The 72,089-nt window shown below is 32.9% G+C and overlaps 2 protein-coding genes across 2 annotated transcripts; both read left to right on the forward strand.

Annotated features, from left to right (window-relative positions):
• The first annotated feature begins 24,633 nt into the window (after positions 1-24,633).
• On the forward strand, positions 24,634-25,353 carry LOC140451088 (uncharacterized). The gene has a single exon (XM_072544811.1). The coding sequence runs from the start codon at positions 24,634-24,636 to the stop codon at positions 25,351-25,353; it is 720 nt and encodes a 239-aa protein (XP_072400912.1).
• Positions 25,354-26,564: 1,211 nt separating this feature from the next.
• On the forward strand, positions 26,565-27,821 carry LOC140451089 (ATP-dependent DNA helicase pif1-like). The gene has a single exon (XM_072544812.1). It carries the CDS (start codon positions 26,565-26,567, stop codon positions 27,819-27,821), a length of 1,257 nt encoding a protein of 418 aa, XP_072400913.1.
• Positions 27,822-72,089: the final 44,268 nt, after the last annotated feature.

Here is a 72,089-nt window from a genome sequence, read left to right on the forward strand (position 1 = left end):
AACTAACCGTCGAAGCAGCATCTATCGAACAGAGCAGGCTGGATTATTTGCTGATGGAAGATTTTAAGGACTTCGTCCTGTAAGTTAAAAAATTCTTAAAACTTTTAAGACAGCTGGATGCCGAGTATTCACTCGGATCCAGCTTTTTTTATGCCAAAATTTTAAATACACTAATTTAAATACGGACCTAAAGAAACGTGTAGTGCAACAACAAACCAGATTCGAGAAATACCTCGAATCTGGTTTTTATTTACAAAATTTTCATTTCTCCTTACTTTGGAGGTGACAAGTGAAAAGTGCAGTGAAAAATGGCGACCTCACTAAATTTCGCCGAAGAAGAACAACAGGGATTGCCCAAAATTTCAATGGGGCTAAGAAGGACACCACCACCAACCAACAGACGAACGAGATACTATAGCTCGGAAGAGGAAACCACGAAGACGAACAAGAAGACGACCACAACAAAAGAACATAGACAGACCAGAGACATCATAATCCAGAACGCCGACACGATTCAAGAAATAAAAGACCTGATTCACGCGACAGTATCCCGAACGACACCTGAGGGGCGGGGTAAGTTGCAATTTAACAGTTAAGACCGCATGACAGTCATAGAAAACACTGATAGGCTTATTTCTATATATGATAACCTTATTGCTCACCTGTATGTCCAGGAAAATAAGATTACCGAACTACAGGATAGACTAATCAATAGTCTATCCAGCGGCAAGGCACAGTATTTAGAACTCAAAAATAAAATTTTGCCAATTAATGATCAAATGAATGAAATAAAGAATATTCTAAAAAAAACCTCAATTATTAAACACACCAAATATCACACAACAACACACACAGAAAATAACACAGACACAGACACAAAACCCCACACAAGCCAATACAACAGCCGTAAGCACACAAGAAACCACAAAACAAACAAAAACCTATGCTAGTATGGCAAAAGATACCATGCCGAAAAAGAAACCGGAAGAAGAACCATGGACCACACCAAAAACGAAATGTAAATACGACACTATGATAAGATTGAAGAATGGAGAAAATGGCAAGATAATGGACACAATGAGAACCGTTGTTAAGCCAACGGAACTCGAAAATGTAACAATAAGAAGAACACGGAACGAAAATACCATAATCCTAACCACCGAAGACAGAAAACAACATGAAAAATTCAAACAAAGAACGACAGCGTGTGAGAAATTGGAAACCAAAGACATAACAAAATCAAAAGACCCAACCCTAATTATAACCGGAATGCCGAGGGGGCAAGAACAGAAGCAATTCCTACAAGCACTCAAGACAGAAAACGAAGAATTAGAGGATAAATATAACGACGAACTAAACAATCTTAAAATAGTACATAGAAAGACACGTAGGAACCAATATACTTTCGCAAATGGAGGCTACGGCCTAATGCGACGAAAACCGAAGTGTGCTGTTTCCATCTAAATAATACCCAAGCCAACAAAAAACTGTCCGTTCACTTTGAAGACAGACTACTAACTCATAACTCAACACCAAAATATCTTGGAGTGACTCTTGACAGAACTTTAAGTTTTAAAGAACACCTACAAAGAACGGCAGCAAAACTGAAAACGCGAAATAATATAATCCAAAAGCTATGTGGTACCACATGGGGGTCCTCAGCCTCCGTACTCAGATCATCTGCTATCGGACTTGTATACTCAAAAGCTGAATATGCTTCCCCAGTATGGCTCAATAGCAAACACACAAAGATTATTGACACCCAATTAAACCAGACAATGCGAATGATTTCAGGTACAATTAGACCAACACCCAACTATTGGCTTCCCATCCTGAGTCACATTCCACCGCCGAAACTACGAAGAAGTCACTCCCTTCTAAGAGAATATCGAAAAATCCAGTCTAACCATCAACTACCCATCCACCATGATAGGCGTGATATCGAAATGAACAGACTGCGCTCCAGATATCCTGTCATGTTAAGGGCCACCTCCTTACATCAGGAACATTTCGACCTCACCAACGCTTGGAGAAGACAATGGGAGCGCGACTCACCACAGGAAGCACAGCAAATGGCCTGTACCGAACAGAAACCGCCAGGCTTTGAACTGACCCGGAGTACATGGACAACGCTAAACAGAATAAGAACAAGAAGCGGTAGATGTGCTGACAGCTTACATAAGTGGGGAAAAGCCCTTACTCCGGAGTGTGACTGTGGTGCGCAACGACAAACCGTCCGTCACATTGTTGAAGAATGCCCCCGAATGCGGTTCCCTGGAGTTTTTGACGAGTTCCTGAATGCGACCGAAAATGTTTTAGACTATATTAATGCATTAGATGTTCGTTTGTAATACTCCATGTAATGTTTTATATTGCTTTTTAAATATGTGTTCTTATTGTATGCTATACGATAAATAAATAAATAGGAACCAATGGAGGGAAAATTTATACGTAGAAGGCCCTGTAAGCATCATTAAGGATATCCTAAAGAAAGGATATATTTACTACGACTTGACGAAATGCTACGTGCAGGAACACGTAAGCATAAGCATGTGTTTTAGATGTTGTCGTTACAACCACGTGACGAAATATTGTAAAGAGGCAGACCCGACTTGCTACAAATGTGGCAATAAACATGACATAAAGAACTGCAAAGCAACAATCTACAATTGTATAAATTGTAAAATAATGAACCTAAGTCTACGAACACACCAAGCCAGAGACCCTAAATGCCCGATATACGTTAGGAAATTAGAAGAACAAAAGCATCAGACCAACTACTCCGACTAAAAAACACAGACAACAACAAAACTCAAACACTACTAAAACACACACACACAACAACAAAACTCAAACACTACTAAAACACACACACACACACACACACACACACACACACACACACACACACACACACACACACACACAACACACTATCACTACATGGCTTCTTTCATACAATTTAATGCCGGAAGAGGCCTAGAAGCGACAGACAAACTATTACACAAATTACAAAAGGACGACATAGACATAGCACTACTACAAGAACCGGGACGAAATGCGTGGCAGAGTACTGAATACCTCACACTAGGACTAGACAAATCGACGAAAGCACCTATACTTATAAAACGCACAAAACAAAATTAGCCAAACAAGTGACAATAATCTCAAACCGAACTAGCGAAAACTGCACAACTATACACCTTAGGACAAACAACACTGACACTACAATAATAAACATATATGACAAACCTGGAGGAGACGTAAATGCCACGCTAAACACACAGAAATTAAACACAGAAAACGACAAAAACCAGACCCTACTCGTGGGCGACTTCAATGTGAAGGACCCGAGTTGGGGAGGAGATACAACAGAGGACAGGACATTATAGACTGGACGACACTAAACAACATCTACATTAATAACACACATGACAGCCCTCCGACCTTCCTCTCAACAAGAGGAAGAAGCTGGGTGGATCTAACACTAACAAAGGATTTGAGGGTGATGGACTGGAAGGTCAGTGAAGAAGAAACTCTGAGCAACCACCAGTACATCACCTTCAGCACCAAAAAACAGCAAAATAACAGGGACAACTCACACAGAAAATACAACATAGCAGACGTAGACAAAACAAAACTTAGCAGACTCACACTAGAGAAAACATGGGACCCAACAGGGACAGCACACGAACAAGCAATACACACACAAAACCAGATAACACAAATAGTGCAAGAAACAATAAAGAAAAAAAGGAAAGGGAAAAGACCAACCCAAATCTGGTGGACAGCAGAGTTAGAAACACAACGGAAAAAAACCAACAACCTAAGGAAAAAATTTCAAAGAGAAACAGATCTAGTTAATAGAAGAAGAGCAGAAATCGAATACACAACACAGAGGAGACTCTACAAAAACACTATCAAAATCACTAAAAAAACAGCCATCAGAGAATACCTAACGAACAATGACCCGAGACAACCCGTGGAACATCGTCTACAAGATCATAAAGAAAAACGAAAACAACAATCACACATTAAATACCATGAAAAAACCCGATGGCACACACACGGAAAATAGAGAGGAAACAATACGATACTTGCACACAAAATACTTCCCGGCAGACAACGAACAAGAAGACGACGAAACACACAAAGAACTTAGACAAAAACAATACAGACAGAACACAAATAATGACAAACACTTCACCAAAGACGAAATAAAAGAAACGCTCATGGACATGAAGAACAAAAAGGCAACAGCCTCAGACGGACTTTCAAAGGAAATTATATAACACTTACACGAAACAAACCCAGTAATACTTACAAATCTATACAACAATTGCTTAAATACCGGGGAATTTCCGAAGTGTTGGAAGGGAGCAGACATGGTCTGGCTACCGAAAAAAGACGGCGGCAAAAGACCGATCTGCCTCCTGCCAACACTTGGAAAAGTCCTCGACAAGTTGACAGCTAAAAGACTGGCATACTATCTAGAAACACACAACAAACTCCACGAAAACCAATTCGGATTCAGGCAGGGAAGATCAACTATAGATGCAATAGAACAAATAAACACAAAAATAAAAAACAACAAGAAAAATAAATTTCATACAGTTCTGATAACCTTAAGACCTTCAAAATGCATTCAACTCTGCCTGGATCCCAACAATAGTAGACAACCTACATAAATCCGACACACCACAAAACATACGCGAACTATGTACAAACTTTCTACAAGACAGAAAAATAACCACGGAAAACATTACGAATGAGACACAAAAAGGCTGCCCGCAGGGATCGAGCCTGGGACCCATCTTATGGATTCTACTGATGGAGTCCTGGTTCGATTTCATCGAGCAGACGGAAACAACAACTGAACACGACGTTATCCAGGCCTTTGTGGACGACCAAATTATTTTATTAACAGGGAAGTCACTACACACCCTTGAAAATAAATGGACAAATATATGGACAGCTTGTGAAAAATGGGCTAAAACGTATAAACTGAACTACAACAGTCACAAAACGAAAGTCATGTTCATTCCACATAAGCCAACCAGACCCCCGAGACTACGAATTAATAATGAAATAATAACACCGTCAGAAAATCTCAAATACTTGGGACTGACCTTCGACACCTCTTATGGTTGGACCAAGTGAAAATGAACAGGCAAAAAGCAGCCGACATTGGTCACAAGCTGTTTATAATCGCCGGAAAGGACTGGGGACGGACACCAAAAATGTTGAAGGCAACCTATGAAAACGCGATAAAACCCATGCTCCTATATGGAGCAGAGATCTGGGGCAAAAGAGCAAAGGACACACGAATTGCGAAACAGTTGGCCGCCGCAGAAAGACCATTTCTGCGGGCGATCACAAGAGCTTACAAGACCGCTCCAACAGCAGCCCTACATATATTGGCCGGAACAACACCGCTGAACATACATGCCTTCGCCATTTACAAAACATACAATGATAACAAAGACAACATAAATAATCTAAAACTTAAAACTACAGACACACCACACCCTACAAATAGAACGATAAAACTAAGAGAAGAGATAAACACACCGGATATCAAGGTATATACCGACGCAAGCATCAAATCTGACAACAACAGAGAAAGCAAAGCGATCGGTATATACATTGAAAACCAGACGGACACAAACAGAATAAAATTCAAAATAAAAACGAGTGAAGACATAAATAGCCTGGAGGCCATGGCCCTAGCTAAAAGCGCTGAAATAATAACTCAGCATATTCAAGACTACGAAAAAAAGACAATCACATTCCACACGGAAGTACCAGACACTGAATTCACTACGAATTTTAACCAGGATGAACGGCTTGTGGAATGCAATTTTAGATTCCCTTGCCGAGTAATTTATCCAGCTGTTATATAGTTATTTTAATAACTATTGTCTAGGACGGGAGAGATTTTTTTCACCTTTTTTTTTACAGGTCATCGACTTGGAAAAGTTTTGATAAAATTTTTCGTTATTTGTTTATAACTATTTTATTTATAAACTTATTGTACCTTTTCTTGTTGATTCGTCCGAAAGGCACTACGCCTGACAACCCCCACCTATTTTTGGGGCTCTGTCACACTTGCAACCTTTCGACGACTCTTGAGTTTTGGACTTGTAAAATTTTCCATACAAATTTGAATATTTTTTTTGATTGATCTTAAACTGATCTTTATTGTTTAAACTAACCAGTTTATTTACAGATTCTTAGTTTAAGACTAATTATATAATTATCTTCCAGCTTCCAGACCTAGAGATAATTATATTTTATTACAGATTCTTAGTATTAGTACTTGGATTGTTGTTTATTTATCGCAATAAAACAGTATCTGTATGAGTTAAAAGGCATTTATTCCTAGCCAAGTGTCCATAGAGCACATCTATGGCCACTGACCGAGATCCCTATCCCCTTAGGTCAACAATGGCGATGGAAAGAGCGTGTACTCAGCCTGCTCTTACTCCTGAGGGAGTTCAGAGTCCAACGAGTTACCGACATATATAAAATAACTTGTAATATTTTCGATACTTTTCAGGATAAAATAACTTGTGATATTTTTTTTACTTTTTCTAGGTCTCAGCGACTTAAAAAAGTTTTGATAATTTTTTTGTTTAAATTATTTATAACTATTTTGTTCATGTACTTTTACCACGTTTTGATTGATTCGTCCAAAAGTCACTATACCTGACGTCCCACACCTATTTTCAAGGTCCTGTCATTACTCCTTCATACTTGCGACTTTTGGACTAAATCATCAACAATAATGTTATTTTAGTATTAATTTTATTTATGTGTATAATCTTTCAATTTCTGTAAGTATTGTAAATCTAAGTGTACGTCAGTGTTTTGAAATGTTTGTTTTTTACAGTTACTCCCGATGAAGCCATCAAATAAATGGCGAAATATTGAGATTTAGAAAAAACAAAGATTGTTTATTTAATAGACCACATACCCGATATTTCCAACATATTTATATATATATATATATATATATATATATATATATATAAATAATCTATAAACTATAATTTGTATTTGTTAGGTACCTATTATAAGATCCTAATAAATAATAAAATAATAAAAAATAAAATAAATAATAAAAATTAAAATAAGATCATTGAAAAGAGTAAAACGTTGAATTAATTTATTTTTTACTTTAAAGAATAGGTACCATAACCCATAATACACGTCGTACAATATGTCAAATATATTAAATTTAATAAATAATTTACAAAGATATTCTACGTCTGATCTGTGATTATTAAACACTTTAAAATTATTTAAAAATTACTTATATTTAAATTTATTTTTACAAACTTCTGTAATATCTCAAGCTTCAAGAAAAATGTTCGTTTTAAAATTGATTTGGGTCAAAACATTTATTTGGGATCAATTCTAAATAAAAAATAATCTAAATAAATAAGGTTATATCCTTAACCCTAGAAAGGTGGACTATCGTAAATTTGACGACGCTCCTCGGTTTTCGCCGCAGTTCGGGTGCAGTCGCGTAACCTCTGCCCATACACTTCTCAGTAGCTGTTTCTTTAGTCTTGATTTAACAGGCGGTGAGTGCGTTTCTCCACTACTGTATTTATGTATTAGATTTTTTGAGGGCACGTCGTCAATTTTACGAAAGTCCACCTTCTACGTTAGTTTTTTTCTCTCAAGTTTATTTGGACGCCGGTGACGTTTTTGGTAAGTCATTATCTAATTCTTTTTTATATTTGTAGTAAATATTATTTTATTTAATTGTAGCACTATGTCATCACGAAAACCTTTAACGGCAAGTGAAATAAACGATGAAATACAGCGTATAATGAATGGTGAAGATAGTGAGCAGGAACCTTTTGAAGATAGTGGAAGTGACTGGGAGTTAGAAGAAGATGCTTTGGAGTTTGAATCGGACGATTCAGATGAAGAAGATGACTCTAAAAATAGTGATAATTCCAAAATTTTCCAGCCATCCAGTGTATCCAGTTCATCTGTAAATTTAATGGATGCAGATATAAAAGCAATAGTGGTGGAAAGCGAAAAATCTACAGAAGAAGTACCTGGAACATCAGGTGAGAACTCCACTGTTTCTCAGTTTATTGTAAATCCGGGAAAGGCTCTAAAAGGTAAAAACGGGCATAAGTGGTCAAACAAAATACCTTCATTGTCAAAAAGAACGGCAGCTAGAAATATTATTCATTTTATAGCTGGTCCCAAAGGAAATGCCAAAAACTACACAAAAGTTGAAGAATATTTCTTACATTTTTTTTCAGAGGATATATTATGTCGTACTCTGTTACACTCAAATACTGAAATTACAAGACAATCTAAAAAATATGCCAGTCGTCCTAATATTTCTGACATGAGTAAAAATGAGCTACAAGCTTTATTGGCAATTTTGATAATGTCTGCAGCAAATAAAGACAGTCATCTATCTGTGAAATATATGTTTGACAGTAATATATCAGGAAAATTTTATCAGGCTTGCATGAGTGGTCAGCGTTTTAAATATCTCATAAACTGTCTTAGGTTTGATGAAAAAGAAACACGAAAAGAAAGGCAGCAAGATGATCCTTTTGCGCATATACGCGAAATATGGGACATTTTTATTACCACCTGCAGAGAATCATATACACCTTCATCCTATTTGACTATTGATGAACAGTTAGTAGGATTTCGAGGACGTTGCCCTTTTCGAATGTATTTACCTGATAAACCTAATTCGTATGGTCTCAAAATCGTAATGATGTGTGACAGCTCTTCGAAATATATGATCGATGCTATTCCTTATTTAGGCAAGAAAACCAATACAAATGGTTTGCCGTTGGGTACATATTTTGTAAAGGAACTTACAAAATCAGTTCATGGTAGTAACAGAAATATTACCATGGACAACTGGTTTACATCAGTTAGCTTAGCAGAGGAGTTATTAAAAGATCAGTACAAACTGACAATTATCGGAACTCTTCGCAAAAATAAAAGAGAAATTCCACAGGAATTGTTAAATGTAAAGAACAGAGTCCCCAATACATCTATGTTTTGTTTTGATAAAAGAAAGACATTGGTATCATATATGCCAAAGAAAAATAAGGTAGTTTTACTTCTTTCAACACTTCACGAAGGTGCTGATGTTTCCAAAATAAATGGCAAACCCACTATAATAACTGATTATAATGGAACAAAAGGCGGAGTGGATACATTTGATCAAATGTGTTCGAATATGAATGCGGGTCGTAAAACGAGGAGATGGCCTTTGTGTATCTTCTATAATATGATAAATATTGCAAGTATTAACTCGTATGTTATTTACACCACAAACACATTAAAAGCAAACAGAACAGTTTTATCCAGATACGAATATATGGTTGAATTGGCTCGTCATCTCGCCGAACCCTGACTGAGAGAACGATTGTGTATTCCAACTTTACGTCGAAATCTTAAGCAAAATATTAAAGATGTCCTCAAAATTTCCGAAGAAGTTGAACGTCCGTTACCTGAAAAAAAGAAACGCAAGGCATGTTTCCATTGTCCGAGTAAAAAGAGGCGCATGACTACCACATATTGCAACCAATGCCATCACGCTATATGTGGCGAACACCGAGGTAATATATGTACAATGTGTGCAAACGAGTAGTGTACATCGACTTTATTTATATGTGTACCACTTACTAATACTTACATTTTTTCTAATTTATTGTAATAAAAGTGTTTATAATTATATTTGTATTTTTTTTTCAATTTTTTGTTAGATGTCGTAAAAATTACGATAGTCCACCATAACTGTCAGTAAATAATAGTCCACCTTTCTAGGGTTAAAAAACAATATTTTGCTAAACCATCGAAATAAGGGCAGATATATATTGTAAAAACAGATGAAGAAACTGTAACATCTGTTTTGCATTTACTTAATAGCCGTGCGAGACTGACCGAGAGTTGAATCTTTTTACAAATAAAACCTTTTTGAGAATAAAGGACACCAAAGATATAATAGATCAGACAGGTTGAAATGTTTTGGTGAGATTCGAAAACGAAAACTATAACGGACACCGACACCATTCGTGTTCTGTGTCTTTTTGTATCAAATCGCACTATTCACTGTAAATTGTAAACGTCCTCACTGTATAGTTGAATTAAATATACGTTAAATTTTATTTCAAAATCTACTGTTTTTGAAAGGAAATCTCCTGTTTTGTTGTTTTTAGCTTGTGCTGTGGAATTCCCAGTTGAGTATTAATATAATTCATTCATATACGTAAGTTTATTTCATTATTTCAATTAAGTATATAGCAGCTTTTAGTGACGTTACATCTAGAAATATTAAATAATATTTTATATTCAGAAGCAAAGGATTGATATTGATATATTATTATAAAAAACAGATACAGTGGCTAGCAGCTTAATAAAACTAGCTTGTGTCAGCGGCTCAATATTTATTAGAAAAAAAAAATTACATACTAAAATTAAATTACTATACGTCTTGTATATTATATTGTAATTTGAAATTTGCGAAGTAGACGTTGCATTAAAGTCATATTGCAGTTATGTATGTGTTTCATTTCACATTTCAAAGTATTTATTAGGCTCATAACAAAATTATTTGAGAATAGGTGCCGAACTACGATTTGTGAAAGAAATTTAATTATTACTAACCATAGAAATGGATGTAGCCAAAGAGACATATCCAAAATGGTAAATAAATGTTCATCGACAGTTCGGCATATATATTGTTATTTAGGTATGCTATATTTGAAACCCAAAAAATAGCTTATACTATTTTAAAATAATTGTAGTAGTTAACTTAATTTTAGTATGTAATTTTTTTCTAATAAATATTGAGCCACTGACACAAGCTAGTTTTATTAAGCAGACAATTTATTTTGTGTATTATAAAAGTCGGAATTGAAGTATTTTGCTGCTTACCTTTACATGCATTTTATTTTTAAATATTTTCCCATTATTATTTATAAATTATTTTTAGATTTTGAACAAAATATGAATTCTAAAAAGAAAACTTCCATAGTTTGGGACTTTTTTACTATAAAAGATGATGTATATATATATATATATATATATATATATATACATCGGTTTAGAACGTCTTTCGACGATAAAAGATGATGCTCGAGCGAAATGTAATATGTGCAGTCAAGTATTATCCTACAAAACAAGTATCACTAACTTGCGTCAACACGTGCAAAGGAAACATCCATCTATTACATTTCAGGAATCAGTTCAGTGTAAAAGATCAAGATAGCGTACCTATTGACAATGACGAAACTGGTGATGTTAAAAAAATATCCGATACTGAAATTCCAAGTACCAGTGGCGCTTGCTTAGAAATACCAAAGAAAAGGAAGTTGTTTCAGTTCCAACTTCAAGTATCTAAAAAGGTAAACTTAACACAAAAAAAATTATCGACGCCAAACTTTTAAACTTAATTGTTAAAGCCATTCAACCTTTCTACATAGTGGAAGATGAGGGTTTCCGAGAATTTTGTGACGCTGTGGGTTATACTTTGCCCAGTAGGAAAACACTAACGAAGACGTTACTTCCTGCCAAATATTTAAAGACTCTAAATAAAACTAGAGAAATTATGGCAACCGCCGAATCGGTAACGATAACTACTGATATGTGGTCATCAAGGAATAGTGATAGTTTTATAGCTGTTACAGCTCATTTTATAAATGATAAATTCGAACTTGAGTCAATTCTTTTGGAAGTTTGTCTGTTCGAGGGATCTCATACGAGTGTAAACTTAGCAAATGAACTTAGGACGAGTTATAACTGAATGGGATTTGCACAACAAAATTTTTATAGTTATTACTGACAATGCTGCAAATGTAAAAAAAGCGATTGTAGAAGAGTTACAATTAAAACATTTGGGTTATTTAGCACACAATATTAATTTAATAGCTCAAGATGGTCTAAAAGCAATCAAGAGTTTAATTGAAAAAGTTAAAATTGTCGTTAGTTTATTTAAGCGAAGTAATTTAGCTAAAGAGAAGCTTGATTGGTATCAGAAGCAAAACGGCAAAGATCCCAAAAAATTAATTCAGGCTGTTCCTACACGATGGAACTCCGTTTATTATATGCTGGAGAGAATTGTTAATCTCAAAGAAGAAGTTAGAGCTTCTATCGCGGTACTAGGGAATGAAAATGTTCCATGTATCACCAATACTGATTTTGAAGAAATAAATCAGTTAATTAAAATATTAGGACCTTTAGAATCCGCCACCAGAACAATGAGTGGAGAAAAATATGTAACACTTTCATCTGTAATTATTATAGCAAATAACTTACGAAAATATACCACCGTCTAGTTACCACTCCAGGGACATCATTTGCCGAAAGACCGACAAAAGTTGTTGAAGTTATCTTCAACAGTAGCCAGGTGAGATTTAAAAATTTTGAAAATAGCAAGAGTTTAATTGTTTCAACATTTATGGATCCGAGGTTTAAAAATATCGGTTTCTCAGTTTTAATCTTAATCAAATTTAGTCATAAATTTGCTGACTAATCTTTTGGAAAAAAACTCAAAACAAACAACAGCACCTATAGTAAATCAATTACAGGATGATGATTCATCTGAGGACGAATTTTCTATCTGGGGAGACTTTGATAAGCAAGCCTCCCATTTTAAACCTGCTAGTGGGAACAGTCGCTGTAAAGCAATAATGGAGGTGCAAAGATATATTGAAGAACCTCTTCTAAACCGAAAAAACAACCCATTAACTTGGTGGAAAGACAATCGGCACAATTATCCAAATTTAAGTGTTATTGTTCGTAACAAATTTGGAACAATGTCCACATCTGTGCCATGTGAGAGACTTTTCTAAAACTGGCGAAATTTTATCAGCCAAACGAAGCAGACTTTCTGACGAAAAAGTTAAACAAATCATGTTTATTACGAGTAATTCTTAAGAAAACTTAATTTTTGTTGTTAAATTTGTACTGAAACTTCAATTTTTAAGTTTGCATTTTTGTTTTTGAAAATTATACATTACACAATTGTTTATATTTTTTGTTATTCTCTAATATGTATCTCTAATTTAATAAACAAATATTATATATATTGTGACAATTAGGGTTTATAGAAAATAATTTATAAGTTATATACTACATAATATTAGATATTTGGTTGTTTTAAATAAGTTATATACTAGAGAATTTAATAAAAATATATTTATGTGAGGGCATTTTTAATAAATTAGCATATAATAAGTGTAAAAAGTTGTATTTTATTGTTGTAAATAGATTTAAGTGAGCCATGTGACTAGGCAACCAACTATACATACTCCAAGTGTCATATTAAGAATTTTTACGAATATAAGTGGGGTTATAATAATATATTGTTTGAATTGTGTATTTTATTAAATTAGAGTGTTAGTTACTAATTTGAATGTTTATTCTGATCTGAAAAGCCTAAATGTCAACAAAATTATCAATGGAACATTAACGAATTCTCCAGAGTGCAGAGTGTGACCATTGTTTACGGTCGAACATTCTGGAATAATGATTATGTCGGTGGATAGAACAGATATTTTTTTCGAGAACATCGATATCGAAGAAATAGAACAAATTGGAACATGATCTCTTACCAGATGGTTCTGGAATATCCAAAAGGATATAAATACCCGTGATTTGGATTCAAGAGAGAGTTTTTAGTCAGAAGTCAAGCAGTTTATTATGAAAGTTAGTAGATTAGTTAGTGAAGTCAATTGTTCACAGTTTTAGTAAGTCAGTCAAGGAGTTTAATAAGAAATATGAAAGTTAGTTGGAGATAGTCCAATTGTTTAATATAGTGAGTTAAAAGAAGATTAAAAATTATGCATATATTTAATGCACATTTATAATTATACACAAATAATTATTGAAGATTATAAAAGTATATTAGAAGAATATTGGATGGACATTGGAAGGAATTAAAATTATATTATGATTGGAGATTAGTATAAATCAACTTATAATAATTGGATATTGGTATATTGAAAAGAAGAATAAATATAAATGGTGTTTGCTGGTTTGCTTGGTGGTTTATAAATGATGGTGAAGAAAACTATATCTTAAATTGGTAGAAGCTGATAATTGGAAAAAGTAATTTCACAAAAACAAGGATAACCGAAGTACGAAGACATTCAGTGGTGATTAGAATCTATATAGTGGAAAACAGTTCATTTAGGCATTCAGTGAAAGAAAGGTACAAAATTTTGTTAATATAATTTAGTTAGTGTCATAACAATTTCAATTTTGAAGATAGTTTGTTTAAATTTTACATTGTCTATAGAATTTAATTAGTTTTATAAGAATATCAATTTAAAGATAGTTTATTTTAAATTTACATTGGCTAGATTAGATATATATGTGTGTTTCATAATAGTTATAATAAAGATAATTTTAAAAAGTACTTACAAGCTAATTCTTTGAGAACCGCGATAAAAACCCTATATATTATATTATTAAAAATACTCATTGCTTATCATTCAAACAAAAAACACATCATAACAATTTGGCACCCAACGCGGTGGCTCTCTATTTAAAAGAATTAGTTTGGGAAGATAAGTGCTCTCATATAATTAAATTAATTATCAGTAGAAAGAAAAAATTATAGATTTTATTTTTAATTATATTTGAACAAGTAAAGTCTCAAAATGTCTCAAGGAAAGAAAGGTACAAGAAGCAAAAAGAATGAAGAAGATGTGGAAGTAGAAACACAACCTATACAAGAGGAGAGTTTAGTTCAAGTTCCACAAGATACTGCAGAAATGAATCCAGAAAGGGAGGAAAATGTCAATATGGCAGCTTTGATGTCATTAATGATGCAGATGAACAAGACAATGGAAGAGAATACAAAAAAAATGGAAGAGAATTCAAAAGAAGTCAAAGAAGACATGAAAAAAATGGAACAGAAATTAGAAGAGAATTATAGAAAATTAGAAAAGAAAATAGAAGATAATAATAATAAAATTGTAAAACAAATAGAAAAACAAATGGATAAAAAACTTGAAGCTGCAGAGAAAAAAGTAGCAAATGAAATAAAAATTATACGGAATGACTACAAGAAAAGGATAGAAAATGAGAGGAGAGAAGTAAAGAGGATTATTCAAGATAATAAGATAGATATAGAACAGAAAATAGAGTTACAGAAATGTAACTTAGAAGTAAAAATTAACGAAGACAGGAGAAACACAGAAGAAAAATTAGACGATATACAACAAAATATCCAAATAAATAATAATCAAATAAGAAATGTGGAACAGAGAATAGATGATATTTCACAAATGAGAGACATAGGAAGACCTTACTTAAATTTAACAAATGAGACTGGGATTAAATTCTCTGGTAATATAAAAAATTTGCATCCTACAGACTGTTTCAAGTTAAGAATTCACAACTGAACAGATAGGCCAGTGCATTTCTTACGGGCGTATGTTGCCAATAGTTCACGGGACTATGCAGGGCCGGCCGAAATAACCCATTCTTTATTTATATTCAAATTTTTATTTATATTTTCCAATGTTAATCAAATTTATTTTAAAAAGATAGGTACGTATCTATTTAATAAGCTTAACGACTACAATTACTTATAAATATGGTTACATTTTCAGGGAAGTGATTTTAAAGATTATTAGAAAAATGTCTTTATTAGTGGTTAAAATATTAGGTTTTACGCAATTGGTTAATTATTATGGCACAGGTAATTCTGACAGCTTAGGTGTCAACTCTCAAAATTATTTATAAAATATTACTTTCACAATAGTTAATAAATAGAAAGCAATAATAATTAAGATATTGTGCTTAAACTTCCATTATCGGGCAAGCCGGGCTAACAGGCCCTAACAGTAAACAATATTGATTACTTTATAATTGACTATTAATAGTTTTCTAATTCTCTTTATGTACTTAGTCATTCCAAACAATAGTGTCATTTGGAAAGCACATTTGGAAAGCAGACAGATTTATGAGTTATAGATAAATGAGCGGTATGTTTTTCAAAATAGTGTAATTAGGTGAAGTGGAGATTATATGTTTGTCTGTATACATAAGCCCAAACTGCCCGATTACGTTTTTAAATTCTTCTGCCCGGACAAGGGTTAAGGCATAACCATCGCGCACTCAAATCTCAAGTGTAAAAAATTATATTGTTAAAATGGATCCAGTTTTGCCGTTTAAAAGTGGTCAAATTTTACATCTGAGTGCTAAAAAAGTGATCTTAAACGTAGTGAGATACCACATTAATTTGCTTCGAGATGAAAGTCAACGTATTGTATTCGACAAAGTATCCGCGATGACAGGAGTGTCAGTTCGTACGATTCAAAAAATCGTACAGGAAGACAAAGAAGGTGAGCTTTCTGAGGTAAAAACAAACAGAAAAAGAACCCGTTGCCGAAACAACTCCAGAGACTATACTTACGATGAAGGTGTTCGTATCGGCGTTCGTCGAACAGTGCATAGTTTTTTTTTTGAAAACATTCCTCCTACTTTGAATCGTCTTCTGCCAAAAGTGAACCAAGACGAAAACTTGCCAAATTTTACCCGCAGTACAATGTACAGGTTGTTAAAAGACATGAACTTTGTTTATGCAAAACGTGATAAAAGTGCCGTGCTAATAGAACGTCCTGATATAATTGCATGGAGGCATGGATATTTAAGGGCCATTAAACAATATCGGGCTGAGGGCTATGACATTGTGTATTTGGATGAGTCATGGGTCAATGTGGGGCACTCGGTTTCCAGAGAATGGAAAGACAAAACCGTCACCTCGGCAAGAGATGCGTTCATAAAAGGGCTAAGTACTGGACTAAAGCATCCCACTCAGCGTGGACCACGTTTCATCCTTGTCCATGCCGGAAGTGAAAATGGTTTTGTAAACGGTGCTGAAATGTTTTTCCTTGCAAAAAAAAAACAGCGCTGATTATCACGACGAAATGGACGGTCCGTGTTTTGAGAACTGGTTTGAAAACAAACTGTTGCCCAACTTAGTTCGAAAAACGGTTATTGTTATGGACAATGCTCCATATCATAGTGTAAAAACCGAGTTGTTGCCTAACCAATCGTGGAATAAGAATAACATTATGGACTGGTTAAGACAAAAAGACATATTTTTTGAAGAAAATTATCTGAAGTGCGAGCTTTTGGAGGTAGTCGCGCAATTTAAACAAAATTTTGATAATTACAAAATTGAAGAACTTTGTAAACAACAAAATAATGTCAAAGTGCTTCGTTTGCCTCCATACCATTGCGAATTAAATCCAATTGAAATGGTATGGAGCCAAGTAAAAAGGCATGTGGCCGTAAATAACAGCACCTTCAAAGCGAAGGATATGGAGGACCTCATAAAAAAAGCGTTTTCAAATGTTACGTCTGATAACTGGAAAAACTATATTCAACATGTAATGACTCTGGAGAAAAAATTTTGGGAAGTGGACGGTCTAATGGAAGACGTAACTCCCATAGTTATAGATTTATATGATAGTAGTGACAATTCCGATTTGGATATGGACGAAGAATGTACATAGTTTTTGATAATTGTAATATTGTAAATATATAAATGTCAAACTAAAAAACCAAATAATTTGTTACATTTCTATGGTTCTGTTGTATTTTTTTTAAAATATACAGAAGTTTTTATTGTTTTTTTATGTTTTTTACTGACACTAATAATATCTACCACAATACTCACTCAATTTGTTCATTAAACAATTAAGAATATTTTTAAGAGTCTGATGATGACCTAAGCCGAAATTTAATAAATAACTGTTGTGAGAAAAAGACATGTCTTTAATTTTTATTTTTCAAAAAAACAAAAAAAATTTAAAGTTACCTAAGTGAAAAAACGTCTAATGTGCAATATAACATGCAGTTCGGCCCTGCTTTTTCGCTGCAACTCCACTACTCTCGCCTATCTCAGTCTATCGGTAGTTCTGGCATCACCGCTTCCCATAAGGCTCCTTTATGAATTCTTAACTTGACACAGACAGTAGAGTATACATAAATAGTTTAAAACATAAATTAAGATTTGTGAATAATATTCATGATATTAAAGATTATATTAGAGTGACATTAAATGACAATGCAGCAACTTGGTTTGCTAGTATTGAGAATGATTTAGATAATTTTCAAACATTTGAAAATAAATTTTTAAATTATTATTGGGGTGAATTAGAGCAAGCCAAGTTTAGAGAAATTCTATATTTTGGAAAGTATAATCAAAATTTAAAATCAAATATGGTAGATTATGCATTGAAATTGATAACAGTTGCAAAATATTTAGAACCACCACTTAGAGAGGATGAAACAGTCTTAAATGTATCTAGACATTTTGATGCTGATGTTGTGCAAACCGTAACTGTACAAAATATTCAAACAATAGATAGTTTTATTAATTTTATTCAAAGAATACAAAGAGGCAATATGACAAGTAATAATAACAACAGAAAAAACAATAATAACTTTCAATATAATAAAAATGATAATCAACAATATAGACAATCATATAACAATAATTATAGATATGGTAATAATTTACAAAATTTTAATAATAATAACAGTAATTATAATAAACAACATTTTAATAACAGTACTAATAATAATAGACAAGATTTTAACAATAGAAGAAATACAGAGCGACCTAACTATAACAGACAGGTAAATTGTGTTCGAAGGAATAGAAGCTGCGAAGACAGGGAACGAAATAGTACAAGGCAAGAAAATGTGAGTAGAAGTCATAGTAGGGAAAGACATAGGACATCAGATCCAAGTGGTCAGATACAATCTGACAATTCTAATAATCAAAATTTTGTGCAGTAAACTTTATAAATTACAAGTTAGGCCATTGCTATTATGAAAAACCTTCTGAATTTATTTCTTTAGATGAAGATAAAATTATTGAATCTATTAATTTAATTTATATAAATGCTTTGGCCAAAAATAAAATAATTAAAATTATGATAGATACTGGTTCAGAAAGTACTTTAGTCTCGGAGAATTTTATTTTTAATACATTAAAACTATCAGATATAATAAAGATTCCAAAAATTAAAATTGTTGGTGCAAATAATAAGAAGTTGGGTAAAATTGATAAACTAGCCAATTTTAAAATTAATATTCTTAATAAAGAAATTAATATGCAAGGATTTATTGTCAAGGATTTATGTGTTGATATATTAATGGGAAATGATGAATTGGAAAAGAAGAAAGTAAAGATAGATTTTGAAGAAAAAATGGTAACTTTGGAAGGGCAAATAATTAAATTTATGCAGAAAGATGAGGTGGAAGAAGGAATAAGAGTTGATAGGATATTATTAAAAGAAAATAGTGATGTTTATGAAGAAGAAATGTATTTTGATGATAGGGATATGTCCCAAAAGAATGTAAAGAATAATTATTGTAGTGAATATTTAAGGAATGGAAATTTTAAGCAGATGGATGCCTACGAGGCGGAGTGCGTAAAATTGGAAGCAAGGAATAATGAGTACATAATGAAGAATAATTTTATTTGTCAAGAAGAAGATATGATAAAAGTTTTAAATTGCCCTGAAGAATATAAATCAATAGTCATTTCCATATTGCAGCAATACAAGGGACTTGTCAATAAAGAAAATAGAATTGCACAAAATTATATCCATAGTATAAAAGTTAAAGAAGAAAAAGATTTTAAAACAAAATCATACCCAATACCATATAAATACAGAGAAGAAGTAAACAAAACAATTAATAATATGTTAGAAGATGGGATCATTGAGAAGGCAGACACACGTTTTATTAACCCCATAGTAGTAGTACGAAAAAGATCAGGTGAAATCAGGTTATGTTTGGATGCAAGGAATATTAACAAGATTACTGAAAAGCAATTTGAAGCACCAATGAGTATAGATGGAATATTAGGAAGAATTACAGGAATGTCATTTTTCACTAAAATCGATTTACAGCATAGTTTCTGGTTAATACCTCTAGAAAGAAAAAGTAGACAGTATACAGGATTTCAGATAGATGGAGTAGTATATCAATTCAAAGTAGTACCATTTGGACTTCAATCATCTTGCAGTGCTCTATGTAGATGTCTTCATGATATTTTGGATCAATATGAACATTTTGTAATTCACTACATTGGTGATATATTAATTGTTTCTAAAATGGCTGAAGATCATGAGAAACACCTAAAAATTATAATAAATAGATTAGACAAAGTTGGACTAAAAATAAATCAAGAAAAATGTACAATTTTTCAAAAAGTAATGATATATCTAGGTTATAAAATTAACACTAACAGCTTACTGATATATCCATTTTATTCAATAGACTTGATTTGTTAAATAGATGGTAGATTTCATTATTTTGAATCAATTTGACATCATATTTATTGTCTGATACATATGGAAATTATTTTGTACCCTAAAAATCATAATTTGGGGTTAGATACAAATTGATTCTATAAATAAATGTCTTTCTAATATAATAAAGTGGAAAAACTTACCAATTTATATTGATGAAAGTTATTTTGAATGGAAATAATTCCTAGATTTTGTCTATAAATAAACAGAACACAATATAGATTATATTTTTAATTAAGGTTATATTTTATTCTCTGATAAAATCCATTCTCCATTTGACATGACAGTTTGACCATAGAATAGCCGAACTGTGATCCGTTGTTCTCTGCTTTGATATAGACAGCGAACAGGGATGTATTTAACACATTTTAAATAAAAAAAAAATTGATTTATTAAATTTAATAAGGTATGAGAAAATTAATATTTAAAAAAATAATAAGTAAATTATTTATTTTAAATATTATTTTTGGGGTATTGTGACAATTAGGGTTTATAGAAAATAATTTATAAGTTATATACTACATAATATTAGATATTTGGTTGTTTTAAATAAGTTATATACTAGAGAATTTAATAAAAATATATTTATGTGAGGGCATTTTTAATAAATTAGCATATAATAAGTGTAAAAAGTTGTATTTTATTGTTGTAAATAGATTTAAGTGAGCCATGTGACTAGGCAACCAACTATACATACTCCAAGTGTCATATTAAGAATTTTTACGAATATAAGTGGGGTTATAATAATATATTGTTTGAATTGTGTATTTTATTAAATTAGAGTGTTAGTTACTAATTTGAATGTTTATTCTGATCTGAAAAGCCTAAATGTCAACAAAATTATCAATGGAACATTAACGAATTCTCCAGAGTGCAGAGTGTGACCATTGTTTACGGTCGAACATTCTGGAATAATGATTATGTCGGTGGATAGAACAGATATTTTTTTCGAGAACATCGATATCGAAGAAATAGAACAAATTGGAACATGATCTCTTACCAGATGGTTCTGGAATATCCAAAAGGATATAAATACCCGTGATTTGGATTCAAGAGAGAGTTTTTAGTCAGAAGTCAAGCAGTTTATTATGAAAGTTAGTAGATTAGTTAGTGAAGTCAATTGTTCACAGTTTTAGTAAGTCAGTCAAGGAGTTTAATAAGAAATATGAAAGTTAGTTGGAGATAGTCCAATTGTTTAATATAGTGAGTTAAAAGAAGATTAAAAATTATGCATATATTTAATGCACATTTATAATTATACACAAATAATTATTGAAGATTATAAAAGTATATTAGAAGAATATTGGATGGACATTGGAAGGAATTAAAATTATATTATGATTGGAGATTAGTATAAATCAACTTATAATAATTGGATATTGGTATATTGAAAAGAAGAATAAATATAAATGGTGTTTGCTGGTTTGCTTGGTGGTTTATAAATGATGGTGAAGAAAACTATATCTTAAATTGGTAGAAGCTGATAATTGGAAAAAGTAATATCACAAAAACAAGGATAACCGAAGTACGAAGACATTCAGTGGTGATTAGAATCTATATAGTGGAAAACAGTTCATTTAGGCATTCAGTGAAAGAAAGGTACAAAATTTTGTTAATATAATTTAGTTAGTGTCATAACAATTTCAATTTTGAAGATAGTTTGTTTAAATTTTACATTGTCTATAGAATTTAATTAGTTTTATAAGAATATCAATTTAAAGATAGTTTATTTTAAATTTACATTGGCTAGATTAGATATATATGTGTGTTTCATAATAGTTATAATAAAGATAATTTTAAAAAGTACTTACAAGCTAATTCTTTGAGAACCGCGATAAAAACCCTATATATTATATTATTAAAAATACTCATTGCTCATCATTCAAACAAAAAACACATCATAACAATATATATATATATATATATATATATATATATATATATATATATATATATATATATATATATATATATATATATATATATATATATATATTGATTTATAGTATCAGCAATCGGTCAGGAAATAAAACTCTATTTGTTCAGTCTCAATATTTCGTCACGATTTTGTGACTTCTTCAGGAGAAAACTGTAAATTTATTAGAATAATTAATGATTATATGTAAACAAAATGAATATTTTAATACTTACAACTATAAGAAAATATATATATATATATATATTTATATAAGTATATATATATATATATATATATATATATATATATATATATATATAATACTATATACAAAATCGTGACGAAATATTGAGACTGAACAAATAGAGTTTTATTTCCTGACCGATTGCTGATACTATAAATCAATATTTAAAACAGTACGGTCGAAAAAATAATTTGAAAATATATATATATATATATATATATATATATATATATATATATATATATATATAATTCTCTACATAATAATATCTATAATATATATAATCTCTAATAAATATAAAAAACTAATTGTTTTTTTTGTTTGATAAATCATCTATATATATATAAAAGAAAGTCGTGTTAGTTACACCACTTATAACTCAAGAACGGCAGAACAGATTTGGCTGAAAATTGGTAGGGAGGTAGCTTAGAGACAGGAGACGGACATAGGATACTTTTTATCCCGTTCGACAGCGTTCCCGCATGAAACGTCAGTCACTATAAAACGTGGTATAACAAAAAAGAATCAGACTTGGAATAACAAAACGCAAATGACAGCTATGTAACTGACGTAAAATGACAGCTATGTAATGACGTATGGATGACAATTTGATATTTCTAAGAAATCAATATTAAAACTATTTCTATTAAATAAATAATTAACAAGTGGATTGAAGTGAAGTTTAATTAATAATGCCGCGACCAAGACGATCGAATCTTTCCCGACAAAGCCGTAATTGAAGTGAAGTTTAATTAATAATGCCGCGACCAAGACGATCGAATCTTTCCCGACAAAGCCGTAATGCAAGAAGAATACAAAATACTGCAAATGAAAGGACTGAAGAACAACAAGAAATTGCACGTGAACAGCGCCGCGATAGTATGGCTCGACTTCGTGCTTCTCAATCACGAGAGCAAAGTGAAGCAGCCCGTGAAACAGCTCGGTTGGCAATGCAGAATCGTCGAGCGAACAACAGAAGGCAACAAATAGATAATTTGCGACGCAGAACAAGATATTTAGCTGATTTGAATCGAGCAGCGTTTTGATACGATTGCAGCAATGATTACAGCTTGCATGCAATGGACGTTGTTTGCGAGTATTGTGGTGCATTAAAGTTTTCCGGAGAAACGCCTGGATTATGCTGCCTTAATGGTAAAGTGAAATTGCCAGTGTTGACTCCGCCACATGAGCCATTGTATTCATTGCTTTGTGGCGAAACACAAGAATCACGACACTTTCTTGCAAATACTCGAAAATACAATAGTTGTTTCCAAATGACGTCATTTGGGGCAGACATTATCGAAGAAGGAGGATTTAATCCGACATTTAAGGTATTTATTTTTGTACTTACATAGAATGTAGTTAAAGAATAACTTACTTTATCTATTGGTATGTATTATATTTGCTAATACTGAACTCTACTCTCCCATAGAAAAAGTGTTTATAACCCAGTTAATACTGTCTGGTTTTTATTTTGTAGATACAAGGACAGATTCACCATCGAATTGGATCATTACTACCTTTCGAAGATACACAGAATAAATTTTTACAAATATATTTCATGGGCAACATGGAAAAACAACTTGATCGACGCCTAGGGATCAATGCAGGAATGAAGCGAGCAATTATTCAAGACTTGCAGTGTCTGCTTCATGAACATCATGCGTTGGTCAGGTTGTTTAAGAGTGCTTTAGAGCGCATGCCAAATGATGACTATAAAGTTGTCATCAAAGCAGATAAACGACCATCTGGAACACATGAACGCATATTTAATGCTCCAACAGTAGACGAAGTTGCCATCCTGATTGTTGGTGAACAATTGGAAAAACGCGATATTGTGCTTACACGTCGCGATACTGGGCAACTGCAACAAATATCTGAAACTCATCGATCATATGACGCATTGCAATACCCACTGATGTTTTGGGTTAAGGCCACCTAATAATGGTTAATGTCTGTATTATTTGTCTTTGAAATGGTTAATTATCAAATTTTTAATTTCAGGTGAAGAAACTACAAAGAAAGTTAGCTCAATGAATTATTATGCATATCGTTTGATGATTCGTCAAAATGCTGACAACTATTTGCTGCGGTTTCGTCGATTGTTTCAGCAGTATTGCGTTGACATGTATGTAAAAACAGAAACGGAACGTTTAACATTTATTAGGTTGAACCAAGCCAAACTGCGTTCTGAGGAGTACATCCATTTACGTGATGCAGTTAGTACTGAAGGAAATGCAGCTAATATTGGTCGCTTAACTATTCTGCAGGCGACGTACATTGGTAGCCCACGTCATATGCATGAATATGCACAAGATGCAATAACATATGTTCGTCATTACGGCCGGCCAGATCTCTTTATTACTTTTACCTGTAATCCAAAATGGATAGAAATTACTCAATTGCTGCTTCCCGGACAAACATCAAATGATAGACACGAAATCACATCACGTATATTCAGGCAAAAAGTTCGGTCCCTGATGAACTTTATTGTTAAACAACGCGTCTTTGGAGATACTCGATGCTGGATGTATTCAATCGAATGGCAAAAGCGAGGCCTGCCGCACGCACACATTCTTATTTGGTTAGTGGAAAGAATTCAGCCTGACCAAATAGATGATATCATATGTGCCGAGATTCCTGATCATGAAGTCGATCCAGACCTACATGATGTTGTTACTACTAATATGATTTATGGACCGTGTGGTGCCATCAATCCCCAATCACCTTGCATGGTCGATGGAAAGTGCTCTAAACGATATCCACGGAAATTAACGGCGGAGACTGTCACTGGCAACGATGGGTATCCGCTGTATCTGCGTCGATCACCAGATGACAACGGTTGAACTGTCACAACGAAAGTGAAAAGAATGGATTTCGTTGTCGACAACAGTTGGATTGTTCCATATTCGCCACTTATTTCTAAAATGTTCCAGACACATTGCAACGTTGAATACTGCAATTCAGTTAAGTCCATAAAATATATTTGCAAATATGTCACGAAAGGCAGTGATATGGCGGTTTTTGGATTGCAATCCTCAAATACCAACGATGAAATTTCACGCTATCAAGTTGGTCGTTATGTGAACTGTAATGAAGCGATTTGGCGTATATTCGCATTTCCAATTCACGAACGTCATCCTACTGTTATACATTTGGCGGTGCATCTGGAGAATGGTCAACGAGTATATTTCACGGCTTCGAATGCTACGCAACGTACTGAAACACCTCCAGCAACTACATTGACCAGTTTTTTTGCAATCTGCCAAAGCGATCAGTTTGCACGAACTTTGCTTTACTCGGAGATGCCACGTTATTATACTTGGAATGCTTCATCCAAGAATTTTCAAAGACGGAAGCAAGGTGATGCGGTTCCTGGGTATCCAGATGTGCGTTCTACTGATGCTCTTGGTCGTATGTATACAGTTCATCCAAAGAATGATGAATGTTTCTATTTGCGGTTGTTGCTGGTAAATGTGCGTGGGCCAACTTCATTTGAGACACTACGAACTGTTAATGGTGTAATATTCCCAACATATCGTGCTGCATGTGAAGAATTGAACTTATTAGAAAACGATACCCATTGGGATACGACAATCGCTGAAGCCATTATCTCTGCATCTTCAAGTCAGATACGCACATTATTCGCTATCATAATTTCGACATGTTTTCCATCAAACCCATGTAACCTGTGGCACAAATACAAGGATAGTATATCAGAAGATATTTTACATCAAAGTCGTGTCAGTTCCAGAAATCACGATATTGAGATGAATGAGGAGATACATAATCGTGCTTTACTCTTGATCGAAGATATGTGTTACCTCATGTGCGGTAATTTATTAATCAGGTTAGGAATGCCAGCGCCAAATCGTGAAATGAATGACGCATTTAATCGAGAATTGGAACGGGAACGTGAATATGATCACCAGGAATTAGATTTAGTAGTTCAAAGGAATGTACCCCTGTTGAATTACCAACAAAAGGAAGTTTATGATACTTTAATGGTGGTTTATATTTCCTAGATGCCCCTGGTGGAACTGGCAAGACATTCCTTATGTCATTAGTTTTAGCAACTGTTCGGGCGAGATCCAACATAGCGGTTGCAGTTGCTTCTTCTGGAATAGCAGCCACATTGTTAGAAGGATGCCGTACGGCTCATTCAGCATTCAAATTACCGTTAAATCTTCAAACTATTGAAGAACCAACGTGTAATATTGCAACTCACTCAGCAATGGCCAAAGTTTTAGCGGCATCGAAAATCATCATCTGGGACGAATGCACAATGGCGCATAAACGTGCATTAGAAGCACTTAACCGAACATTAAAAGATTTACGCAATGACTCGAGATGTTTTGGAGGAGCAATGATTTTACTGTCTGGCGATTTCCGCCAAATACTGCCAGTAATTCCAAGATCTACGGCTGCCGATGAAATAAACGCTTGCCTCAAATCGTCAAATCTATGGCGCTATGTGAAGAAACTGCAGCTGACAACAAACATGAGAGTTACATTGCTTAATGATACATCTGCTGAAGATTTCTCGGAGCAATTGCTGACTATCGGTAATGGTCAAGTACCTGTCGATGAATCGAGCGGATTAATATCATTTCCAAATAATTTCTGTAATTTTGTCTCATCAAAAGACGAACTTATCAACAATGTATTTCCAAATATTATTTCTAACTACAAAAATAATGAATGGTTGAGTGAGCGAGCAATTTTAGCGGCTAAGAATAAAGATGTAGATGACCTGAACTACATAATTCAAAATAAGATCATTGGAACAATGCATTCATTCAAATCTATTGACTGCGTCACAAATGAAGATGAAGCCACCAATTATCCAATTGAATTTTTAAACTCTTTGGACGTGCCTGGCTTACCACCGCACAATTTACGCCTAAAGGTTGGCTCCGTAGTAATCATGCTTCGAAACATAAACCAACCAAAACTGTGCAACGGTACGCGTTTGGTGGTTAGTAAATTGATGAACAATGTAATTTACGCTACGATAATGATAGGAAAATTCAAAGGTGAGGAAGTTCTCATTCCGAGGATCCCGATGATCCCAACCGATATGCCGTTTGAATTTAAAAGACTTCAATTTCCGATACGTCTTGCATTTGCCATGACCATCAACAAATCACAAGGCCAATCCTTAAAAGTTTGTGGTTTAAATCTAGAACATTCATGTTTTTCCCATGGTCAATTATACGTGGCATGTTCACGGGTCGGAAGACCATCTGCGTTGTTTGTTTTTGCGCCTGATAATAAAACAAAAAATGTCGTGTATCACAAGGTACTTAAGTGAAGAGCAACCTATGTACTAAAATACAGAAATAATAATGAATGATTAATGTAGTTATTTAATTTTTTTTTGTATTTTTTCCAATAAAAAAAACACAATCTGCTTATTTATTGCCATTAAGGCGGAACAATGTTCGCCGGGTCAGCTAGTTTACAATAATAATTTATCACCTTTAGTTCTGGCACTGTTTTTATTAACCTTTACATTAATTCCTTTAACATAACATCAAAGAATATAGACGCTTATAAGCGTCTATATTCTTTGATAAAATTAACAATGACAGACAGCGGGCAACTTCGCAAGAATATCGAAGTTGTTCTCAGTCCTTACGTAGAGTAGCATTATCTGCAGCAGTTTAAAAATCTAAACTGTTATTTTGGGTGTGTTTGGCGAGGAGCCACAAAACCGCGGTTTTACTCCCACTCGCCTGTCGATCAGGGCCTTCGTGGAGAGTACGATAGTACGAAGCAGTTATTTTGAAAATGGTGTAACAGTGTGAAGCAGCTTCAGTGAAATAACAGTTAAAAAATAACTGCTACTGCTTTCGCAACCCATCCTTATTCTCCGACCTCCGAAGCGAACAGACGTGTAACGCTCCGCACATCTGACCCGTACACCCGCATGAAATAGAATGCGCGAACCAGTTGCGCGTACGGTACAATTTTCAGTTACGCAGTGACAACCGCGAGAAGAGGTTATCGGGAGCAGCCGCCCGCTCGCACGTGCGATCGTCCGCGCATCCAGTTGCGCGGCGGCGATGCGCGTTCGGTACCTAGCCGGCGGACTGACTCTGCAGCTCCTTTCTGAACGAGAAGCGCGTTATTAAAAATCCTAATACGTCATAACATGTATAGACAAGTATAAACTTGAAAATTTGAGAGGAAATAAAAATTTTAGTTTTAGTGACAATGGTTAATAAGTTTTAGTGATAGTAATAATAATAAATTAGAGATATACACTTGGCATTTGTGGATCTGAGAAAGGCGTATGACTCTGTACCAAGGTCAGAACTATGGGAGGCAATGTACAAATTAGAAATACAGACGGAACTCATAGAAGCTACAAAAGCTCTGTATAAAGAAAATAAAGTGTCCATTAAAATGGGAACAAGAATCATAGGAGACTTCACCACAACAAAAGGGCTCCTGCAGGGTTGTTCCACATCTCCAACCCTATTCAAAATATACTTAGAGAAAGCCTTGACTACATGGAAAAGAAAATGCGAAGGCATGGGAGTACCGGTACGGAACGAATACCTATATACGTTAAGTTTTGCAGACGATCAAGTAGTGATTGCACAAGACCAAGACGACCTCAGCTACATGATGAAGAAACTACAAGAAGAATATACCAAGGCTGGCCTAGATATTAACCTCGCGAAAACAGAGTACCTATCTACAAGTGAAGAAGACATAGAAGATCTACAGATTGATGACAACGTAACAATCAAAGGAAAGGATAAATTCAAATACCTGGGGTTTATAATCACGAAAAAGGCAACAACAGAGGAAGAAATTACACAAAGATTAGGACAAACAAGAACAGCAATCCGACAACTTAACTCAGTATGGTGGGATAGACACCTAAATATGAAGACAAAAACGCAGATTTATAAAACATTAGTGCGAAGTATTATGACATATGGGGCCGAAAATTGGATCATAAACAAGAAAAACAGCAGTAAGATAATAGCAACAGAGATGGAATGCCTGCGAAGATGCTGCAGAGTAACAAGAATGGATAGGAGAAGTAATGACGAAATAAAGCAAAGAACATCAATAGAAACAGACATACTAACATATATAGAACAAAAAAGACTAAAGTGGTATGGACATGTAAGAAGAGCTAGCGACAGCAGATGGATAAAAAGAATAACCGAATGGAGCCCCATAGGAAGGAGGAAAAGGGGACGACCCCGAAAATCCTGGAGGAACGAAGTAGACGACGCCATGAGTAAGAGAGGACTAAACGATGGAGAATGGAACAACAGAGAGAGATGGAAACGGTTGAGCGAGGGAAGGCAGTGAATACTGTAGAATCCCTAAAATATATATAATAATAATAAATAAGTGAAATCTAAATACTAAGTTTAACTTAAGTTCCTGTGGAATAGTGTAAGTGCAAAAAGGATTATAAAATGAACTTACGTAAGTTATTTTAAAAAATATTTAATAAACATTTGAACAATATATGATATTAAAACTAAACACAATTATCGAACTTTATCATTGATAATATTAACGTTTGCATATATTTTTAATAATATACAGTGAATAAAAACACTATTTTCTCATTTCTATTTCTCAAATTTTCTCAAAATAAACACAAAACTTTACAAAACCGACTTCATACTAGTATACACAAATAAAACAAAGTGAAATCGGCAAATATGGACGAAGACGCGCCACGCGTCTCCATGGCGCCCACAAAAACACCCAGAAGCAGGAGTCACAGCAGGGACTCAGCTTCAGGAAATAGACAAGAATTTCTGACCACAAACAGAGAACAAAATTCTGAAGCTAGATACAACTTCGACCGAACAACAAGAGAGATCATCATTGAAAACGCCACAAGGATCCAAATCATAAAAGAAAACATGATCGCCTCTGTCTCTCGGACAACACCGGAGGGCAAAGGTAAAATCTCGTTTAACACAAAAGATAGAATAAACGTATTGGACAATACAAATAAACTAATTGAAATGTATGATGCACTTATAACACAGCTGTACCCGCAAGAGAACAAAATCACCGAACTGCAGGACAGTCTAATCGACCTCCTAAACAAAAAAAAACACTACCGATTTCGAAACAACAAATCAGCAAACACACAAATATTTGGCAAATGAACTAAATGAAATTAAAAATTCAATCATAAATACACAAAAAGCACAAACACCGGCCACAGCATCAAAACCTACACAAATATCAGTCACACAAATACACGAGATCGCGCACTCATCCACACACATAAGCACACAACCAAATACACACACACCCACACAGTCAAACACACACACAATCGAGCACACGGAAACACAGAACGCAACAAATACATAACCAACAAAAACATACGCTACGATCACAAAAACGACCGTAGCAAAACCACAACAGGAACAACCTTGGACCACACCAAAAACAAAAAGGAAATACGATACAATGATAAAACTAAAAGGAAACGACGGAAAACTCATGGACAAATTAAGACAAACCATTAAATCTAAAGACTTAGAGAACATGTCAATTAAGAGAACGAGAGACGACAACACTATAATAATCTCTACAGAAGACAGGACAAAACACCTAGAATTGAAACAAAATGCAACAGCATAGAAACAACGGACGTGACCAGAACAAAAGACCCGTTACTTATGATAACGGGTATGGACAAAAGACAAGCAAGGGACAACTTCGCAAGGGCCATCAGAGCAGAAAACGAGTCGCCCGATGAAAAATTTGGCGACGAACTTGAAAACCTCAAAATTATACACTCCAAGCCATGTAGAAATCCATGGCTTGAGAACGTAATAGTAGAAGGCCCAGCAAATATCATAAAGAACATACTGAAAAACGGCTATATATATTTTGACCTTACCAAATTCTACGTAACGGAGTACATCCGAGTAATTATGTGCTTTAAATGTTGCAAATATAATCATTCTAAAAAATACTGCAGCCCTAAAGACCCGATCTGCTTTAAGTGCGCGGGAAAACACGAAGGAGCAACATGCTCCAGCAAAGTTTATAACTGCGCCAACTGCCAGATCATGGGTCTAGAACCAAGGTCACATATGGCAAAGGACGCAAAGTGCCCCATACAAATAAAAAAATTGGAAGAAGTTAGACAACAAACGGACTACGAACATTAAACAAGACAAGACAAAACACAACCCACACAGAACTAAACACACACACACACACAGTATGACCTCTTTCATCCAGTTCAACGCTGGAAGAGGTCTAGAGGCAACAGACAAGCTGATAAACAAAATGAACACCGAGAAGATAGATATAGCCCTCATACAGGAACCAGGCCATAACATCTGGCAAAATAGCGAATATAGCGCAGTAGGGCTATACAAAATCTCAAAAGCGCCTATACTTGTACACAAGAAACTCACAAAACAAGTTACACTGATAACGAACAGAACGGACCAAAATTCGACCACTATACACCTCCAATCCGGAAACACTATATACACAATCACAAACATTTACGACGCACCCGGAGGAGACAACAACAATATATTAGATAAACACAAATAGGAACTGACACAAACAAGACAATCATCACAGGCGACTTTAACGCAAAGCACACAAGCTGGGGAGGTAACATAACCGACACCAGAGGACAAAACATAATAGACTGGACAACTACAAACCATATATACATACATAACAAACATAACAGTCCTCCAACTTTTCTCACATTGAGGGGGAAAAGCTGGATCGACTTAACGGTAACTAAAAACACGTCAGTTAATGATTGGATGGTCGTGGAGGAGGAAACTATTAGCGACCACCAATACATTACATTCAACATCAAAAGACATACACAAGACAACCTAAACACAAACAAACCCAAACTTAACATATCACACATAGACAGAAACAAACTAAATACACTCATGAACACAAAGGCTTGGGATCTGTCAGGAACTACCGATCTAAAAGCTGAAAACATCCAAAAAGACTTCATTCAAATTACAAAAGAAGCATCAAGAAGAATAAGAAAAAACAGGAAGCCAAATCAAATTTGGTGGACTGAGGAACTGGATAAACTAAAAAGGGAAACAAATAAAAGCAGAAGACGCTACCAACAAGAAATGGACCCAATCAACAAAAGAAGGGATGAAATAATATACACAACAAACAAAAGAAAATATAAGGATGCTATCAAATTAGCAAAAAGAATAGCAATTAGGCAGTACCTGACGAATTACGACCCAGACAATCCCTGGAACCTAGGTTATACAATAATCAAAAAAAGAGAAGACAGCAACAGCACAATAAATACCAACAAAAAATCAGATGGAACATACACAACAAACAGGGAGGACACAATAAAATATCTACACGCGAAATACTTTCCAAAAGACAATGACGAAGACGACAATGATACACACAGAACACTGAGAATGAAAGAATACACACACAACATAGAAAATGACATAGACTTTACACAGGACGAGATACAGACCACAATACGAGACATGAAAAACAAAAAAGCCACGGCCACAGACGGACTCAGTAAAGAAATAGTAGAAATCATTCACAACATAAAACCAGAACTACTGACAGAATTGTACAACCACTGTTTACATACAGGTGATTTCCCAGAGTGCTGGAAGAGGGCGGACATGGTCTGGCTATCCAAAAAAGACGGGGGCAAAAGGCCGATCTGCCTCCTTCCAACACTGGGGAAGATCCTAGACAAATTAACAGCTAAAAGACTGACACACTACCTGGAAACAAACGAGAAACTAAATAGAAACCTCGAGGACCTCAAGGACACTCGACAATAGACGCCATAACACAAATTATAGACAAAATAAACTTCAATAAACAGCATAAATTCCATACACTTCTAATAACGCTGGATCTCCAGAATGCCTTTAATTCAGCATGGATACCAGCTATAAAAAACAAACTACACGAAGCACACACACACCACATAATATACTTAGACTCTGCACGAACTTCCTGGAAAACCGCACGATCACGACCGAAAACATACAAGACAAAACAGAAAAAGGTTGCCCTCAGGGATCGAGCCTGGGCCCCATCTTGTGGATTCTACTGATGGAGTCTTGGTTCGACGCCATAGAGCAAACAAACGTCACAACCGACTACGACATAATACAAGCTTTCGCCGACGACCAAATAATTTTGCTTACAGGGAAATCTTTAAACCAAATCGAACACAAATGGTCGCAAGTATGGACGGCGTGTGAAAAATGGGCTGAGTCTTACAAACTGTTATATAACAGTAGTAAGACAGAAGCCCTGTTCATCCCACATAGACCAACCAGGGCCCCCCCGAGTCAAAATCAACAATGATTTAATAACACCGTCAGCAAACCTAAAATACTTAGGGCTGACCATAGACACGGGCCTTCAATGGTTGGAACATGTCAAGTTGAACAGGCAAAAAGCAGCCGACATTGGACACAAGCTGTTCATAATTGCAGGCAAAGACTGGGGTCGCAAAGCACACACACTCAAGGCTATCTACGAAGGCGCGATAAAACCCATGCTCCTATACGGAGCAGAGATCTGGGGAAAAAGAGCGACAGGCTCTAGAATCGCAAAACAATTGGCTGCCGCAGAGAGATCATTCCTGCAAGCAATCACGAGGGCATATAACACCGCCCCCACATCGTCCCTCCATGTACTCGCCGGAACAACTCCGCTGAGCGTAGATGCCTTGGCAACACAAAACCTACACAGAACACAAGGACACAATAAACTCACTTAAAACCAGAACGATAGAAACACCACACCCGACAGCACAAATCATAAAACAACTACACAAAATCGGGCATCAATAAAACCAATAAAATCGGCCTCAGGCCACACATAAATTACCTTTGCCCTCTGCGGCTGGAGACACGGAACCATAAGACTTTAGTGAACAGCAGAACAGCTGCAAAGTGAAAGTGATAGGACACAAACTCTAAAAGTGATAGGACGCTAAGACTAAAAGTAGTAGGATAATTAGAAGATAATAGAATAGAATAGGGAGATAGAGTAATTTTAAGAATTCAACATTTCATTTAAAAAAAAACAACTAGATTTTAGTTAAAATAGCTCAGTTAGAATAGTTTAATATAGAACAACCTAGTAATATAAGTAGATATAGAACAATATACAACCCTCTTCCACCCTCGCTATACCAACATCAGTCCATCCTCAATAGTTAACAATTTCCATATAGATACTAAAGAAAGCATATGTTAAAACACTGTAATAACTGTAATTTATGTATTTTTTGAAAATAAAGGAAATCAGGGGGCTCTTCTTTCGCCGCAAATTTTTGGAGTGCGGCGATGGGATGGGTTCGCTTGACAGGGCTTCGCTACATATTGGATAGAACAGGTCGTATGCCGAAAGGTAGGCAGACCAGGGCCACGATTTGTTTGTGCACTCCTTGGAGTGGACAAATGAATCGATGGAACAAACAACCCTCACTCATGTCCCTCTTTCCAGTGTTGCCAACCGGAGGGAAATTTCTCTTTTTGGGGGAATTTTTTACACAAAACGGAAAAAGTTAACTTAAAAGGGAATATTTACTTCAGTGCAAATTGTAAAATATTTTTTAAAAAAAGATAAAAGAAAAGAATTAAACATATCTTCACCCCCTGGTAGTATTTGAAATGTTCCTAATGATCTCCTATTTCGGTATTCTTAATCATAACAAAACATCATTCGGTAATCGTAACTGTCAAGAATCTCAAGCACTTAGTGTCAAAAATTAAAATAGATGATAGTTGGGTAATCTATTTCACAACCAAATCACTATACTTTTATACAGTAAAAGCCAAATACAGTTGCGTGCACGTCAACAAGGTCGTAATTCTATTGTATGTGTGGCTACATGTTACTTTAGTTTGCTAAAAAATCACTTCTAAAGATAACCCGATCAATAAAAAAACTTTTTTAACAAAATAATTTATATACAATATAGCTTTTTTGGATTTAGACGTCCCTCATTGTAAAATTTTGTGTTGAAATGTTCATGAAGAAACAACCAATTAATGACGGAGTATTAGTCACTAACAGAAATATTGTCATGTTGCCGCGTCATTTATTGAGTTTTCAATCAGTGTTCTGTGACTTTTGTATCGTGGTTTCATCGATTTTTGAGGTTATCTTGTGAAAAATATTTATTTATTTGTCAAAATGCCCAAACAGCTGAATAGTCGATGCAAAGAAATTGTGGCTTCATTAGTTAACTATTTTGAAGAAGAAAGGAATAATAATGGGCCATTGTTACACTTAAACGCTGTGCAAGAGGTAATATGCGAATAAAATATCATTACTTTACAAAAATTTGTATTATTTTTGCGTGTAGCTGCTGCTTTAAAAATTAGTGTAAGAACAGTAAGCAGCATATGTCAAATGTAGAAAAAAGGTGAACAGTTCGAGTCACCAAAGGAAAAGCGTTGCACTAATAAACGGGTAACAAATACAACAACTTTAAATACAAGCTCTATTCGTGATACCATTTACAATATGTACCAGACAAGTCAGTATGATTATAAAAAATATACATTTAACATCATTTTATTTCTGTATGCTTTTAGAAGAGCACGTAACGGTTCAATCATTGTGATCCCAACTGAAAGATAAAGAATTATTTAATGGTAGTACCACTTCTTTAAAAAGATTGATTAAAGAACTTGGGTTTCAGTGGATGAAGGATAATCCATGACGAGGACTTATGGAATTACCTAACGTTGTTTGTAAAAGAGTACAATTCTTGAGAACTTATAAAGAAGCGAAGGATGAAGGTATATACCAATTCGTGTTTTTAGATGAAACTTGCGATATTTCAAAATGGGATCATTGGTCATTCTTGGCAAAATGAAAATATAAAGAATGTTAAAACCACTAAAACGGATGGCAAACGGTTTGTTGTATTAACATAAGTTGATATATGAACATTAAAATAATATCATTGCAGAAATATTATACTTCATGCTGGAAATGAAACCGGATTTATAGAGGGTGCTGAAGCAATATTTTGTTCAAAAACTCAACTTAGTGATTATCATGGGGAAATGAACCAGGCAAATTTCTTGAAATGGTTTGAATATCAGTTGCGGCAAAACTTAGAGAATCCTTCTCTAATTGTACTTGATAATGCACCTTATCACAGTATGTTATTGCATAAAACTCCGAATACAGGATGGTCAAAAAGTGCTATTGAGGAGTGGTTGACAGAAAAAAACATTCCCTATTCCCATATGATGTTCAAAACAGAACTGTTACGCATCGTTTCTCGCAGTAAATATACAGATATAATCTTACATATAAATGTCATTTATTTTAAACATTTTTTTAGAAATAAACCACAAACCAAGTATATAGTGGACAATACGGCAGAACGGTATGGACACAAAGTTTTACGTCTTCCTCCTTACCATTGTATCTTTAACCATATTGAATTAATTTGGGAGTAGCAAAAAATAGGTACCTTGATAGAGATGGTAACATCACTAACAACTGTCTAAACATATGGCATGAGGCACTTTACATGATTACACCTGATATGTGGAAAAACTCTATCAATCACACTGAAAGAGAAATATTTAAATGGTATGAGAGACAAAGAATATTTGATCGTCAAGAAATTAGTCCAATAGTAATAAATGTTAATAGTGGAGAGAGTGACACCAATGTGGAATCAGATTTAGAAAATGTTTAGTTCGATGATGTTGTTTTTTTTAATGCCATGTTTTGTCTTTGAAAATACGTTCATTATTAAAAAATATTTTATTTTATTGCTTGTGGTTTTATTTTGATATTTATTGTTTGGTAACTAAGTAATAACCTTACCCCTTTTATTTGTGGAATTCCTTACTTTGTGAAATCTATTCATTAATGTAATTAACAAAAAACAAATGAAAAAAAAAACACTCATTTTCAAATTACATTTAATATAGTGTGAAATTTGGTACCTTCGCCTTTTTTGTTTACTTCAGTTCTTTTCTGTGAATTTTCATACTTCATGAACCATCTGACAACACTGCAAAAGTTCACAATGATGACGTGAACGCAACTTTATTTGGCTTTTACTGTATAAATATTATGATTTAAATACGCACCTATTACCCACCCAAAATATAATAAAACTTAATGAAGGCCGATGTAAGCACTTATCCCAATAATTTCGTCTTTATGACTTTGACTATATTTATTCTGAATGAATACATATTGTAGTGGAAGTGGAAAACCCATTGAAACTGTCTTATTTAGTACTTTCTGTATAAAGTGTTACTTCTTAATAATTATTTGAGTTTAGAGCAGGGTATAAGTATAAAAATAAAATGAGTGAATAATAATGTGATAATGTGTAATAGTGATAGTGAGGCTGATAATAGTCATCAAATAAAAAAAATTAAAATAACCAAATCTAAAGAAAAAACATTTAATGTTAAGTTGTTAGAAGATCCTTCTTTTAAAATAGGGCTCAAGGCTTTGCCACACATTAATAAAAAATGTATGTGCAAAGTGTGCAATGCAGAAATTTTATGTGGCCAAAGTGAACTGCAAAAACACGCTGCAGTTAAGAAACATTTACAAAATATGACTGCTATTAAATTTAGTTCAAGTATTTCCTCATTTTTGGCAACTGGTAATACTTTTTAAAACACCAAAATGCCGTGAAAGGTGCCGAAATAAGATTAATCTCCAGTTGCACCAACAGACTGTAAATCAACTGATTTGCTAACTGTTAATTCGACGATTTAAATCAACGATCAATGGTTATTTTTCAAACGAGTTGCACCATTCTAAAAAACTATTGGTTTACAAACCGACAATTAATACGTGGCAACATTGCACGAGTACAGGTTATGTCGATTATTTCATTCGAATCGGAGTGTAATCTGTCAAAAAGATTGTCAACAAAGAGAGTTTTGTAAGGTTATGCCAATCCAATTGAACATTGAACTAGTATAATATCGTCGGTACAACGCCAAAGTGGCGTATCTGCAAATTTGGCTAGTTTGGGGTTTTGTTGCATGTTTACATGATTTTACGTTTTCTTCGCAATGCCAGAACGACGTAATTAAATTTAGTTACGAAAATGATTTTAAACCTCAATTCTCATTTGGCGTATAGCAAAACGAATGGTGATTTTCAAAACCAAAATGACACATATACATACGCCATTTCAGTCTAGTGATAACTCAAGGTTCCTTTCAAAACCAAAGTGGCGTATGTATCGATGCGTCATTGTGTCATTGTAACTGTCACGGCAACCTCGTGCAACAATACTTATTATAATCTTGTTAAGTCGACGTATCTAACGGTTGGTTTTGTCCAGTGTACAAATGTGTTGAGTTTATTTCGTGTTTTATTGTTTGTTTTGTACTATTTAGTGGCCATAAAAAATATTACTTTTTAATACCTTTACGTATTAATTCATATTAGTAAGAATGAAAAGATACCAACCAATGCATGGTGGGGTGAAAAGAAGATCAGAGGTTATGCTTCAACTTTGTAGAAAGAAAGTGAGTACCTATTAAAAAGTTTCCTAATTCCGAATATTGTTAAATAAAATAAGTAAATTAATTATCATTTTGTAGAAATCATGTGAAAATTCAACGGATAATGACTATGTGGACACTAACAATGTTGAATTAGATAAAACAGAATTAAATGATGCCGATGTTTCAGCTGAAAGAAATACTATACAATCTCAGACTTTAAAACAGGGTAATAGTAGGAGCCAAGAAAATGTAAGATAATACAATTTTTAGACTTTTTTCCATCTAATGTAGATTTTTTAATAATTAATTTGCGACTGCTGCTTTGTAGACTTCCTTGGAAAATCTGGAATGTTCTACACACACACAGGACGTTCCTTTGTCAGAGAGAGGAGAACATAACATTTCCTCAAAAACTGTCTTACAAGCCCAACTAAACGAAATGGAAAACGTAGCAGTTGACATTACACAACTACCAGTTCAAATCGAAGGAAAGGTAAGGTAATTTTACCACTACTTCTAAGTTATAACTCAAGGTGAAGTTGAAATCAATGTACCTATAGATACCTACTTTTTTAGGAGTCTGCCATAGGTAGTTTTACAGAGGAGGAACTTGGCCAGGAGGATTATCTAATGACAAGTATTGAACCTGACGACATCGATACAAATATTTTACTCGATAATAAAGATGACGAGCATGCGGTAAACATATTTGTTACGCTTCATTCTGGTTTATTTTTGTTATCTAATAATAATAGTATTGTTTGATTGTGATCTATCATTAAATCTAAATAATTTGCTTTTGTTTTAGATTTATGTAGTAGATCACATGACAGGGATTCTTAGTAGAGAAGAAAATAATAGCAATATAGATAATAGTATTTTAATAATACTGGAATCTAAGGAATCTAATGCACAACTACCATGCGACAAACAAGATGAGATTAGTTTAGGTGATATTAATTTGAATGGTGCTAACACAATCCAACTAGAGGATAAAGAAAGACGAGAGGAAGAAGAGGAACAGAACAACCCAATAGTACATGAATCCAAAGAATTATCAGGTATGGAAAGTTGATAAAATATGCGCAATTTTATTTCTTGTTAGTAAAGGTTTGTTTTAATTAAATATTGTCCTTTGTTTTTTGCAGGTAACGAATTTCCGCCAAAAAAGAAGTGTAATCCGGCGCTTTGGAAGAAAAATATTAGAAAATCCAGCCGTTTGAAGGGTGAGGAATACATAGGAAGCAAAGGTTTATTAAAAAGTGCTCGACCCATACTACCTGCATGTTGTGCTTCAAAAAAGCACAACTGCTCTATTCTCGTTCCTGAAGAAGTCAGACAACAGATTTACAAGGAATATAGATCTCTCGAGAATATAGACAGTCAGAGGCAATTTTTAAGTAAACTGATTGAGCAGCAGCCAAAGAAAAGAACTACTGTTGTGAACTCTAAAAGGCAGTTCACAAACTTATATTACTTTTTGGTAGGTGGTGAAAAAAGACTAGTCTGTAGAGACTTTTTTCTTAAAACATTAAACGCTACTGAGAGATCTGTTAGAACAGCATTAAAAAAGAGTCAGAATAATGTATTAGTAGAATCTGACAAAAGAGGCAAACATACTCCTGGTAATAAGCTTTCGTCAACGGAAAAAATGATCAGAATGCATATAAATTCATTTTCTGTCATGGAGTCACACTACTGTAGAAAAAGTAGCTCCAAAAAATATTTAGATTCGTCCTTAAACATTTCTATAATGTACAGAATGTTTGTAGAAAAAAATCCAAATAATCCTGTCAGTTTGGAAAAATACACACAGGTTTTTAATGATTATAATCTTGGATTTTTCGTTCCAAAAAAGGACCAGTGCAGGAAGTGCTTAAATTTTCATAGTGCGAGTGAAAGCACTGCAGAGATGCAGGAGGAATTCAGACTGCACCTCCAAAAACGAGATGATACTCGAGGTGAACGGGATAAGGATAAAAAAATGGCTCAATCTGAAGAAAGAACTCTCTCTTTTAATTTTGATCTACAGGCAGTACTGAATACGCCAAAAGGACCAGCAGGTCAGATTTTTTATCTTCGAAAGTTTGCAGTTTACAATTTAAGTTTATAATCTTGGTAACCAAGAAGTTATGTGTTTTTTATGGGACGAGAGTAATGGACGAAGAGGAGCCAACGAAATCGCGACCTGCATTAGGAAATATATTTTACATCAAGAAAATATTACTACTGTTAACATGATGTCGGATAGTTGCGGAGGGCAACAAAAAAACTACATTTTTTCCACAATGATTATAAATTTATTGAGCGAAAGTAATGAACTAACAATGATAAACCATAAATTTTTTGAAACTGGGCATACTGAAATGGAGTGTGACAGTATTCACTCAAAAATAGAGAAAAAGTCTAAACACATTCCTGTGTATACTCCGGAAGGATGGGCCCAAGTAATTCGAAGTGCGAGGAATAAACCCAGTCCTTTTCAGGTAACAGAAATGAGGTTTGATGAGTTTTTGGACTTCAAGTCATTATACAAGGCAAAATTACGAGGCTTACCCTGGAGAAAAATATGCCACGTGAGGTACTCTAAGTCTGAGGAAGGGTTAAAAGTGTCCTACAAAACTGATTTCCGTTTGGATTTCACTGAGGGATTTATCGTCAACCCATCACGACAATACAATAAAAATATTGCCAAAGCATTTGACAGAAACCTTCCAATATCAGTAGCTAAACAAAAAGATCTGTTGAGCATGTGTGCGTCTGGAACAATTCCAAAGATTTACGAAAATTTTTACAACTCATTAAACGTTGCTGCTAATGAGAGAGACTGTCTGCCAGAACCAGATGCCACTGAAGACACCGATCATGAAGATTAAATGCATATTTTATTTTACTTATTAATTTGTGAAAATATTATCCTAAATAACTCTCCTTTTTAAAATAAACAATTTTTTATAAAGTATTAATTGTTATTTTGATCCCTAAATACTTGACCTAAGTCCTTGGCAAAAATTACATTACAAAGCCAAACTGACGCATCTAACACAACGTCCAGTTTTTTTTAATTTCAAAATGTTTGTCTTTTTTGGTTAAGTTTTTGATTTATAAAATTTAATAATAATAATAGTGCCTGTGTAATAGTGCCTGTGTAATAGTGAGTAGATAGCTAAGGGGGGTTTTAGGATCAAGAATACAGCGAAATAGCGTGGTACAGGCAAAAAATCCTTGATCGTGTAGTCTGAAGGGGGTTTGTGGATCAGCGTTGGGAAGTTAATGGGGGGCTATGAAATCATAATGTTTGGTTTTAATGGGGGGACTGTGGATCATGATTGTTATATAGGGGAGTATTAGTAGTTCTTGGAGTATCTAAAAGGTCCTGTGGGTGTTATTCTGGGGGTTGGCAGTAGGTTTGGACCAAATTTCTGAATATTATGTGGGTTTTGAATCACGAATGATATACCCGACCGTTCTGGGTGTATGTATGTATGTATGTATGTGTGTGTATGTATGTATGTATGTATGTGTGTGTGTATGTATAAAAAAATAAAAACAGAAATATAATTCTAATTATTTTTATTGTTTTAAAATGTATGTATGTATATCAGTATACTAGTTTTCTTAGAATCATACACTTTAGGTACGAAAAGAATTGTTTTATTTGATTAAATATTTACGATACAATATGTATTGTAAAAACATATTTGCTTTAAAATGTCTAGACCAATAATTTTTGAATAAATTATTAGTAAGAATATTAACCTGGTATTAAACAAACAAACAAAGTCGTTATGAATTGACTTGTTTATTAGGAAAACAAGTCAATAAACATAATACAAAACAAAGGACAAGAGGGGAAAAAGAAACACACAGTGGCGTTTAAACAATTTAATTAATTCATCAAGCTGCAATAAAAGAAATACATTAGTATCAATTTGGAATCATAAATAAATAAACTTACTAATCTTTAAAGCCCATATTATTACTACCGGCTCTTCTTCTATAATAAAGAGCCGGTAGTTTAAAATTCTCCCAACATATTGGGCAGATATTGGAGCCGCCTCTTCTTGTCCAAACAGGACTCCTATGGGGCGGCTCCTTAAATGACTTGGTAATCTTCTTCTTAGGAAAGATTTTATTGCTGCTAAAATGAGTAAAATAAAAAATTATTGTACACCTCTGAAGTTGTTGTTTATTGTGTAGTGACATAGTTACCTTCCATTTCTGAAACAAAAAAAAAATGTGTTAAGAGAAGTAGTATAAATATATCCAAAGTCCCAACGTGTTTTATCATCATTCAACAAATTGTAACGAGTGGTTTTGAATACTTCAATTTACAGTAAGTGCAATTAGTTTATACATATATATTATGTATTAGTATATTTATTAATATATAATCATTTTTACTTTATCTAGTATGTTATTTTTTTTTGTTGTTTCGTATTTGTAATATATGTAAGTGTCGTTATCAATTTTGACATTTTCAAAATTCCTTTTCAATAATGTTTCGCATTTGTATTTACTGAAAAATTTATATCAGTGTTGTTTGATTTTTTACTTTATGTTACATCTCTGATTCTTTAAGATTTCCAACGTTACATAAATTTTTATTTTCTATTGTTTTGTGTCATTTTTGAAATCTGTTTTATTACAGATATAAGTCTTTAGTATAATTCTTATACAAGTAGTGCAAACATTTTAGATCTTTTTCTACAATTCTTTTATTAATAATATTAATACTATTTAGTGTTAGTTAAATTGTAGTCTAGTAAATTATTTTTAATTATAGAATATGGATCTTTTAGCAATCAATGCCAGCTGCTCAGTAAGCAGAAAAGCAACTATTAGACTACAAGATCTTCCACAAGGAGAAACGTTTAAAATCGTAAATTGCAAAATAGTGCAAACTCGATTTGGTCAAACGGTGTTGATAGAACTCCAAGAAAACGTAATATTTCTCCCGAAATATACAACAGAACACATACAACCTCATTTATTAGAATTAAGTAGCGGTAACTACGGAATTTCCTTTAAGGGACTGAAACCGGCAACTTCTACCAACTTTAAACCCTCACCTAATTTTGAATTTAAAAAATTGTAAGGTAAGCAAATTTTTTTTTTTTGTTGTTTTCTATAATCATTATAATAATTATTGCTAATATGTCGATGGAACAAATCGCTAGAACAAGTGATAACATGTTAAAAAGTGTAGATGAGGCTTTTAAAATTTTAAAAGATACGTGGCATAACGGAAAGGCTGAAAAATGGATGAAAATTATAACAAACAATATAACAGTTTGTAACAAACTCATTAAAAAATTAGTTATATCTGTCAGTATACGAAAAAAAGTATTAAACAATATTGCACAAATGAAGAGAATACGAACTATATTAAAAACAATGTTACAAAGCAAAAATAAAGAAAATGATACTAAATCGACTTTAGGAGTAAAGTGGGAAAATTTAGCATCAATTTTTCAAGGTCGCATACATACAGGAATAATTATTAATTTAATTCATAAAGATGTAAAAAAATTCTTCGAAGATGCTTTTCTTATTTTTAAGCAAAAAATGATACAATTTGTAATAAATTTAAATTCTACTAAAGTCAACTCAACATTTTGTGCCGAATTTATTTTAAAAAAACAGGACGAAGAAGTGACATCACTTAAATATTTTCATACTCGCACTGAAGTAATCGATAGGAGTACTGACTTGAAGGATTGGTTTACCAATTATATTGAGGAACCTCTTTTAAACAAACTAGAAAATTTTCAAGAAAAAGATAGTGGTTACAGTCTTAGTAATATAATATCTCTTGAAATTAATGTAAACAAATATGAAATAGGTAAAGGACCGTCTTCGTTTATTCCTCTTCCTACAGAAATTTTAAATAGAAAAGCCTGTATTAATGTAAAAAACAACGATAATGCCTGTTTTTATTGGAGCATCGTAAGTGCATTATATCAACCAGTGAATAACTTTAACTTAAATCGTACCTCCTCTTATCCATTTTATACTACAGTATTAAATACGAATTCTTTGGAGTTGCCTATGCCTATATGACAAATATCAAAATTTGAAAAAATGAATGATATTTCGGTAAACGTATTTGGATTGGAAATGAATAGAAACGGATCTTTTGTAACTGTAGTTCTAAGAGTAACACAAAACAAGAAACCTAGACATGTTAATCTTCTGTTAGTTCAAGACATTTACCTTCCAAAAGATGAAAATATAACTTCAACTGACGGTAGTGAAGAAGAAGAAGAAGAAGAAGATAATGATAATGTTGATAAAGAAGATGACAATAACGAAAAATACAAGATTAACTACCATTATTGTTGGATTAAAAATTTATCACGTTTAGTTAATAAAGAAATATCAAAGAAAAAGGTGAAAAAATATATATGTGACAGATGTTTAAATTATTTTTATTCTCAAGAAAAGTTAAATGAACATGTAACAATGTGTGAAAAAAGCAAAGATTGTAGAGTCATGTTTAGTAAAAACAAAATTATAAAGTTTAAAAATTTTGTTAACAAAGAAATAGTTCCGTTTATCTTATATGCAGATTTTGAATCAATATTAAAACCTCTAAGAGAATTAGAAACGTTAGAAAATAGACAACGTTACCAACAACATGTACCATTTTCTGCAGGTTACTATTTGAAATGTTTCCATGATAATTCTTTTACATATTACAATTCTTTTCGTGGACTTGACTGTATGACTTGGTTTGCTAATGAGCTAGATAAAATTGCAACGGTTATTTCATCCAAGCTAAAATTTGTTGAACCATTAAATGTAAAAGTAGATTTGAAAAATGCAACAACAAAAAGTTGTCATATTTGTGAAAAGGATTTTTCTTCAACGGATATAATTGTTAGAGATCATTCACATCTTACAGGTGATTTTAGAGGTTATGCTCACCAAAACTGTAACCTTAATTACAAAAACTCGTTTGTAATCCCAATTTTAATTCATAATTTAATGGGATACGACTCGCACCTATTAATTAGAGATTTAGCAAAATTATATCCTATAAAAGTGATTCCGTTAAACAAAGAAAAATATATTAGTTTTACCGTTTTCCATCAGAAAACCAAGATAAAATTTCGATTCTTAGATTCCTTTCGATTTATGGGATTTTCCTTAGAGAAAATGGTATCATTTTTAAATAAAGAACAACTGGAAAATTTAAAAGCGGAATTTAAGAACGTTTCTTCAGATAACTTTGAATTGTTAACACGAAAAGGAATTTTTTGTTACGATTATATAGACAATATAGAACGACTTAATGAAACCCAGTTACCTAGCAAATTACATTTTTATAACAAATTAAATGATGAGGAAATTAGCGAGGAAGATTATGCTCACGCTCAAAAGTTTGGAAAAATTTTAATATAACGGACTTGGGATCTTATAGTGATCTCTATTTAAAAACTGATATAATACTATTGGCAGATTGTTTTGAAAATTTTCGAAAAATGTGTAATCGAACGTATAATTTAGATCCTGCACATTATTTTACACTACCTGGTTACACTTGGGATTGTATGTTAAAATATACAAAATGTCAATTGGAAACTCTACAAGATGTAGATATGTTGTTGTTTTTTGAAAGCTCTATTCGTGGAGGAGTTAGTCAATGTAGTAATAGGTTTTCTGAAGCTAACAATAAATATATGAATGAATATGATCCTTCTCAAGAATCAAAATATATATTATATTTTGATGTAAACAACTTATACGGTTGGGCACAAAGTCAGTATTTACCTTACGGAAATTTTCATTGGATTGAAGAACCTGAAAAACTTGACGTAACATCTGTACCAAGTGATTCTTCAACTGGATATATACTAGAAGTTGATTTAAGCTATCCCGTTAAACTACACGATTTGCATAAAGATTTACCATTTTGCCCTGAAAAATTAGCACCACAAAATACTAAATTAAAAAAATTGTTGACGACGTTACACAATAAAGAAAAATATATAATTCACTATGAAAACTTAAAGCAGGCTTTAAAACATGGTCTAGTGCTTACAAAAATACATAGAGTTTTATCATTTAGCCAATCAAATTGGCTGGCACCCTACATACAGCTGAACGCTAATCTTCGAGCTGAAGCAAAAAACGACTTTGAATGTGAAAATTTTAAACTAATGGTCAATGCTAATTACGGAAAAACGATAGAGGGAGTACGAGGAAGAAGGGACCTGCGTTTGGTCCGAAAGTATGAAGGAAGGCATGGAGCGAAGAATTTAATTGCTAGTCCATTATTTCATAGTAGAGTTTTATTTGATGATAATTTAATGGCAATTGAACTAAGAAAATCTAGTATTGTTTTTGACAAACCAATCTATATAGGAATGGCAATTTTGGAATTATCTAAAACATGTCTTTATGATTTTCATTATGATTTTATGTTAAAACAAAATTCAATTCAACAATGCAAATTGTTATATACTGATACTGACAGTTTATTATATGAAATAACTTGCTACGATGCTTATGAACAAATTATTAAAGCTAATCTTTCAAAATTTGACACAAGCGGTTACAAACCAGATAATGTTTATAATATCCCCCTAGTTAATAAAAAAATTCTTGGATTAATGAAAGATGAAACATTAGGAAAAATAGTTTCAGCTTTTGTAGGATTGCGATCAAAACAATATACATACAAGTTATTTAAAGAAATTCCTAATGAAAATAGCAAAGAAATTTAATTTAAAAAAGCAAAAGGTATTAAAAAAAACGTTGTAGCCAAAAAAATAACATTTGAAGACTATTTGTATTGCTTAGAAAATAGTGTAAGCAAGTGCGCAACACATCGTTATATTCGATCTATACTTCACACTGTTTTTAGTATTGAAGAAAAAAAAGTTGCATTGAATCCTTTTGATAATAAAAGATACTTGCTTGAAAATTCTTTTGACACTCTTCCCTGGGGTCACTATAGTATAATGCAGTAACAATTTTCTTTCAGATAATGATGATGATGAGTTTACAAAAACAATGTGTTAGAACAATATGCAAAAATATCAACAGCCTTTGCGATTTTATGTACACGTCCGGTCTACCTCAGGTATTAAATAAAAAAATTTGTAAAAAATATCCATCATATAAATTTCAAAAATTACTTGATGAGGATGCCTTACCCGAAGTAAATATGTATATGAAAAAATTTGAAAGTTATCAATGTAAGACTTGTTTATGTTATATTATAAAATTTGAATATGTATATATTAAAAAATACAATTTAAATTTATGTCAAGAATGCGCGAGAGACTTTGAAAGAAATTTAAGATTTTCAGATATTATATGTGAATACAAGTTTGTTAAGTGGGATGACCTATACAGCGAGTCTTCCTTAAAAAATCTTTTTCTCTACTCAACTTATTTTTGTCAAAATGATTTTCATGATGTTTTATTTTTTCCTACTACACTCATTTATTGCAATTGTACATTATGATTTATATTTAGAAAATCTTTCGAACGTAAAACAACAACAACAAAAAAATTACCATGCTTGTCCTTTTTACATTAATATTGTTACTAACCGTTTATACAGAATAAAAGAAAACTTTGATTAAATATGATTACTAACCATTTCACTATAATTATAGAATTAAAAACTTATTAAACAATATTCTTTTGAATTATTATGTAAATCAAAAAGAATGTATTAAGTAGATAAATGTAACAAGTAGTTTTATTGGTTTTAAAAAATTAAAATCAAAAAAGGTATTTGTGATCCATATTTGTAAACAATAATAAAGTATTATAACGATTTATTGTTTTTTTTTAAGTTATTCAATCCTCAATATTTCCCCTTCTCTCTCACTTTACCAAATAAAAGGACAGGAAAGCAAATATTGCATTAGTTTGTCGCTGAATTAGAAGTAGAAACGTAAACAATAGCATATCAAAATGTGTAACTCCAGATTTCCAAATACCGATATATTTATTGGAGAACGACGTTTTTATCTAAACCCGACTAAATCAAAGTATGTCGCAGTGTGCTTATCCCACCAGTTGAATTTTGCTCCATGTATCATGATATCTGGAATAAAGGGTCACAGTAATACTGTGGTGTTAACTGAAGAAACCTGGAATCACTTGCTATCTTACAAGTCAACCATTGATGACTTTTTATCGTCCATTTACATCCCAGATTCTATCGATGCTGGTCCATTTTTTTTTGGAATTTCAACAGTTGCGATATGCTTCAGCAGTGAAAATTACAACTGGTCAGTCCCAAGTACTCCTTGGAGCCAATTCCGTTTCTACACTTTGGAGAATTCTACCACTAATTAATCATTTGTTAGAAACAACAAAAAGGCAAGAATTAGCTAATAATATAAAACTGGTACAAATGGGAGCAGTTTCGGCCAGTGATCCTATTCAAGAATCATTAGAAATTATAAAATCTATTAAATACGTAAATCCTTTATTGTATAGTTGGCTGATGGAACTCATTTACATTCATCCAGAACTTGTTCAGGAACCAGGATTGCAGTTATGACGACATAAAAAATTTGTAAGAATCAATGAAGAAGCAAACGTAGTTCATAACATGTTTACGTGGCAATTTGCATATAAATCAGCGCGTAAACCTTATTGGGAAATTTTTGCTGTAGACAGAAATCGATTCAAAAAACGAATTGAAGATGTAGAAAAAATTCTTAATCCCATATTATTATTACGTAAACATGTACAATAGTAAAACTGTTTTATTTATATAAAGTTTTATTAAAATAAAAAATTATTTGTAAATTTGAAGTTTTATTTAAAAAAAAGAAAAATTACATTTCATTAGGTATTATATTATTATGTTCTTTTTATCGATCCAGGAATTGTTTGAGTTGGACATTCCTAACCATTTTACAAAGACTTTTGAACCTTTACGACGTAAAATACGTTCAATTAAGTAGACATCAGGATGTCTGGTTTTCTGAAGCTCTTCGGTATAGAAACTTCCATTAATTTCTTCGCCAGCCGCATCTTTGAGTAAATAAGTGGTAGGATTCGTATGTTGAACGTCTCGAATAGTAAATATTTCGTTTGTCCACAAGGGCTGGTATCCTTTGGCAAATGCGTGGCGGTATCTACTTATTCGAACAAAGTCACCCTTACGAAATTTTGGCTTTCGGGGATCAACAGTCTTCATGTGATTATAAGCAGTAATATATTTTGCATTTTTTTCGGTTACTTGATTGGGTATTGCACCTGTGGTAGAATGGCGAGTAGAATTGTATTTTTTAACCAGTTGGGGAAGTACGTTTATCCACTTGTACGATCCTTGTAGACTAAATTGTTTCCATAACATCGATTTAAGCGTCCTAATAACACGTTCTGCAATACTTGCTTTTAAATTTGAAAAAGAGCTGTAATGATTGATATGATAGTGTTCAGTTAACCGTTTAAAATGTAAATTGTAAAATTCCGTTCCATTGTCAGTTTGTAAATTTTTTGGAATTGTGTCCAATTGTTGCAAAATTTTCTTCATGCCGCTACTGATTTCTAAACCTGTTTTCTTTTTAATCGGTATCGCCCACATGTACTTGCTAAAAGCATTAACAACAACTAGAATATAGTTGTATCCTTTATTGATTTTAGCATAGGAAGTCATAATCGCCAAATCAGCCTGTAAAAGATCATGGAGACCTTTAACAATAACCCGTCGTCGCTTATAATTTATCCTAGCAGGCTTATGCAATTCGGCAACTATTTCAGCTTTAGACATTTTTTATTAGTGGACACTGTAACAACAGTTCAATGCAAATGGTGGATGGATTGCTTATCTTGAACGCTAATATATCCCCTTTTTCAATTGACATTCCAGTCAACTGACTAAATTTATAAGCTTTATTATTTAGCAATACATCTCCGTCAGCTGAATAAATAGTAAGACTTTCAATTTTGCCATTTAAAGGAAATGTAAAAGATGAAAGTCCGTTATCTAGTATATAATGCTCCTTATTCAAACTTGTTTTCTTTTCTCCTCTTGTACGAATCAAATGTTTAACATGATAATCAAAAGTCTCGCAAATATAAAATACTGAATTAAAGCGAGGAGTATCTGATGAAGATACAATATCATTTTCAGAAAAAGTGCAATTGCTTGAATTAAGGTAGTGTTGATTAAACTTGTTGAGCGGCATAATAAAACTGTAAATCAAACAATTAGTTTGAGACATTTATACGCTTATTCAATTTTCTGTAATGGACAAAGAAGTACAAGTTCCAAAAATATTTTATCTGAGTGAAAGCCAGAATTGGGTGGCAAAAATTGATTAGGAAGCAAAAATTGGAGACTATCGCCTTCATTTACATCATACTTTTTGCGTATATCAAGTTCTTGAACTATATTTTTATTTTTATTTTTATAAATAAGTTTGTACGATTCTGGAAACAAGCTAATATTTGTGATAGTGCCACTTACCCTAAACGTGTAAGTAATAGTGTTATTATCTAACACAAAATGAGCTTTATCAACAAGGGAATTTTTAATACCTCGAATGGAAATGATACAGGTACTATAAAAATCACTTGGTGTGCAAATGTAAAAAAGAGAAGAAGAAGAAACAGACGGAGAAGCCGAAACAGTTTCGTTGTCAGAAGTACAACTTGTAGACGTAAGGTAATGTTGGTTGAACTTGTTAAGAGGCATTGTGTTAATAAAAAATATTGATCGAAAACCGCATATTTATGTAATAATTCCACCTTCACGTAGTTCTTCTAGAATAGAAACCATCTCGTTATTATGACCAGTATTTCCGGCATTTTGAGAAGCTATTAGTAATCTTAACCTATCAACAAGTTCATTTTAATCATCAAAATATTTATAGTCAATGGGAGTTGTATCATAAGACAGTGTCATTTTTCCTCCTTTTTTGGTCGCCATTTTTCGAGTAAGTACACCAGTTATAAGGGAAGATGGAATGGAACCAGATCTAGGACGTGTATAAACATGTAATTGTGGTTTAACGATAAAAAGCCATTTGTCTTTTATATCACTGGAAAATTTGCGAACTGGTAGGTCCTCCTTATTTTCTCTTCTATATGCATTGGTTCGCTTTATAATATCTATATAATTAGTAAGATCTTGTTTTGTATACGAAACGGGATTCTTCAAAAATAGCAACTCATAAAGTCCGACAGTACCTCGATAATTAACTTTTTTTATCTTTAAATTAGCTCCATGAAACTCAACGTCTGAATCTCCAATATAAAATTTATCCTCAATAGGATTATGAAAAATTCCTAATATATGATCGTACTTGTTGGAAGTATCCCGCACAAGTCCCTCGATAAACTCTCGAGGAAGTGGAGATGTAAATTGTTCGAAATATTCACGAAGAACATTTGGGTTGTTGATTGTTTGATAAAATTGAGATAGAGTATCGTCTATAAATTGATCCTCTCGAGTTCTATCTGGTAACTCTCCACTTTCATTTCTTGTTTCGTATGTTGTTTCGTTTCCGATAAACTGAGTGGGTTCTAGTTGAGTGCTATTATATTCTGGAGGTGATACAAATGACAATTGTCCGAAAGTCGAAGGACTTTTTTTAATAGGACTTATTTTATCAGATAAGTTAAGATATTGTTTTTTAGATATATCTTCTGGTTTAATAAATGGATTTTTTATTGATTTGTCGCCCAATGCTGTTACTAATTCCTGGATAGGTTTAGTAAGGGGTGCGTAGGATTTTTCCAATTCCACTTGCGATTTGTCGTCACCACTTTTTAAAAGTCTGAATTTACGCTTAATGGCTCGACGTGATTTTACGAGTTGTTTTCCCAGTTGATCGTTCATGATGTAATAAACTTTAAAATACTGTTAGGGCTTTATATAGCAATCAAACCCTTTTCTATATCTACCGCAAGAAACATCACAATCTTTATCGATTACAAGAAATCCAAATTTTTTATCCCAACATGAAGATGTCATATCTTTAAACTGTTGCCAAGTCATATGGATATTGGCGCGTTCTAAATATATGTGTTTTAAATTGGTAGTATCTTGTGGAAAAATTATTAAAAGATTGGCGTTATCGCGAATTAGCTGTTTTGGAATTACCGAGTATGTCTGACAAAGATAAAAACAATCTGTATGTTTATGCCGACCAAAACTAAAATAACTACGTATAATGTTTTGATCACAAGAAGCGACGTCGTCAAATATAATAACTGAGTTGTTTTTAATATTTTCCGGATGTGGTATATCTTCAGCGTTGCTGTACTCTTGATATCCAATTTCTAGCAATGGTTCAAGTACTGATCGTAGATACTGATATTTTGCTTGTTGTAATGATTTGGAATACAGGTAGACATTTTCAAATTTTAATCCGTTAGGATGCTCCAGTAATGCTAATAGCACGTTAGTTTTTCCCGACCCACTCGGACCTACAATAAGTGCTCTTTTCGAATCTCCTCCAAAGATGGGACCATGTTTTCCTACAGTAGGTATAGTTCCTAAATCATAGTTAGGTACGGGCAGGGATACTTTTTGTCGTTCGATCTTCATGACTTACAATGAAGGTATAAAAGGTGTGCGAGTATATATAAAGAATCACATACTCATGAAAACTGTCAGAGCTTCACGAAATCCCAAAGGAAAAGGTCTGATAAATAGCTTGATTAACAAGCTACCTTTTGAACTTCATATTCCAGGCGGCTATTCTTATTGCGGACGTTAGTATTACTTTTTATCTATTTAGATTAAAACGATTTCTAACTTTGTTGTTATTTTAGCTGGAACCAAATTAAAAGAACGACTCGCACGAAGAGATCCTGGGATTAATCCTTTGGACGAAGCGTGCAAGGAACACGATATAGCCTACTCCTTAAACAAAGACATTGGTGATCGTCACAGAGCTGATCAAATTTTGGAACATAAAGCGTGGGAAAGGGTAAAGGGGTCCAGGGACGCTAAGTTAGGGGAAAAGGTCGCTGCTTATTTCGTAACTAACGTAATGAAAGGCAAACGCAAACTTGGAATGGGTCTCAAAAAAAGACCTAAAAAACGAGTTATTCGTGCACCAAAAAAGAGGTGGATTTCTTCCACTACTCTTACCAATATTGGGAGCACTCGCTGGTTTGGGTGGGGGAGTTGCGGGCATCGTAAAAAATGCAAATGATATCAAGGCAAGCCGTGAACAACTTGAAGAACAACGTAGGCACAATATGGCAATGGAACAAAATCAAAAGACAGGCTCCGGGTATTACTTAAAGCCATATAAGGGCTACGGAATGAAGAAAGTAGTAACAAAGAAACGATCAAAGGGAGGTAAGGGTTTTTACCTAAAACCTTTTTTAAAAAACTCCCGGTAAGGTTACCTGACAAAATTATGACCAATGTTGATCTTCTCAAATATGTAAAAAAGCTTGAAATTCCTAATTTTTGTGGAATATATATGCGTGATTCATTGCCGAAAAAAATAAATGAATATGAATCAGCTATTATTAACCTTGACAAACAATCTGGAAAAGGTACACATTGGACCGCTTATACGAAAAATAAAGATTTAATTACGTACTTTGACAGCTATGGTAACTTAGCTCCTCCTATAGAGCTTGTTAAATATTTTCAAAGTAACGGTAGGGTAAACATCAAATATAATTATGAATCAGTACAACCCTTTAACTCTTACCACTGCGGACAGTATTGTCTGAAATTCTTATATAATCAGTACTATTAAAAAGTTTCATTTTATCATCAACCTTTATTGTGAAATGTCGTGTACATTTACGTTAAGCGGTGCATCTTCAATTTTAAGTGCACAATTTAATCCACCCATATATTTAGAGGAAAATTCGGAATATGAAATAGGATTATCAAATTTTGAAACATTTAATACTATCCCTAATGTAGACAAAACTAATAACATGCTCGTTTGGGGTGCCGAGAATAAATTTAAATATAAAATTCCCACAGGAGCTTACGAAATGAACGACCTTATAAAAATAATTAAAAATAAGTTTATTGAAGGTAATGAAACAATAATTCATATTACTGGAGATCCCATAACTTCACTAATTTCCTTGAAAAGTAACGATTGGATTGATTTTAGTGTAGATAATTCAATAGGATCTTTACTGGGATTTCCAAAAATAAAACTTGAACCTAACAAAGAACATACATCTTCAGTTCCAGTTAATATCTTGAAAGTAAACACAATTCTCTTGGATTGCAATATAGCCACTGGTTCCTTTTTAAATTCCGATCCTGTTCATATTATTCACGAGTTCTTTCCGACCGTTCCGAGTGGCTATAAAATAGTTGAACAACCTGTTACTATATTGTATTTTCCCGTTAGTGTTAAAACTATTAACAACATAACTGTCCGAGTTTTGGATCAAACAGGTGAATTGATCAATTTTCGAGGTGAAACAATTACCGTACGTCTACATTTGCGGAAAATTCAATAGCAAATATGGTATTGCATTTTTACAAAACTGCTGCTTTTCCGAAACATTTACAAAACTATAAAAGACGACAACGCAACAAAAAACATTACAGTTCTGCGACAGCGCGGCCCAAACTGTTAACCGTACGCAATCGTAACTTTTTGAAAGCGCTTGGTTTTCACGTTCTTATTTAATAATGGATTTATTAAGTGTTACCGATGAGCCCTTTAGTGACACATCAATCGAAAACTGCCAATTTCATAGTTATCAACCGTACAATTCAGCATCTCCTAACTAGAATGATGAGGTCAGAATAATAATAACAGATTTTGACGCCCTTACTGCGCCCAGTAATAGCTATATTTACATTGAAGGTCAATTACTGACCGACAAAAATCAAGTCCCAACAAAATTCAAATTTATTAATAACGCTATTGCCTACTTGTTTCGAGAAATCCGATATGAATTAAACGGGGTAAATGTAGATTCCGTACGAAATTTGGGCTTAGTTTCTACTATTAAAAATTATTTGTCATTAAACGATAATACATCTAAGCTTTTAATTAACGCAGGGTGGTGTCCAAATGAAAAAGACCGCATTCTAACTGATGACAAAGGAAATTTTAATTTATTTATTCCGCTCAGACTTTGGTTGGGAATATTTGAAGATTTTACAAAAATTATTATGGGAATGAGACAAGAATTGGTACTGATTCGAGATAAAGATGACATAGACGCAGTATTATCAACAGATGAGACAGAACATCCAAAGATAAAGCTGTTAAAGCTATCATGGCATGTTCCTCACGTTACTCCTTCGATTTCTCAACAGATTATATTAAATAAAATCCTCAATAGTAATAATGAGCTGCCCATTAAATTTAGAAGCTGGGAGCTAATCGAATACCCTGCTTTACCAAATTCCACGAGACATACGTGGCCTGTCAAAACATCTACTAAATTAGAAAGCCCGAGGCATGTTATTATTGCATTACAAGACGGAAGAAAAGGAAATTTGTTAAAGGACCTGAGTCAATTTGATCATTGTAACCTGAGAAATATTCGTGTTTTTCTAAATTCTAACAGATATCCGTACAATGATCTGGAGCTAGATTTTGACAGTAACCGCTTTGCTACTTTATATGAAATGTTTGCAAATTTTCAAGAATCTTATTATCATCTAACAAGTAATCAACCATTATTAACTCCACAAGAATTTAAGGAAAAAGCACCCATAGTACATATCGATTGCTCTCGTCAGCCTGAAGTTCTTCAAAGTGGATCTGTTACTCTGAGAATTGAATTTGAAACTACTAAGCCAATAGGTACTAATATCTCAGCGTACTGTCTCATTTTACATGAGAAAGAATTTTATTACAACCCGCTAACAAAGATTGTAAGACAAGTATAATCATTTTTCTCAATTATCGAAAGTCACTAACAGACTTTTAGAGACAAGACAAGTATAAACTTTTTTTTTATTTTTCGAAAGTCACTAACAGACATACAGACTTTACAAACAAACATACATACATTTTTCCTTTTTCTTTTCTGATTGAAATTTTTTTAATGAATTCATACAAAGTTATTCCCAAATTTACGACATCGTCTCTGTTATTTTAATTTTGTTAAATTAGTCTCTTTTAAAGAACGATTGCGTAAGCAGCATCTCCAAAAATTGAAAATTCTTAAACAAGACCTACAAATATATCTCAATTACAAAACAACTATACGTCAGTTACGACAACTTCAAATATGCGAGTAGTCGTTGACGTTCAGGGCTTTACAATAGGTAAGAAAAAGTTTTTTCCTAAGGAATTGGTCATATACGATGGAAAACAAGCAGCCCATTATATTTTTCGACCTCCTTTTGCAAAAAAACTATTAGACTTGGAGGATTTCCGAAAAGCCAATTGGTTATCGAGCAACTACCATTTTTTACAATGGGAAAACGGTTTCACACCAATGTTTCAGTTTTCCAATATTTTACATTTTCACACAAAAAACGCTTCAGTCGTAATGGTTAAAGGAAAAGAAAAAGCTGAATACATTAGGTCCTACTTGAAAGATAAAGTATATGAATTGGAAGAAACTCCTAGTCTCCAAATGTCTTTGCCGAAATGTATGGGGCATACCAACAATTTATGTATGTGTGCTTTAACTAATGTATATTATTTGTTCGATACGTTTGTTATGCAATAAATTGTTGAAAAAAAAAATAACATGTTTTATTTATTTCCCCACCCTTTCTGTATCATATAAAGGCAAATATTTTTTATAAATTTTATTAGTATTCACGATGTGTGATAAAGAAAGAGGTTACGATATAGCTGGCTTTTATCACAATGATTTTAACACAACTAGTTTAACTAATTTCTATTATAGATTATCGACGTTTAAAAACTGGAAAGGACTGATATCGGCCATTGAGTTGGCTGCATATGGCTTTTATTTTTTACAACTACAAGATATTGTAAAATGTTTTCATTGTAATGTAGAAATTTATAGATGGATGACAAATGATGACATTTATAAGGAACATATAAAATTCAGTCCTAATTGTACGTTTGCATCGAATATACACAATCTTTTCCATAAAAACAACAGAACGGAAACTAGTGACAACAAAATAAATCAAAAACGTGGTGAAAAAAACAATAAAAATAACAAAACGGAAACTAGTGACAGCAAAACAATCGAGAAACGTGAAAAAAATAAAATGGACTATAAGTGCATTTTTCTAAATGTATTAATCATTTTGATCCATTCAAGCATAATTTTTACACTCAACTCTCTATATAAATAGAAGAAAATAGATAATTTTTTTTTAGTGATATGGAAAATGTTGGATGTACAATATATACTTTTAACTGCAGTCATAAACAATACGCTATTTCTTTCTCACCCGTTTAATACTCAAGAAGTCTGGATCTGTTTTGACCACGGAAATCATTATGAAACCTGCTCTAACTGGACAAAAATGACTATATACGTTCCAAATATTTCACTAACTCTGAACGCAACAATACCACAAAATAGTATAAACTTTAAACTTAGATTTTTAAAGCAACATGGAAAAATAGTTGAGACTTTGTGGACCAAAATCATAAATTGCGAATCTGGGACAAATCAGCAGTGTACTAGTTTGATATTGTATTATATCGCAGTTTGCCTAACAATAATGATTGCAGGAATTATATTTAATTTATGGAGGAGAATGCGGGAAAAGTCACAACAATTGGAAATAAAACAAGGTCGATGTGCGAAATAAATTAGAAAAAGTTGAATCCCAAGTAGAGCTGTAGCAGTATTCATTTTGGCAATATTTGTTTATTTATTTTATATAAAATGTATATTTTATTAAAATTAAATAGAACTTTATGTTTTTTATTTATTTCGGACTAAAAATACTATTTTTTTCTTTTATTTCTTTGTTTTAGAAATAAGACAGTAATTTGCAACGAAACATGAGAACATAAAACAGTAATAAAATACCTACAAATTTCTAAATGCAAATTTTGTTTATCAGTGTAAATTATAGTAATTACATAATATATAAAAAATGATTTTACTTACCAGATTAGTTGTTCTTTTCTATTGTGGTTTAAAGACAAAATAAAATGATTTTTTTTTTATTTGTGTACCTATTTATATACAGTTAAGGATGTTAATATGAATGTGATTTGCATACGAATGACTTAGAATTATTATACAATATAATTAAATATTTAAAAATTTATCGACATAATGTTCTTATGTTCTTTACGGATGGTAAAAAGAGAAAAATCAAAGAAGCGGCTCTAATTATGCTAAATGAGACCAATTGTGTCGCGAATTCCTCGGCAGAATGTAGTAGGATCTGGTTACCCATATTGAAAGAGGAAGTTATTAAAAAGAAAATACCAGTATTGGTAAGTCAATAACATATAGAGAATACATCATTTATATATTTTTTAAATAACAAACATATAAAATCGGAATTTGGTATTTATTGAAGGTAAACTAAATGCAAGATCAAATACTTACCATGTCGGGATAGTATTATGAGGTTTTTTTCCTGGTTTTTCCCTCATAATTTACTATGGAATCACTAACAGGAGAATTTTACTGTCATCATGGCATGTATTTGTCTTTTTAAAGACGAATTACATGTTATGATCTTTTCTGACGGATATTCTCAAGTTAAAGTTGATTTCATGTAATCGAATGAACTATCTTATAAGTAAAGTCGTCCCAGGAACGCAACTCAACAATATTGGCAATATCATTTTAAAGTCGTCTACTTTAAAATGTATACTGTATGTCTGAATTGTCAATATAGATGAGTCAGATAAAATTAAATTATTAGAAGAATTTTTCACTAAGTAACAAAAACAAAATTTGTTTAATTTGTTTGTATTTTGAGAACGATTTCCGAAGTGGAAATTGAAACGTCAATAAACGTATTTTAACCTTTAAAAAAAAAAAAAAAAAAAAAAAAAAAAAAAAAAAAAAAAAAAAAAAAAAAAAAAAAAAAAAAGAAAAAAAAAAAAAAAGAAAACTAGTATACTGATATACATACATACATTTTAAAACAATAAAAAAATAGAATTATATTTCTTTTCTATTTTTTACATACACACACACACACACACACACATACATACATACATACATACATACATACACCCAGAACGGTCGGATATATCATTATACTCCAAAATCCACATAATATTCAGAAATTTGGTCCAAACCTACTGCCAACCCCCAGAATAACACCCACAGGACCTTTTAGATACTCCAAGAACTACTAATACTCCCCTATATAACAATCATGATCCACAGTCCCCCCATTAAAACCAAACATTATGATTTCATAGCCCCCCATTAACTTCCCAACGCTGATCCACAAACCCCCTTCAGACTACACGATCAAGGATTTTTTGCCTGTACCACGCTATTTCGCTGTATTCTTGATCCTAAAACCCCCCTTAGCTATCTACTTAGTGCCAAATTAATAGAATACGCCCAACTAAGATAAGAAAAAAGCAAGCTTAAAAGTTGCAACAAAATTCAAATCCAATTTTCTCAAAACGTCAAATTTTCAGATACGCCACTTTGGCTGTGTACCGACGATATTGTTTTCTTGTAATTTTGTTTGTGTAGTGCGTACTTAAGATGAAAAATAAAGGAAGCCACTTCTCTAGTTTAGAGAAAGATATAATTTTAGATCTAGCAATTAAATATAAATTTATTATAGAAAATAAACAAACGGATGGTGTGACAAACAAACAAAAAGCCATTGCATGGGAAAACATTACTAAAGAATTTAATGCCATGAACGTAAATACGCATCGCACCTCGAAGCAAATAAAAACATTTTACGAAAATATCAAAAGAAAGATTAAAAAGAAACAAGCCGAAGAAAAGGTAACAATATAACAATCATTTTAAATAGGTTTTTAATGGATGCAATAAAATTTGTCTAGATAGAAACATACAAAACAAGAAGTGGTCCAGAGCAAACTGCAACCATATTATTAGCTGGTAAGGAAAAATTGTTGGAAGCACTCAAAAGAACAATTTAAACCCCTCCCAAATGTCAGTAATTCGTTTTATGAAGGCAGGTATTAAAAATTTGTTTACATTACAATATACTCATAATAATTTTTTTTTTAGAATCTACAAATAACATTAATTACGATGTAGTTCCTATTAAAGAGATAGAAATAGAACATTTAGATAATTAAGTATGATTTGTAGTTATAAATTTCTTGTGAGACTACATTTCTGTATATTCAGATTGAAGCAAAAATTAATAATTTTAATATTTTTATTAGGATTATTTTTATATTTAGAATACATTCATTTTATTATTTTAGCAAGCAAACTAAAACTTTCTGATCTATATGATGACATTTCATCTCTAACAGCAACAAAAAAAAAATAAAATAAAACAAAAGGAAGACTACATAAAGGACCAGAATAAAAACAAAGAAGATATAATTAAAACCGAAAAAGAAATGAAAGACCAAAAATTGAAAAATGACAAAACATTATTTGAGCTGGACGAAGAAATAAAGAAAGAAGCTCTTAACCCTTTGAGACCCTGTGTACATGTGTATGTACATAACTTTTATTGTTTTGTTAAATACCAACTACTCGCTTATCTATACCGAAATAGCATTCAGTCACTCAAATATACATTTACGATCCACATTTTTAACTTCTGCTTCCATCTAGTGGTCAACAGGTAAAGTTGTCAGCCATTTTGTTGTAAAGTGTCAGCTGTTTAGTTGGTAACCGATACTGCTAGTTTTATTTTACGAGGAACTGTTATCTTTTGTGAAACGAAATCGATCCAACTTTTTAAGTGTGATTTATAAGGTAAGTAGTTTTTTATAAAGTAGAAAACATTGCCATAAAAACGATAGTTTTGAAATAAACAAACATTTTTTAGATGCACATGAGCATATACAAGTGGTCTGAAAGCATATTTCTGATTGTACATCTGTATGTACATATGGTCTAAACTTGGGTTTTAACTTAGTATTGTTGATTGCAGATAACATGGATTACAAAAGAAAAAAATATGATTTCGACAACCCAAAACATCTCCAAGAGTTAATTGACCTGATAGAGGACGGTAACGTATCAGAAATAGACAATTTGGAAGTTCCCGGAGGAGAGAGTTCTGACGAGGAGGATGGAATTCTGGATAACTGTGAGAATAAATCTATTATAAGACCAGGGGTTGATGCTTTGACCAGACGTGACACTGAGAACTTATGATTCAGACGACGAATATATCGTCGGGTTACAAGCAAAATACACTAAGTCAGTTTTTGTCATTTTTGACTTAATTACATATTGATATTGCAATTTGTTTACTTTATGTACTAGCAAAATCCATTAAGTATTTTCTCATCCTTGACAACACAAAACAATAAAATTTTACATTCACTAAGTCTTTAACAACAAATTTTTGTTCAGGCAAAATCCATTAAGTGACTTAGTGTATTTTGCTGAAGGCAATTATTTGACATAGTGGATTTTACTGGTTAAATTTGGTTTTAAAACTCCCGTTAAAAACGATTTAGTATTTAGTATAAAATTTTTATACAAGTTTCAGCTTGCAAAATATTTCTTCCTCGCTTTATGTGTGGTTATTGATGAGTCAGTTGTGTCCCAGAACTTGAAACGAAAAGTTCATTATGAAACGTATTGACAAAATATTTGCCAACGTTAAAAAATTGGAGAACGGTGAGTCACATAGTTTATTATTGTTAGTTTAGATTTGATTACAAAAGTTTATTCTAATGTTAGTAAAATAAATTATTTCATTTTAGAAATACTTCAAATATTACCATCAAATAATGATAATGGAAATGAAAATCAAAAAACTTTTGCAACTTTAACACCTGTGGATCCTGGATCACTTGTCAACACTACAAAAGGTAAACTATTTTTTTTTAATTTCTCTTAAAACATTTTATTACGTTCATAGTTCATCCTTCAATATACATTCTTACGATTACTCTAAAACAACACTCACTCATTTTGTTTTATAATTAAATTTATTTTTCCTACTACTTATTATGATGTCATAGCTTCAGTTGCAAGTTGCAAAATTTTATTTTAATTATTTTAATACTTTCACCTTTCATTCAGTAATAGAGAGTTATTAAAAATAGTTAAGGACGACACTTTTTTAAAAAGTTTTTAATAAAATTTTATGCCATTATACAAATTGAAGTTTTTTACTTCTATGTAAGTTTTAGTATTGTTGTCAATAAAATTCAATTGTGTTTTAGATATACGTCACAGTTTACCAATTCCTTGCACATCACGAGTAGAAGTGTCGTCCCAATTGGATGAAGAAGTAGCGAATGTGTACGACTCCGATGATCCCATGAAAGATAGAGACTGGATACCGCCTGTTTCGTCAGACAATGAAAGTGATTGTTCGGAAAGGGAGGTGAGTCTAAAGAAAGAACAAAATTTGATAGTAGATGAAAACGTTGCAGGTCAAAAAAGAGAAAACCCAATAACAGAAGAGAAACGAGTAAGGTGGAACCAAGCGAAACCAGCGCTTTGGAAAAGAAGCATAGAAAGAAAAAAGAAGATTGAAGGTTTACCTTATAAAAGCAGAACAGGAAAAACGCAGGCACCAAAGCTACCTAAACCAGTTGATTGCTCTCGTTGCAGGTATAAATGCAGTAACAATTTTTCACCGGAGGATCGTACTGAATTATGTCGTACTTACTGGAATTTAGAATTTAACTGGCAAAGAGATTTTATATTAATGAACGTTTTGTCTAAAGAAGTGAAAACACGTAGACCTAGAAAGGGCAATGACAGCAAACAAAGAAATAATGCTAAAAACTACTTTTTAAGTAACAATCATAAGATACAAGTATGCCAAAAGTTTTTCTGTGCAACACTCTGTATTTCAAATTTACCAATCATCAATGCATTTCAATATAAAAGTCAGAGTGGGGAATATGGAGGTGAAGACAATCGAGGTAAACATATTCCGTGCAACAAAACATCGGATGAAATTAGATTAAGAGTGAAAAATCATATTGAGAGTTTCCCAGTGATGGAAAGTCACTATACAAGGAAGTCAACAAAAGACTAGATAAAAATCTGAATATAAAAAAGATGCATGGTCTCTTTTTAGAAGATTGCCAAAGAAATAATATGCCAAAAGTAAGCAGCATTACTTACAGACGAATCTTCTGTAAGGAATATAATTTTTCCTTTTTCAAACCAAAGAAGGATCAATGCATGACTTGCAGCGAATATGAAAAGGCCGCTCCAGAGGAGAGGACAAAGCTGGAACAAAAGTATCAGATGCATTTAGAAAGAAAGGATGCAGCTATGAAAGAAAAAGAAGCCGACAAACAGAGAGCAACTGATGAAAATGGTTTCATATCCATTTCCTGTGACATGCAAAGTGTGTTACATATTCCAACATCTGAAATTAGTTTGCTTTATTATTTACGGAAACTAAACTTATACAATTTTACAATTTATGAATCTGCTCCACCCAATGACGCATTTTGTTATTTTTGGACAGAAGTAAATGGAAAAAGGGGTAGCTGTGAAATTGACACCTGTTTGTCACTTTATATACAATCATTAACAGAGAATAGAAAAAATGTGATGCATTTAACTATCTTCTCTGATACGTGTGGTGGCCAAAATCGGAACATTCAAGTAGCCGCTGTATTGCTTCATACTGTCCAATGCCATCCAACCATTGATGTCATTGAACAGAAGTTTATGGAGAGTGGGCATTCCTACATGGAAGTGGATTCTATGCACAGTTCCATCGAAACCGCCAAGCACAAAATAGATATTTTTAGTGTACATGAATACGAGAATATCTTTAGAATGGCAAGAAAAAACAGAAAAGGTGATAAATCTGCTTACAAAACAAGAGAAATTAAACATAACGAATTTTTGGATTTGAAGAAACTGGCTCAGATGATGATAATAAATAAAAACAAAGACTTTGAAGGAAATACTGTTAATTGGCTAAACGTGAAATGTTTTAGGTATCAAAAACAGTTGCCCAATGTCATTCAATATAAATATTATAATTTTGCAGATGAGTATAAAAGTATACATGTTAATTTTAAACGAACCCTTAGCAAGAGAAATGTTAAAGAGGACGTTTCAAAAATTCTAACTATTCCTAAATTGTACACTAAGCAGTTGCCAATTTCTGAAGCAAAAAAAAAGGGACTTGGTGAAACTTTGTAAAAAAAATATTGTACCTCCTGCTCTTCACTGTTGGTACGATAGTCTACCAACTTCAACCTTAGTAAGGGACAATGCAGCCGAACCATCATCTCTTAGTGATTCAGAGGATGAAGAAATACTATAAATTAAAATATCAACATTTTAAATAATTTTATACTATCATATTTTACTTAATAAAAAATCGTTTTTTAATTTTTTTCACTAATTTTCTATGAGGTTATTTAAGTACTTTCTATAAAACCAAACTTTAAAGTACGAATAAGTCAACAATGCGATTATAAAAGTACAAGCAAAATACATTAATTTTTCAGTTTCAGGTAAAACACATTAAGTCATTGCGAGGTTAACAAAAACTAGTTTATTATAGTTCTTCCTTTATTAGATTTAATATTTTTTTTATAAAAGATTGTTCTTAAAACATGTGTGAAGATATACAGAGTGGAGATTTTATTAAAAAAACTAACGCGGATCCTTAAATTATGAATAAGAAGATGAGTCAAATTTAAAAATGCAATAACTCAAAAGCCACTTTTTTGACTTAGTGCATTTTGCTTGTAACCCGACGATATACCAGATGAAGTTGCAGGTTACTCGGGTACAAAAAAATTAGGAAGTAAAGTATGTTTCTCAGAAAAGGATTGTTCTAAAAAACCAAAACAAAGAGAAATTAAAACAAAAAAGATAACCGTTGAGTGGACTAAGGCATCGATAGAGACTCCTACATTTACATGGCATCCTACTTCCCCAAATACAAGTCTTACGGAGCCACTGTACCCAATTCAGTATTTTTCGAAGTATATTTCAAATGATTTGTTTGAAAATATAGCAACATTTACAAATGTATATGCCTTACAGAACGGAAAAAATTTTAGACCAACTAATGAGAGAGAAATTAAAATTTTATTTGCACTTCATATAATGATTGGAAATTTAAACAAATTTCCCAAAATTAGGATGTACTGGGAAAGAAGCCTTGGTATTAGAATGTTCCTAGATAACATGTCTAGGGACAGATTTTTCCAGCTTAGAACATGTTTACATCTAGTGAACAATTTGGAAAGACCAGCAGGTGATACAGATAAATATTATAAGGTTTTTCCTATCATCGACGCTGTCAGAAAGAGATGTTTACAGCTTGAACTTGAGGAAGTACTTAGTGTTGACGAGCAAATGATTCCTTACACAGGAAAACTTTCCGTAAAACAATATGTGAAGGGGAAGCCCTGTCCTTGGGGAATAAAATTATTCGTCTTGTGCGGAAAAAGTGGTCAGGCTTTTGATTTTGTTTTTTATCAGGGTAAATCTACAGAACTGAATGCAGATAATAAAACAAAACATGGATTAGGGGCATCTATCGTTCTTCAACTAGCCGAAAGAATTTCCACCAGTGAAGGCCACAAATTATATTATGACAATTATTTCTCATCCTATGAACTACTTGAAATATTATTGGCCAAAAAAATATATGCTGGAGGGACTATTCGAATAGATAGATTTTACAAACCTCCTGTGTTACCAGACAATGAAATGCTGAAACTACCGAGAGGTTCCGTAGATGAAGTCGTCAATAAAGAAAAAAATGTGGTCTAGTCAAATGGTTAGATACAAAGACTGTGAAATTAGCCTCCAATTATGTTGGTGCAGGTAATTTAGACATAGTTAGAAGATGGGACAAAAAATGCTCTTGTTACGTAGATGTTAACCGACCTGAAATTGTCAAAGATTATAATTATGGAATGGGCGGAGTTGATCTAATGGACCAGATGATTAATTATTATCGAATATTTATTAGATCGCGAAAGTGGACATTGCGTGTTATTATGCACATGATAGACTTCGCTCTCACCAACAGCTGGCTGGAATACAGGAAGGACTGCGACAAATGTAATACAACCAATAAGGATCGAATGAAATTTCTAGACTTCAGAGTCAGAGTTGCCGAAAGCCTAATAAATATGGGCAATTCAGTAAGTAGAAAACGAGGAAGACCAGCATCTTCATCTCCTAAAGCTTCTATTTCAACATTTAAAAGACGAGGAGAGACGAGACCATTTTTGGAAATACAAACGGACAATTTTGGTCACATACCGGAGTTTGATTCTAAGAAGGAGGCTACTAGGTGTAAAAACACAGATTGTAATGGACGTAGTCATGTGTTCTGTACAAAATGTAAAATACATCTGTGTTTAATTAAGGCTAGAAACTGTTTTGCAGCTTTTCATGAACAATAAATATGTAATAATGATTACTTTGTAGTAAATATATTTTTAGTGTTGAGTTTATATTTAAGACCATATGTACATACATATGTACAATAAAATTTTTTTTTTTTAAAAGCGTACACAAGTTTTTTTCATTTTATCTTACTAATTGAAGACTTTTGAAATATAAAAACACATAAGATTTTTTTTTTAATAAAAAAGTCAGGTCTCAAAGGGTTAAAGTTGTAAAATTAGAAAAGAGGATTAAACAAGTAGAATTGGCAACTAAGTTGGAAGAGTATAAGCTTCGTTTTGGGAAAGAATTTAATGTTTAATTTTATAGTTATGTTTTAATTTTTACTATCATTTTTGTTTAATAAATAAATTTAACCATTTAATACCTCATTTTATTTCTTATTTGGTGGGGTTTAAGCATAATGTTATACATAATTTCATTATAAAATTGATACAAGTCTTTAAAAAATATCTATCTAATCTAGTCTATTTAATCAGCCTTAAACACCCATTCTTGGTCATAGTCCTCCCCTGTTAATCTTCAATGGTCTCTATTCTGGGCGATCTGCATCCAGTCCTTTCCTGCTGTTCTCTTAACCCTTATCTTGGCAAACCAAAAAAATGAAAACTGTGTTTTCTTTCTATTAATGCCCTTCTAGAACTATTTAAAAATTTATGGAATAGATATTTCACCTTTATTTATCACTAAGTACCAAATTTGACTTTTTTTCAAAATTGTTACAAAAATGTTTGACGACATTTTTTCGTAGTTTAATATAACAAAAAAAACAACTAAAACGTACACTCTCTATTTATAGGATAATTGTACAATATCAAATAATCACCAAACTAAAAAAATACACTATTTCTTATAAAAAATTATAAGTTTGTAAAACCAGTCAGAACAGAGAACAGAGAACATTGCCGGATTAAGGGGGGGCTATGGGACTATTAGCCCCCGGCGGTAAATTTTGAGAGGCAGTACGTCACTCCCATCACGTTTTAATTCTGTATGTAGATATTTAAAATTTATGGCGTTGATTTTCTGAAATAGCATGGTGATAAAACTTCGTCTCGTTACCGATAAGATTCGTGCCTGGAGTAGCAGGTCACACAAAGACACGTTTCATGTTTCCGGGAAATGAGCCAGCGCCACTGCGCCTGGCGGCATCGTGTCCGGCTTCAACGCACCATGTCGTCAGTCGTCAATCTTGTTAGCGCAGTTTTCGAGACTAGTCTCAAATTTTACTTATTTATTAGTGAAGTGTTTTCATGACGTTTCTAAAAAATGAGCGGAAAGGAAGAAGGTACATTTTGGAAACGACAAAAGTTAGAAAAACAAAAAAAATTAAATGCAGTATTAAAAAAACCCCAAGATTCAGCTTATTTTACAAAATCCAGACAAGATAGTATACCAACGAGAACTTCTTTTTAAGACGATCCAATTGCAACACTTTCAGATGTTTTAGAAGGTAGGTTTATTTGACTGTTTTAGTTACTTTTTTAATAAAATAAAATTTGCAGCAGGATCTTCATCACGAGATGATTCATCCACAGCAAATTCAGACCCACTTTGTGATATCGAGTTACATCCTGAAAAGAGTTCTCCTGAACGTCAAATTCTAGTCGACGGAGGTGGTGTTAATCGAGTTGATTTACAAGATCCACTATTCTGGCCAAGAAATTGTGTAGATGAAGTGCTGAAAGAATTCAAAACACAGGATCTTAATTCTTTAGATTTTGAATCTTCAGAAAGAAAAATAGGAAAACAAAACAGGTACTGCACTAAATCACTATTTTATAAGGTTTTAAAGAATGGTGAAAAAATTCGGCGTGACTGGTTAGTTTATTCCATAAGCACAGACTCTTTATTTTGCTTATATTGTCGACTCTTTTCAAGCGAAAATTGCACTTTTTCTTTTTTTACTGGATTTGACGACTGGGAAAAGGCTAAAGAAAAATTGATTGATGATTCTCTGCTAGTAGAGGACTAACTTTTAGAGGAACCGATGGTTCTACTAGCAATGACAACTATCTTGGATCACTAAAGTTGTTGGCGGAATATGATCGTCTTTTAAAAGAATATATTGAAAAATATGCTTCAAAAGGCTGTGGTTCAGTATCTTATTTATCAAAAACGATTTTTTTTTGAATTTTTGCAAGTGCTTTCGGACCACATATTACAAGAAATTGTAAAATAAATTCATTGTGGTAAATATTATTCAATAAGTGTTGGCTCTACGTCTGATATAACACGTACAGATCAACTGAAATTCATTATTAGGTATTGCTCGGACACCGGAACACCTGTCGAGAGGTTCATACAGTTTTTATACAACACTAACCACAAAGCCGAAGATATGGAAGCCAGCATTGTAAAAATTTTGTCCAACCTGAATATAAATATCGATGACTGCAGGGGACAATCGTATGACAATGCGAATAACATGTCTGGCGTTTATAGCGGTCTCCAAGCCCGAATAAAATCTAGGAATAGTTTGGCAAAATACATATTATGTGCAGCCCATTCCCTAAATTTGATTGTGCAACATGCAGAAGAATGCACTATGGAAAGTTCTTCTTTTTTTTAGTTGCTGAAGAAATTTATGTTTTTTCTCAGCTTCAACTTACAGATGGAAACGACTCACTGATCTATTGAAAAATTGTGGCCATACAATATTTGTTCCAAAAAGAGTTAATGTGACTCGACGGTCAGGACGATTTAATGCGTTAAAAACTCTTAATTTATGCTATCAAGATATAAAGTAAGCACTTTTAAGAGTTATCCTCTAACGACGACGAGAAGATGCCAGTTCGCTGTCAAGCAAACAATTTACATGAAAAGATTGCTACGTTAGAATTTGGTATTTATGTTGCCTTTTGGTTCGAAATACTGGAAAGAACTGACCTAACGAGTAAATATTTACAAAGCGCAAATATGGACTTACATACATGTTCGTCTTTGTATAGCTCATTACGAAATTTTTACGAGTCTCTTCGTGGTAAATGTAATTTATTTGAACAAAAGGGACAGCTCTTATCACAACAAACGGAATACAGCAAAGAAATAAGAAGTCGCAAAAGAAAATTACAGTTTGACGAAGCAGATACAGAAGAGATCCTTACATCGCAAAATCGGATTAGAAACCAAGTGCTGAATAGAACAATTGATTATTTGGCAAATAATCTGAAATCTAGAGGAAAAGCTAATAAAGATCTTGCCGTCACTTTATTTTTATTTTCTCTACCTCTTTCAGAGGATAGTGAATATTTATTCGAATGACTTGGATACATCTCTAGCAAGTGAGTATTCAATTAAAACATTTTATAATGTCACTACTAGGCTAAGTTGAGTATAAAAATCCAACAACTCACAGTGCTACTTTTGTGATGGAGCTTTTGCATAAAAATAATATAATTGCAACCTTGCCAAACGTAGAAATAACACTAAGAATCTTCTTATCGTTGATGATTTCTAACGCAACTGGTGAAAGATCATTTTCCACTTTAATACGGATCAAAAATTATTTGAGAAATACGATGACGGAAGAAACATTAAATTCGTTCGCTGTTTTAAATATTAATAATGATCTACTTACAAGATTAGATTTTAATAAAATCATCGACCTGTTTGCAAGTAGGAAGTCCAGGAAAATTTGTTTGTAAATAATTATGTTAATTTACTTTATAACTTGTGAGTTTGTATCTTTTTATATATTTGTAATAAATTAAGTAATAATATTAAAATAGTTTTAATGAATTGTTAACCTAAGACGCATCTATACCTACTGGAGAGTGGCGGTATAGTATGGCTTAGCCCCCGGCGGTCCATGAACTAAATCCGGCACTGACAGAGAATCTCAAAAATTGACAGATGGTCTCATTTAGAAGTTATCAGAAATCGGTAATAATCAAAATATAAGCCAACTATATTGCCATCTAAGGAAGGTTTTATATTATTAGTACAAAATGTGACTAACAAAATACGTCTCAAGTCACATAGAACTCACCTACGACCTAAAATGAAAATGTTACAAATTTGTTACATTGTCAAGATAAGGGTTAAAGTCGTCCGTCCATCTCATCTGTAGTCTTCCTCTTTTTCTGTTCCCATGGTCGCTAGTGTAGAACCTGTCTTGATACATCATTTGTTGCTGTACAATTCAGTACTATAATTATTGTGTATGTTGGCAACACATTTTATTTTTATTGATGTCTGATGACTTACTTGTCACTGGAATCTGTACACACATTACACTTGTACTTGTAAAACAATAAAACTTATTTCTTTTCTAATTAAATACATATAATAATAGTGTTATTATTATTAACCTGCGTAAACATCATTCACCTTTTCCTGTCTTTAAGACCGATATCCAGCATCTGTCTTTCCATAGTAATATGCACTGGTTGAATATTTTCGTTCTCATATATTGAGGGTACTTTTTATTTTTTACAATATATGATAGCTTACCAAATGATGCCCATGCTAATCTAGTTCTTCTTTTATTTCTTCTGTTTGATTGTCCCTGTTCAAATTTATTATGTGTCCTAGGTATATGTATTCTGCCACCTGCTCTAATTTTTTCTGTTTGGTTTTACTATAGTTCATCTCAAGACCTACCTCTGTCGCTTTTCTATCTAGTTCCTCAATCATCTTCTGTAACT

This window comes from Diabrotica undecimpunctata, chromosome 9 (genome assembly GCF_040954645.1).
Source record: "Diabrotica undecimpunctata isolate CICGRU chromosome 9, icDiaUnde3, whole genome shotgun sequence".
Classification (NCBI taxonomy): Eukaryota; Metazoa; Arthropoda; class Insecta; order Coleoptera; family Chrysomelidae; genus Diabrotica; species Diabrotica undecimpunctata.

Bases quoted from the DNA above. Each gene is read 5' to 3' on its own strand.
- LOC140451088 (XM_072544811.1), top strand. From the start codon at position 24,634: ATGTATGTAAAAACAGAAACGGAACGTTTAACATTTATTAGGTTGAAC.
- LOC140451089 (XM_072544812.1), top strand. From the start codon at position 26,565: ATGTCATTAGTTTTAGCAACTGTTCGGGCGAGATCCAACATAGCGGTT.